Raw genomic sequence first — 72,089 nt, 5'->3', positions numbered from 1 at the left:
TCAGCCATCTTGTCACTGCTGTCACATCCCCTCACAGGGAAGCAGAGTTAAGAGGGAGGAAGTATGGGCATGCTGGGAAGGGGGTGTAGCCAAGAGTATGATGGGAGTCGCAGTCACAGACAATCTACACCCTCCCACATGACCCAGCAAGCTCACACTGAACCATACTCGCCTCACAGGGAGTGGGAAGGGACTGACAAGATGTCTGACACTGGGCTCTGTCGTGGGGAGCACAAGGCCATGCTGGGAAATAGCCAACAACAAACACCAGGACTACACAGTCAGCCATCTTGCCAGTGCTGTCACACCCCCTCACATGGAAGCTGAGTCAAGAGTGAGGAAGTATGGGCATGCTGGAAAGGGGGTGTAGCCAAGAGTAGGATGGGAGTCGCAGTCACAGACAATCTACACCCAGCCACATGGCCCAGCAAGCTCACACTGAACCATACTCGCCTCACAGGGAGTGGGAAGGGACTGACAAGATGTCTGACACTGGGATCTGTGGTGGGGAGCACAAGGCCATGCTGGGAAATGGCCAACAACAAAATCAAACTCTGTCCGTGACAAGCAGGGAAAAGCAGCGTACATGCAGGCATCTGTTGGAAAAGTAGAAAATGTCTTGTTTGTGAACCAACAATGCATGTAGAAACATAACTCACATTGTGTGTCTCTTCCAAACAAAGGTGGTGCTGGGCACCCCGCACCAAATTGAGGATAAGCAGTCCCAGACTCTGGCGGACACTGAGCTCTCTGGTCTGACTCTCTCTCTGTCCTCTTCGGATGACGACGACCAACCTGGCCCCTCCAGTGTGAGCCATCATGCAGCAGCATCAACATCTGCACCCCCTGTACCCACGCCTCCAGCATCTGGACACCGACATGGCACCCCCGCCAACACGGACAGACCAAGGCCAATCCACACCACAGGACCCCACGGAAGCTGCAGCAAACACCACCAGCAACACCTCCCAAGGTGTCCCAGTGTCACCTGTGCGTCCCGCCGCTGGTCCTGCCCGTGTGGAGAGGGGTGCTGGGAGGGGTGGGAGGCACAGGGCGTGCCTTGCAGAGGGGTCTGGACTGCATGATGACCCCCACCTCGCACAGGGTTGTGTGCAAATCAGAAGCAGGACACCACTGACTGACATCCTGAAAGACAACTTTCACGCCCTACAATGGAAGCACGTTTCATGATGGGAAGGAAGAATGACAGCCCTGACCATACTTACCAGCATGGGGAGACACCCCCCCTCAACACAAACTCCACACAACTCACCGGGTACAATGCATTGACACACACCTCATTGAAATATCAGCAAAAGATACCCCGTACTTGGTGCTGCTGTGTGAAGCACAGGGGCTCACTTTGGACTTGTAGCCAAACAAACACCAGGATTTTACAGTCAGCCATCTTGTCACTGCTGTCACATCCCCTCACAGGGAAGCAGAGTTAAGAGGGAGGAAGTATGGGCATGCTGGGAAGGGGGTGTAGCCAAGAGTATGATGGGAGTCACAGTCACAGACAATCTACACCCTACCACATGGCCCAGCAAGCTCACACTGAACCATACTCGCCTCACAGGGAGTGAGAAGGGACTGACAAGATGTCTGACACTGGGCTCTGTCGTGGGGAGCACAAGGCCATGCTGGGAAATAGCCAAAAACAAACACCAGGACTACACAGTCAGCCATCTTGCCAGTGCTGTCACACCCCCTCACATGGAAGCTGAGTCAAAAGTGAGGAAGTATGGGCATGCTGGAAAGGGGGTGTAGCCAAGAGTAGGATGGGAGTCGCAGTCACAGACAATCTACACCCACCCACATGGCCCAGCAAGCTCACACTGAACCATACTCGCCTCACAGGGAGTGGGAAGGGACTGACAAGATGTCTGACACTGGGCTCTGTGGTGGGGAGCACAAGGCCATGCTGGGAAATGGCCAACAACAATATCAAACTCTGTCCGTGACAAGCAGGGAAAAGCAGCGTACATGCAGGCATCTGTTTGAAAAGTAGAAAATGTCTTGTTTGTGAACCATCGATGCATGTAGAAACATAACTCACATTGTGTGTCTCTCCAAACAAAGGTGGTGCTGGGCACCCAGCACCAAATGATGAGGATAAGCAGTCCCAGACTCTGGCGGACACTGAGCTCTCTGGTCTGACTCTCTCTCTGTCCTCTTCGGATGACGACGACCAACCTGGCCCCTCCAGTGTGAGCCATCATGCAGCAGCATCAACATCTGCACCCCCTGTACCCATGCCTCCAGCATCTGGACACCGACAGGGCACCCCCGCCAACACAGACAGACCAAGGCCAATCCACACCCACAGCACAGGGACACAGGACCCCGCGGAAGCTACAGCAAACACCACCAGCAACACCTCCCAAGGGGTCCCAGTGTCACCTGTGCGTCCTGCCGCTGGTCCTGCCCGTGTGGAGAGGGGTGCTGGGAGGCGTGGGAGGCACAGGGCGTGCCTTTCAGAGGGGTCTGGACTGCATGATGACCCCCACCTGGCACGCATCTTAGATGCGTACCAGGATAGCACCGGAGGATTTGGCCAGGTAGTGGGGATCCTCAAGGACATGCAACACGAGCAGGTCGCCCACCATGCCCACATGGAGGCCAAGTGGGATGACATTACTGCGGTGCATCGGGACATAATCCAATGCCTCCGCCAGATCAACCCCAACCTGTCCACACCCCCCTGTGTGTCCACAACATCTGTCGCAACACCATCTGCCAGCGCCACAGGGAGGGAGGAGAACTATGGCGAAGAGTCCCCTGCACCGCAGAGGCCTGCACATGAGGATCCCCCCCCCGGAAGAAGAGGGGTCGTCCAAAGAAGGACATGTGAGAGGTAGATGTCCCAGCACATCCCCCAGGGCCTCTAAACCTGTTCTGGACAATGTCCTTTGTGCGCAACCCATTCACCTTGTCCAATCGCACACAACTCGCCCACATGTCATGGAGGGTTCATGTTGGGCCAATGTATCAGATGACTGTGGACTTTACTCTGGACATTTCATCTACCAGCACTTCCAACTCCAATGTATACATTGGATTCCCAAACCAATGTACAGCACCCACCATCCTGTGCACTTCCCTCACACATGTTTGTAAATAAACTCACCAGTACACCATACTTGCCCCTGCTGTGATTCCAACTTGACATGTTCAGGGAGATGTCGATCTGCTACACAACACAGTGCATGTCAAATACTGCAACAATGTGACCAAAGTAAGGTGAGTCATGGTGATGTGACACATGTGAGGGAGACACACCACTATGGCAACACAAAACATACTCACCATGGCCATGTTACTCATCACACACAATGATGTTGACCTGAAACGCATTGGCATGCACAGACACAACACCAACCCCAGTCAGTGGTAACAAGTCCACAGGTGAGGTAAGCAGATGTCACTCAGATGTGGGAAGACAGACAACGCATATAACAAAGCGTAGCACAGGTTCACATCAGCAACACGTTTATTCCACAATAGTTGCACGGTAATTCTACGTAACAGTGGACACACACTCTCAATGTGTTGGAGAATGGAAGTCCAGGGATGTGTGGTACATCAGTTGATGGGAATTGTCAACTTCCACACTGGTGTTGGCTTCTGGGTGTTGGAGGTCAGTGTTGACCACACAACAGGCAAAGTACCCTGGGAAGGACAGACAAGATACAGTCAAAAGCACAGAAGAACAGGAGAGAAATGCAATACACATGCACAAAACATGTTGCAAGACACCTACACAAACACTAGTTAGCAGTACTACCCTATTGTGGAGTACACAACACCTGAATGGACACATCACAGCACGCATCCAGTCAAGTGGCACACAGACACACTCAGACAGCAACAGAGCTGGCACAACACATTCCAGGCTACCTCCATACATTCACATAACAACCCTGGAAACTCACATTCAGGTGAAGAAGTTGTTGATGAGCTGTGAGCGGACGTCACCCTCATCCTCATCATCACTGGCATCTTGGCCCAGGCTGGGATCCTCCACAGGTGCCGGAGGTTGGTCATCGTCATCGTCATCCTGGATGAGAGGCACCTCCTTCCGCACTGCCATGTTGTGTAGCATGCAGCTGACAAGGATTATTTTGCACACCTTTGCAGGCTCATATGGGAGGGCCCCTCCGGTCTTGTCCAGGCAACAAAAGCGGCTTTTCAGGAGGCCGAATGTCCGCTCAATCACCCTCCTGCTCCGACCATGTGCCTCATTGTAGCGCAGCTCAGCTGGTGTCATAGGGTTCTTGAGGGGTGTCAGCAACCACGGCATGTTGGGGTATCCGGAGTCACCTACACACACAAAAATGAAAAAGTAGCTGAGTTTTGTAGGAGTGCGGAATACAACATTGACAAACACACACAATGAGAAACAGTCAGTACACACCGACAAGCCAGGCATGCTGAGCTGGCATCTGTGACATCAGCGTTGTAATGCGACTACTCCTCATAATGTAGGCATCGTGCGCAGAACCAGGGAACCGTGCACACAGATGTGTGATCGATATGTCAGCAAGACAGACCACCAGAGCATTGATCGAATGGTAGTGCTTCCTGATACGGTATGCCTGCTCATGTGCCTGTGGTGGTATCAGGGCAACATGTGTCCCATCAATAGATCCGTTGACATTCGGCATCCTCCCCAGTGTATAAAAGGCATCCTTTATTTCAGGGAGTTCAGCTGGGCAAGGGAACTTGATATACAGGTCTAGGAATTGCAACATCCCCTCCAAGACATCGCGTAGCACCCGACTAAACATCGTTTGCGACATCCCACCGGCAATAGCCACAGTGTACTGGAAGGTACCAGTGGCAAAGAAGTGCAGGGCTGCCATCACCTTCACCTCTGGGGTCAGTGCTGTAGGGTATGTCCGGCCAGGTAGCAGATGTGCCGCCAACTGCTCCGCCAACTCCTCAATCAGTGGCCTGGTGAAGCGGTACTGTCTGATGCAGTCGCATTCCTGCATGGTTGCAAGGTCTGGGAACGGCCGATGGACAGCTGGTGCCCTGCAGTACAGAGATGCACAAAGGAAGATTGTCAGTTCATCCACCCATGTGGCCATGACCACGATCAATATCACATGCTAGATCATGACATTACACAATGTACTGAGGTGTGTGCTGTTGGGCATGGACACATATGTTACCTTGAAAAACAAGGAGAGGGGCTCAATAGAGTCCAAAGGGACAGAGCACCAAAATTTACTATAAAGTATGAAGAGTTCCCTTTGTACTAGTTGCAACTTGTGTTTAGAGTACTACCAAAGTATCCTTTTTTGGGAAATGTCGCACAAGAAAATGTCAACACAGGCTAAAGCTAATGACCCATAAAGTCTGAAACACCCGACACACAACAATGTATGCAAAAAACAGAAATACTATCACAACGATGATCCAATTCACAGCAATAAAGATAAAATTGATAAAAACCATGAAATAAATGGGTATGAATTTTATTACAAAATATATGTATTAGTACACAAAAATACACTGTTAAAACAGTTCATTAAATTAAAAAGACACAAGAGCAAATAAAAAACAGTCAACACGATCACATGGAAGGAGAAATTATACAATGAAGCACCACAATCATGCCTTAACAATGTTGGTTTGTGATACCTATGGACCAATAATAACCGGGAACAATCTACCCTGGTTCTTAGCAGTCTTGGTCCCAGGACAAATGCAACCAAACAATAAGCGTTGACGCGTTTCGGTGGGATAAGGGATAAAACCACCTTCTTCAGGACGGGTAAAAATATTCCTTCCTTCAGTGAATAATACACATACAAGTTCCTCAACTTGAGTTGTTGGTCAAGTAGCTCACAATCTGTCGCTGATTTTTCCGCTGATTCAATAATTAAAAGAGAGTATGTATATACATATCTTAGACCAATGCCCCAAGGTTCACTTTGCCTTCGTTTTTATAAATGTTTTTTAATGTAGGGCCCAAACCATATTCAATTTTGATCTATCATTAAAAACAAGGTTTATTCCTAATGAATGGCCAAAGGGGATAGTCAATGATCATCTATTTCCACTTGTTGACATATTCCCAAGATATAAATATATCCTATTGGAGATCAGGTAGGCTGTATAGCTCTACTCATCCAGGTTGTCAAACACCGATCAGTACATCACGTCGATATGTGGGCAACATATGTTACCTACAAGACCACCACCTCACATCTCAATTCCACATGTCCACATGAGTCCCATGTAGTGCAATGGCCAATCATCTGGCTGTGTCACCCAACCTATGTGCTGCTGCAACGTTCCAAACACACACTACAGTGACAAGTGAGGCCTTATGTCTCCCAGGCTTCACAGATATTTGCCATGCAGAAACCCAGGGTCCCTGTATTGCCACATCAACACAGCAATGGACATGGCGTAGCACGTACACACCACAAGGCAAGCGTAAGTCCCACAGGTAGTGGCCACTGTTGTTCCTGCTGGCCCTACATGTACGTCTCTTAGACACACACCCCATCAAGGGTGATGCATATACCACATGGATGTGGAGACTGTGACCCATTGGGCACATTTGATCAGACACATCTGAGACACAACATGCACACAGACTGTGGGTGCCCATCAGTACTGTGGCTACAGGTCTCACTGTGACTACATGCCATCACCCCTAGGACTCAGGGTGTATGTGACATGTCCTAAAATATACAACCTGACACTGTGGCCGTGACTCATGCCCATTACTGTACAATTTCACATCACAGTGGTAATGTGCACAACACACAAAGGATTCTACCCCCATGTACACGTGCACAGCCTGGGAGTGGCTGCACAAAGTGCCAGCCAAAAAAACAGATGTGGCCCCCCAAACACCCAGGGAATGCGGCCTTACATGCCATGGGACACTGTGTGGCCAATGCTGTAGTGTGGTAGGTGTGCACAGGTGTCCTTGGCCAGTATATGTGTGTTTCATCCGTATAATAGTCACACCAATGAGGTCCGACGCGGGTGACAATGCGTACGCATTGCAAGGGTCATGTCTGAGCCGTGCGTACGCTTTGTCATTGAATGCAATGAGGTCTGACGTGGGTGACAATGCGTACGCATTGCACGGGTCATGTCCGAGCCGTGCGTACGCTTTGTCATTGAATGCAATGAGGTCCGAAGCGGGTGACAATGCGTACATATTGCGCGGGTCATGTCCGAGCCGTGAGTACGCTTTGTCATTGAATGCAATGAGGTCTGACGCGGGTGACATTGCGTACGCATTGCACGGGTCATGTCCGAGCCGTGAGTACGCTTTGTCATTAAATGCAATGAGGTCCGAAGCGGGTGACAATGCGTACGCATTGCACGGGTCATGTCCGAGCCGTGCGTATGCTTTGTCATTGAATGCAATGAGGTCCGGCGCGGGTGACAATGCGTACGCATTGCACGGGTCATGTCCGAGCCGTGCGTACGCTTTTTCATTGAATGCAATGAGGTCAGATGCGGGTGACAATGCGTACGCATTGCACGGGTCACGTCCGAGCCGTGCGAACGCTTTGTCATTGAATCGTATGGAGACGGGTGCATGTGTATATTCAAAATAGGCGTTGTACAGTCAGTTGAACGAGCCGAGTGCACCCATTGGCTCGGGACTGTCATGGAGACGGATGCGGATTCAAAACCTCTACGAGTTGTGCACTGGAAATTCAGTTGGATACCTACAACAATGTTGCAATTTAAAGTGTTCCATGAAGGTGAAGATTTGAACGATGCGGAAGGCGTGTACGAGTCGTGCATTTAAATGGATTGGCCAGATTAATAGAATGCAACCGTGTTGGACCTATCACTTGGGACACATGGCACAGAGTCTGCCTCTGCAGCACAGATATAAGGCTGGCTAGCCCCCAGGGAGCCCACTTGCCTGCACATACATGCTACTGGACCACATCCCTGCTACCAATGCTGCTGTCTCTGCATCCTCTGGCTCCTGCTATGGCACGTACTCTGGAGAGGGCCCCAGCCTTCACTGAGGAGGAAATCCAGGCCCTGCTGGGCGGTCTCCTTACACAGTACAGCAAGCTCTATGGGAAACCAGGGGAGCAGGTGAGTGTGCAGTCCACTGCCTTCCTAATCATGCATGTTGTCTGACTAGCAGGACTAGCAGTGTGTACACCAGTGGCAAGCATTCTCACTGACTACTTTCATCACCCAAAGTGTGTAGATACATGTAATGAATAGGTTTCCTGCTGCTAAAGTGCATTAGTACAAGCTTAAACTATCCAGGCATTGTTAACATGGTAGACATGCAGGTGATTTGTCCTTTCCCATGGTTGCACTACCTGTGTAATTCATTTCCCTTTGTGATGATGACATGTGTATCCAAATGTGTGCTGCACAAATCTGGGGCATGTGTGTTAATGTACTTTTCACTTTGTCATCCTCACAGGTTGATGCCCACCAGAAGCAGGAGATCTGGCTTACCATCGCCCGGGCTGTTCGTTCTGTGGGGGTCTACAAGCGCCGGATCCGCAACTGCCATAAGAGGTGGCAGGACCTTTGGGGCTGGACCCGGAGGATAGCTAGAGTCCAGCAGAAGCTGTCACCTCCACGCAGGAGGGGCGTACACCGGACCCTGACTCCCCACATGCTCCGGATACTGGCGGTGGTCTTCCCGGACCTGGATTGGAAGCTGAAGGTCAGATAGCAGCAGGAAGGGGGTAAGTCCATGCCTGATCTCTGTACTATGTCTGACATGCTAATAGCAGTCTTTTGGCCTGGTCACACTTCCACATTACGTAGGTCTTGTAGTCCAATACTCATGTCCCTCAATTGTGTAATGCACCCTCCTCATCTGTTCCACAGGTGTGGAACTACAGTCTGTTGCTTGTGTCACTAGGGCACTGTGTCCCTGCAGTCAGCTATGCTTCAGCTACCGGTCAGCATCTGTTCCCGTGACTCTGTTGTGTGTTTCATGGGTGGGTCAAATGTTTACACAATGCCTGAGATCTGACATGTGATCTGTGTGTGCCCTTGAGATGTGTTCCAATTGCTGGTCTGCCTCGCAACATGTGGCTGGGGTATTCCAAACAAACCCATGCAGCAGGGGACTCCAATTTTTGGGCTTCAGGAGCATGTATATCGAGTGTGTCACACTTGATTAGCCACCTGACTACTGTCCAGGGCTAAACACTGTTTCACGTAGACCTTGCCAGTCATGCCTCCTCAAGGGCATTTAGAAGCACTCTGTAATCCCACTCCTGTGTATGAAATTGCAAGTTGTGCTTAGTGACATGTGCCCTCAGGTGTCTGCCTCTGTGTCATTAGGGTGTGGCTTGTTGTTACGTACAACTGGGGTGTCCATGATTCAGAGGGTCAGCATGACATCTGAGATGTGACTGTGAGAGACAAGACCTGTGTGACATATAGGTGTGTGATCATCTGACAGCGCACAATGGTGCATGCAACTGTGTCCTTCAGGCAGCTGGGATACATGCATGGCAGACTCTGACATGTTAATTTACAGGGATTTGTGTTTGCAGAGACTCAGATGTCTGATTTGCATGATGTGGGGTCTTCTGGCTCCTGGACATGTTGTTTGCATGGGATGGGCAAGTGCGCCAGTCATCTGCAGAGTTAGCTTTACCCCTGAGCTAGGATTGTGAGTCAGTGCATATTGTTGTTGTCGGGATGCCCTGCCCCTGTGACAGGAGACAGTGTTGACTGACTTTCAGGGCATCCCAGTGCCATGGCATTTAACTTGCTATGAGTGATCCTGCGTTGTGTTCAAGTGTGCACCATGCACACCATTGTGGCATTGCCCATCAGGACATGAGAACATCATAGTGTGTGTTGCTGGCATGCATCACAAGCATGTGAAATGAGTCTCTGACCATCCCTTCATCCGGACACCTGTACTGAGTCAGTAGCAAGAGATGTGCTGTGTGTATAGTGACATACTCCTACATGTTCATTTGCATGTCCAACTAATGTGTGGGTGGTGCATGTTGGCACATTGGGGTGTTAGCATCCAACATGCAACAGACATATGTGTGAAAGTCAAGGAGGGATATGTGTGCCATGGTTGATGTTGAGAATGACAATTGGCTTATCCTAAATAGTGTTGGCACTTTGAGCTGTGTTCAGCTGATGATGCCAGGGCTTGCCCTGTGATGTGATGTACTCACTGTGGTGTGTGCAGTCGGTGCAAGTGACTGATGTTGTTCTCTTACTTCCTATTCCTATCCAGATACATCCACAGCCACAGGAGGGGACAGCTCCATGGACCAGGAGGAGCCACAGAGTCTTACAGGGACAGAAGGAGAGGAGTCAGGTGGACCCAGTGGCACGGATGGCGAGTGGAGCCACATAGAGGAGTCGTCAGCACCATCCCCCCCAGCTGAGGGCCACAGTAGCTCTGAGGATGACTCCCATGTGCGGCGGGTGTCAGCAGCCACCAAACCCCAGCTAGTGAGGCTGTCCCCCCCCCCCGCCACCACCACCCTCCCATCGGACCACATCCCAGACGTCCCTGTGGGCTCCCGTGTTTTTGAGCATGTCTCCTTCGTGCCCGGCACCGCACTCCCTGCCCCTGTGTCCCCTGCTGCCCTGAGTGAGGAGTCTGTGGACTTACTTCGACAGATCCATGTAGGGCAGGCGTCAATGCTGAAGGTCCTCTGTGCACACACTGGTCTGTTGACACAACTGGTGTTATTCATGGAGGGCATTTCCTCGGGCATGTATGCCCTACAGATGACCAATCAGTCTGTGGCCTCCTCCCTGACGGCAGCAGTGTCCCTCCTCCAACAGTCCCGCACCCCTCCTACCCCTACACCAGCCAAGATTCCTAGCAGCCTACCTGTCCCAAGCACAGAAACACCCAAACCAAGGCCTAGACGTGCACACAAGCAAGCGCAGGGAAGTGATGACACACTCACGGGGGCTGGTTTGCAGACACACACACAGTCATCTACAACCACTCTGCAGTCCTCCGAGACCTCTCCCTCCCAGCCCCCTTCCCTTGCATCACCTGCAACCCCATCTCCCCAGAAGCTCTTCCTCTGTGACCTTGGCCTCTTCCCCACCGACCCAGCAGATCCTGATTACAAGGGGAAGAGTAAGTCCCCACACACAGAGGGGAGTGCACCAGACATCCTCCCCCAGGCGCAGTCAGACAGAGACCCCAACCCGCAAGTCCCCCCTGGCGCCAGAAGAGCAAGACCCCCCCTGCCACCATGCAGCTCCAAGGCAAAGTATCCGGCCTCCATCCCCCAGGCCACCACTCCAGAGGTTTCACTGCCACTCCATGCCCCGGGTTCCCCCACCCACAGATACACCATCCCCAAAATGCTAAGGCCCTTCCCCCTGGCACTTGCTCCTCCACACCTGGTCAGACGGTTAGTGCCACTGATGTGGGGACCGTGTCCCTTCCCTGCCCTGCCGACCTCACCTGCCCCCCATTCCGCTCCCATGGATGTAGGCACTGCATTGGAGTCCACGACCACCCCGTCTGACTTGGGCACTGCAGTGGTGACCCAATCCACTCCATCTGACCTGCCCACTGGAGTTGTGCTGGCACCCACCCCATCTGACTTGTGCCCCACAGTTGTGACAGCACCCACCACGTCAGTCAGCTCCACTGCAGTTGCAAGTGTCTCGCCTGCATCCACAACCCCTTCACTGCCTCCTTCTGCTGCGCCCTGATTCTGTCCCTGCGGTGCCTGGCCTGCCCCCATCTATGCCCCTTCGAGAGGATGACCCCGGTCCTTAGCAGTGCAGGCAAGCAAGGTGTGACAGTTGTCACTCTACTTCACTCCTTGACATTTGGACATGGACTGGCCATTGGTCGTTTGTTTGAACAGACGTTTAACTTTTAATATGCTGAATAAAGCTTTTTTCTTTATCCCTGTGAACTTGATTTAGCTGTACATTATGTTGATGATGTTTAACATGTCCTTGCACCTGTGATGCTTGGTTTCCAATGTTAAATACTGATGTGTTGCTGTGAGGTGCTCCCTGTGGTCCATGAGATATGCTTCCTATTCTGGTGGGTATCCATGTCATACTTTGCAGCTACCTAGGTGTGTCAGGATCATCTATTTGTGGACATCTCTGTGAACATTTCATTTGCATGATCACATCTGTGGCTTGCACCCCTGCACATATGATGTGCTTTCCATTGTCCAATTTGTCACTTCAACAGACTTTGTGCTCCTCAACACTGGACCTACAGGTGTGGGCATCATTGGTATGGGAGCAACTGGGTCCTCTGTGCAACTTGCTAGACATATGTTTTGAGTATGTGCAGATGACTTAGGGGAGACTCACGTACCCAGGCTGTTGTGACCAGAACCTTCATTGTGTGGTAACTGATGGCTGACTGACCAAGTGTTCTGCAGACATGAGTGAGATGTGCGGGGAATATGTTTGGCACAGCTGGGCTTCCACAGGAGTTGTGTCCCCTCAAGTAAGTGTTTTGTCCAGTGACATGGCCTGGGCCCATTGTGTGTGTTATATGAGCATGTGTGTGTTATATGAGCATGTGTGTGTGTCCACATCCCTGTTCATATACAGACAGTGTTCCCTTGATATGTTCCTGTTGTTGATGCTTACTGAGTGGTACTGGGTTCATCCCACTACTTTTCCAATGGGCTACCAGATGTGTGGGTGCATGACACACTACTGTTAATTGGTGTATCATCATTGGGATTTGTCAGTTCTGAGTGGTGATGATGTTGTCAGACACAGATGGGACACAGTCAGGGTTTCCCAAGGCACCTGTTTATTTGCTAAATCATGTAGTTGTCCCTGGGCAGTACCTTTCAATGATTGAGACATTTGTATGTGTGTGTGACTGCTCCCACTTGTCGGGTTCATGGCTGCGATGCTGGCAGGTGTCAGCATGTGTGCCTTGTGGTTCTCCTTGGCTTCTGCATTGTCCTGGAACTGTGGCAGGGATTCTGAAAGTTACGTGAGCTTTGAGGTCATGGCCATGTACCGCATACTGTGCAGTATGTCTGTCATTCCCCAGGGTTGTAAACGGTCCTTGTGTGATGTGTCTGTGCACCTTAGTTCCTCCCAACATTCCTGTGTTTGTCATGGGTGCATGTGCAATGTCACCTGTCCATGTCGGCTTCACAGATGCACATTGTTGCAGTTCAGGGTGTGTGGTGTTGAGGGTGGACTGATGTAAATGTTTGCATGGATGGTCCCCTAGCTCCCGTTTGTCCATGGATGGGGGGCCATGCTGAGTGATTTGTGTTTGTGTATGTGTGATGTACGTTTGTGGCACAGGACACATGTCTGGGTTTCCCAGTTTGTACGACATCTGCCTTTGTCATCACAGTGGAGGTGTCATGCATGTTTGTGTCACCCCAATGTCTGGTCCCTGGGGTAAGTGGTGTTGTGTGTCAGTCTCTTGCTGTGTAATTTTGTGTTCATATCAGCTTGTGTCACATGTGTCTGTTGTGCTCCCTCTCATCTCCCAATGCCTGATTGCCCACTGAGGGTGTCCCAATGATGGTTTACTTTTATGTGGCACTGTGTCCACATCTGTGTCACTGTGGTTCAGCCCCCCTCATGTGTTGTGTTATTCCCTGGGGATACTGTGACACACACACTCATGCTGTGTCAGATGTGCAGTGTGAGGTTGCATGTTTGCGTTTGTGCATCTGGTATTGCTGTTGTGGGCCTTTGTCTGGATGGTGTTTCTGTGATTTTGCCTGCTGTCCCTGTGAGTCATATCACATCATTGTGCACATTCATCCTGGTTGTTAGGTGACATTGCTGGCATGGAATGTGTGTTTGTGAGCTGACACCTACAGTCTACACATGTTGTTTTGATTGGTGTGTCTATTTTCGAGATGTGTGCATGCTTGGTGATAGTCACTTCTGCTCTTGTGTTATTTTACACTGTGTGCATTGTCAGCCCCCATGTGTGGTGCTTGTCTGCACATGGCCGAGAGTGTGTTATGTTTTCATAGCACTGTTAGCCTCACCACATCTCTGTGGGAAGGGGACACAACCACTAATTTGCCCCAGAAGTGTTTAATGTGTTGGGAGCAGGGATCATACATGCTGTTTGTTATTTGCAGCTTTGACCATGATGACACTTACCTTTTGGTCACTGTGATGAGGGGGGGTTTAGTCCCCACCACCACAATGCACAACATCTGCTGCATTTTGGAAGCCCCCACTTAACTTCTGTTCTAGACAGTGAGGGGGTGTTCTTTTTACATTGCCACAGTGCTCTGGTGATGCTTGCCTTGTGTATGTCACACTCATGTGTTGGTCACACATGTGCTGTTACTTACATTGTATGTTCGTAGTCCTAATCACTGTTGTGGGCATTTGTCACAGACTACACACTGTTGTCATGATGTTAGGGGGGATGTATTTTGCTGACATACCTGATGTTGGAGTATGCTGGATGTGTTGCGCATCACCCATCCTATGGCTGGGGGTGGCAGTAGTGATGGGCAACATCAGCCCTATGGCTGGGGGTGGCAGTAGTGATGGGCAACAGGTCCCCTATGGGTGTGGGTGGCAGGGGTGATGGGCAACATATGCCCTATGGGTGGGGGTGGCAGTAGTGATGGGCAACAGGTCCCCTATGGGTGGGGGTGGCAGTAGTGATGAGCAACATAAGCCCTATGGCTGGGGGTGGCAGGGGTGATGGGCAACATAGTCCCTATGGGTGGGGATGGCAGGGGTGATGGGCAACAGGTCCCCTATGGGTGGGGGTGGCAGTAGTGATGGGCAACATTGTCCCTAAGGCTGGGGTGGCAGTAGTGATGGGCAACAGGTCCCCTATGGCTGGGGGTGGCAGGGGTGATGGGCAACATATCCCCTATGGGTGTGGGTGGCAGTAGGGATGGGCAACATATGCCCTATGGGTGGGGGTGGCAGTATTGATGGGCAACATAGTCCCTATGGCTGGGGGTGGCAGTAGTGATGGGCAACATAAGCCCTATGGCTGGGGGTGGCAGGGGTGATGGGCAACAGGTCCTCTATGTGTGTGGGTGGCAGGGGTGATGGGCAACAGGTCCCCTATGAGTGGGGGTGGCAGTAGTGATGGACAACATAAGCCCTATGGCTGAGGGTGGCAGTAGTGATGGGCAACAGGTCCCCTATGCCTGGGGGTGGCAGGGGTGATGGGCAACATATCCCCTATGGGTGTGGGTGGCAGTATTGATGGGCAACATATGCCCTATGGGTGGGGGTGACAGTAGTGATGGGCAACAGGTCCCCTATGGGTGTGGGTGGCAGTAGTGATGGGCAACATGGTCCCTATGGCTGGGGGTGGCAGTAATGATGGGCAACATAGTCCCTATGGGTGGGGGTGGCAGTAGTGATGGGCAACAGGTCCTCTATGGCTGGTGGTGGCAGTAGTGGTGGGCAACAGGTCCCCTATGGGTGGGGGTGGCAGGGGTGATGGGCAACATAAGCCCTATGTCTGGGGGTGTCAGGGGTGATGGGCAACATGTGCCCTATGGCTGGGGGTGACAGTAGTGATGGGCAACAGGTCCCCTATAAGTGGGGGTGTTAGTGGTGCTGGCCATGCAACCCCTATGGTGGGCTGTTGTTAGTGGCCAGGATGGGGATCCCCTGTGTGTGTGTGCCATTTTGCGGGGTACGTGTCGTTTGTTTATGTGGTAGGTGTCTGACTTACGGACTGCACCGTCGGCGTCGGTTCCTGAGCCGTCATGGATGTAGAGTACTTGTATGACCTGCGCGATGGGATTCATGATGTGTTCGTGTCGTACATGCTGCTTGTTGCTCCGTCTCCTACCCGCTGCAAGCTGGTCCGTCTCGTAGCTGTGTATTGAGTTGTGGCGCGATATTCTTGTTTTCCGGATGCTGTGCCGTCCCGTACGTGGCGACCCGTCCGGTGCGTAGGAAGTACGCTATCACGCCCCAGCCATGCTTCCCCTTCTCTCTGTTACGCTACTCTTCGGATCTACCTTCTCTTTGTCCCCTCCCTTCTAACTTCAGCCCTACTGGTTTGGCAATGGCCCCTGATTCACGGAGTGATCAGCCATTCTCCGCCGCTTAGTTTCTTAGAAGGTCGGACCCCCCTGCTCCCAGCTAGGATTCGAATGGTTTCCAAATGTCCACAGGCCGGGATCTGCTAGGCATTTTCTCCCAGTAATTAGAAAGCTGGTCTTTACAATAAATTACCGTATTCACCCAAGCAGCTACTGTAGGGGGCTGCTGTTTCTTCCAATGGATTGCCACCTGGCTCTTGGCTAGCAGTAACAACATGGCCGTAAGCTTCCTGGAGCTCTTTGGAACTTCGGTTATAAAGCCCAACAGTCCTCCCAGAATCTCGTTATCGGTCCGCAGTCCCAAGCCAAGTGTGAGAAAGTGGCGCTCGGCGCCCCACATCTCCAACATCTCGCATCTGGGTGAATGCCCATGCGATGCAACTGCGAAGGCGTACGATATAGCCTATGTAAGAAATTAAAGTGTATTAGCCACAGTCTGTAATTAGGTGATAGTTCTTTCAACTGTGAGCAGCAGTATTGCCATTGTTTGTCCATAACGACAAGGTTCAAGTCTCCTTCCCACTCCGCCCTAGATGTGCACACGATAACCGGCGATTCTTTTTGCGTGATACTGTAGATACGTGTGATCAGTTTGCGAGGACATTTTCTAGAGCAGGTAAGGCAGGAGGCGCCTGCGGGAAGGACACATATCGAGTGCGGCATGCGGCCCTAATCTGATAATACAGTAGCGTGTCCGATGCCGTGGGTGCACGCGTACTACACATCTGTTGTAGAGTTATGAATGTGTCGTCCAAAGATAGTTCGGCACCCTTCTCCAACGCATGTGCCTTGGCTCGTGATGTGATTGCTTTATCCGTTAGGGGAGTGAGCAACGGGTTACCCCCTAATGGCATAGATGGAGCATACAGTTCCCCGAGGTGAGTCCTCTTTGCTATCCCTCTCCAGGCCCACCTCATGGTTTCTACCGTGTCTATTTCTAAGTGGGGTCTTTTGTAGGGCTGATAGAGTGCTGCGTTCAGCGGAACAGGAGCCACTGTGTCAATTTCTATCGCCACGTGTGGTTGAAAGGGAGTTGAGTGCTGCCAGAAATGTAAATATTGCGCCTGGGCACTATAGGCATAAGCTCGAAGTCTGGAGCCCCCAATCCCCCCTGAGTGAAGGGTAGTGTCAGTAGCTTCCATGACGCTCTGGGCTGCTTTCCTGCCCTCACCAGTTATAGAGTGTGTGATCTTAACTTCTGGAAGAAGTGTGTGTTAAGCGGCATCGGTATGTTTACAAATAGGTATAGAAGTTTGGGTAAGATTAGCATTTTTATAATGGCTATCCGACCCATCAATGACAACGGTAACTGTTTCCATTTCTTCATTTTGCTTTCAATCCAATCCACCACTGTGCCGTTATTAGCCAGCCATATTTCGTGGAGTGATCTGCTTACCCGTATTCCCAGATATTTGACTTCCCCGCTCGCCCACTGTATAGGGAATCCGTGTCCACCTGAGTGGTGTCGTCAGTGAGCGGAAATATCACGGATTTAGACCAGTTTACCTGAAATCCTGTAAGCCCACCATAGTGGACTATCTCTTGCATCCCTTCTACGAAGTTCTCCTTGGGGTTTGTTAGATATATTATCATATCATCTGCGTACATTGAGATTAACAGCCCTCTGGACATGAACCCTATGCTTCTATGCGTATGATGCTGACGGAGTCGGGCCGCCAATGGCTCCGTTGCAATGGCGAACAACAGTGGCGACAGCGGACAGCCCTGTCTTGTCCCCCTTGTTATTGCGAAAGGCTCCGACATTTGCCCGTTTATTCTGACCCGTGCCACCGGATTCATATAAAGCAACTGAATTTGTTTGAGGAATAAAGGACTAAACCCCATGCGGGCCAGTAGAACAAAGAGAAACCTCCATTCCAAAGAATCGAACGCCTTAGTGGCATCCAGCAGTGCAGCAATCGCTTGCACATGGGGGGCCAGATAATGCAAGAGTCCGAAAAGCGTTCTTAAATAATGGGCGGTGGAGCAGCCAGGTATAAAACCAGACTGGTCCGGCAATGCTATCTGCGGCAGCATTGGTTGCAGCCTGTTAGCTATGAGTTTAGCGTAAATCTTAGCGTCTAGATTTATTAAAGAAAGTGGGCGGTAAGAATCAGGTGCCGCAGGATCCTTTTCGGGTTTCAGCAGAGCAACTATAGTAGCCTCCCACAGCGTGGGGGGGAGGATACCTGTCTCCATGGCCTCTAGGTAAACCTGCAGCAGGCGCGGAGCCAGCAGATCAGAGTACTCCTTATAAAAAGCCGCAGTAAGCCCGTCAGCCCCCGGAGCTTTACCCGCTGGCATACCACCTATCACCTGCTTGATGTCATCTACCGTGATGGGAAGCTCCATATATTGCCTAGCTCTGTCGCTAAACCATGCCAGAGCTACGGTATCCAGATAGTCCGCTGTGTCTGACTTCGAAGGGTTGGATTTAGAAGTATATAGTGTTTCATAATACCTAAACATTGTGTGTAAGATTTCTGGCGGCGTTCTAACCGTCTTCCCATCTTCTGCACGCATCTCAGCTATGTACTCCACCCCTCTCAGCTGTCTAAGCAATCCTGCCAGTGTTCTTCCAGCCCTGTCTCCCTCCCCGTAGCGCCGTGCCTGCACATGTTTTTGTACGTATGCCATTTCCCTCTCCGCTTCTGCCTGGAAGGCCGACAATTTAGACCTAATCTGTGCAGCAATGGCAGGGGATGGGGAATGCGCCCATGTACGTTCCAATTCTCCAATTTCGCGTTCCAGCTTCTGCAATGTGTTGCGTATGTCTCTAAGGACCCCTGTCTTTAGTGCTATACTGTCCCCCGTACCACAGCTTTAAATGCCTCCCAGAGCATTCCAGATGACTCCACTGTTCCCTCATTTAGTGTGAAGTAGTCTTCTATTTTCCCCCGTAAGTCTTCCCTGAAGACTTGGTCCAGTAGTGCCCCTGAAGGAAACCTCCAGCTAAACGGAGTGATGTATGGGTCTGGCACTTTAGTGTCAGCTGAGCAGGCGTGTGATCCGAGAGTGTGCATGGGTGGTGCTCGGCTGCGATGACCCAGGCTTGTATGTCTTTAGATATTAACCAAAAATCTAACCTTCACCAGGCATTGCAGTGGTGTGTCGCGCAGGTACCTTATCGAAGTGTGGGGTGTAACGCTCTCCATGAGTCGACTAAGTGTAGGTCCGATATTATATCCTGTAACACTGCGACCGCTCTCGGGTGGTATTCCCGCATCTCACCCTGCCTGTCAGCTGCATCCGAGAGGACCACATTAAAGACCCCACCCCAAATAACGGTGGTATTAGTCAATGATTGGACCATGTGTCTGATATGCTGAAAAAAGTCAGGTGCGTCTGAGTTTGGGCCGTACGTATTGCTTATCACCGTGGGTGTGTTGTATAGTGTACTGTGCAGTAGAATGTAACGTCCCTCTCTGTCTATCATTGAGTGATATGTGCGCCATTGCAACCCCCTGCATATAAATATAGCCACTCCTCGAGAGTAGTTGCAATACCCCCCATCCACCACCTCCCCCCATTGATTGTTCCGGAGCATGCCCGCCGCACCACCCGTTAAATGTGTTTCTTGTAGTAAACATATGTCCACTCCATGCCTAGAGAGATAAGAATGAACCAGTCGTGCCTTACGGCAGTCATTAAGACCTCTAACGTTTCATGTGAGGCATTTCAGCTGCGACATAGTGTGAGCAAGGTCTGGATATGTTCACAACCTATAGGTGACGCAAGGCCCCCCAGGTTAACAGTCAACATGGCCGCAGGCCATTGTCTGTCTGTGCAATCAGTAGTTTCATGTCCAATTATGGAGGCAACCACACTCTGCAACCTCCTTCGGCCACTGGGTGTGCATACATAAGCTAGCAGGTATCCCCAAAAAAAAGACTGCCCATACCCCCCATACCAACCCCCAAACAGGTTGTGATATCCCCTCCCCAACTCCCCACAACTGTAAACAGTAGCTCCATAATAGGAACCCTAAGGGAATCGTCCCATGGGGCACGTGGGTCCTCCGGCATAACACCCCTGCACTACAGCCCTGCACTTGTGGCATGGTGGCCGAGCGTGTACACTTACTGTTCCAGTACCGGAGCCTGTATATGCCTTCATCGGTAGCGATCCGTGCGTCAGAGGAGTCATTAACGTAAAAAAAAAATAGTAGCATAGAGGCCCCCCTTGAGTATACAAACAAGAGACTCCACTGTCCACTTCTACCTAGTCATTCAAAAACTCAGAGGAATAAAACTTATCTGAACAGCCGGCGTTACATGTTGGATCCATCAGTCATTTTCGCTCAGATTATTTGCAACATTGGGATCTTCCGATGGCGTTCTTTGTCTCTGTTCCTTGGCCATCTGTTTTGCATACGCCAATGCAGCCTTCGCATCTGTGAAGAAGGTGGGCTTTCTAGGGCCCTGAATCCGTAACTTGGCCGAAGGCACGCCAAAGGCAAGCACGTCTGCGCCCGTCCGCGCCTGGACCACGCCCAGCACCAGAACCCCTGGCCCCCGCCGGGACCAGGACCCCCGACTGAGATATGACACCGCCTCCCTCAACGCACTCAACACCGGACGACCACCCGCCTGCTACCAAGCCACCCCAAAGCGCACCCACGGACCCTTCACCTGTCAAGCCTGCAAATTCACCTGCCTCTGACCCCACACCCCGCCCGCCAAACCAAACAGCAAACAACAACCACCTCAAGTGCATCCTCCTCAACACCCGCTCCGTTCACAAGCACGCCATCGAACTCTGGGACCTCCTTGACACATCAGCACCAGACATCGCCTGCCTCACGGAAACATGGATGAACGCCTCCTCAGCCCCCTGACATCGCCATAGCCATCCCAGACGGCTACAAAATCACCCGGAAGGACCGCATCAACAATACAGGAGGAGGAGTCGCCATCATCTACAGGAATACCATCAGCGCCACGACCAACGCCGAAAACACACTCTCCTCCGCCGAACACCTACACTTCCAGATCTCTCTTCTCCCCTTCCCGGCTAAAGTCATCAAGAAGACCGTCAACAAACAGCTGACCACATTCCTCGAGGCAAACAACTCGCTCAACCCTTCCCAGTCCGGATTCCGAGCCAACCACAGCACCGAGACCACCCTCATCGCAGCCACAGACGACATCAGAACTCTGATGGACAATGGAGAAACAGCCGCTCTCATCCTCCTAGACCTCTCAGCAGCCTTTGACACCGTCTGCCACCGCACCCTAATAACCCGCCTCTACAACACTGGGATCCAAGGAAAGGCCCTGAACTGGATCACCTCATTCCTCGCCGACAGAACCCAGAGAGTCCGCCTCCCCCGCTTCCGCTCCGCGGCCACCGAGATCATCTGCGGCATACCTCAAGGATCCTCATTCAGCCCAACACTCTTCAATATCTACATGAGCCCCCTCGCCACCATCGCACGCAAACACAACATCAACATCATCTCCTACGCTGACGACACCCAACTGATACTCTCCCTCACCAATGACCCAGCAACCGCCAAAAGCAGCCTTCAGGAAGGTATGAAAGAGGTAGCAGAATGGATGAAGCACAGCCGTCTGAAGCTCAACTCGGACAAGACGGAGGTCCTCATCCTCGGACAATCCCCATCCACCTGGGACGACTCCTGGTGGCCCACAGCGCTGGGCACCGCACCAACACCCACGGACCACGCACGCAACCTGGGATTCATCCTGGACTCCTCCCTCACGATGACCAAGTAAGTCAACACCGTCTCATCCTCATGCTTCAACACCCTGCGGATGCTCCGAAAGATCTTCCGATGGATCCCAACCGAAACCAGAAGAACAGTCACCTATACAGAGCAGAGAACTTTCAGCACATGGTCAAAGAAAAATTCTACAAATTATTGAAAATTTCATTCATTTTTTGAATCCCTTTGTCTAAAATTGACTAAAACAAAAAATAAAAATATAAACGAATTTTTCTTTGACCATGTGCTGAAAGTTCTCTGCTCTGTATAGGTCTAGTTTAAGTGTCAGTATACTGATGACATGATACACTGTACATTTAGAAAAATATAGGTAGAGTACCTTCCTTTCTCTTTGAAAGTTGTGGGATGAACACAGTACCACTCAGAAAACATAAGCAACAGGAACATATCAAGGGAACACTGCCTGTGTATGAAAAGGGATGTGGACACACACACACATGCTCACACAACACACACCATGGGCCCAGGCTATGTCACTGGACAACACACTTACTTGAGGGGACCCAACTCCTGTGGAAGCCCAGCTGTGCCAAACATATTCACCGCACGTCTCACTCATGTCGGCAGAACACTTGGTTAGTCAGCCATCAGTTACCACACAATGAAGGGTCTGGTCACAACAGCCTGGGCACGTGAGTCTCCCCTAAGTCATCTGCACATACTCAACACATATGTACAGCAAGTTGCACAGAGGACCCAGTTGCTCCTATACCAATGATGCCCACACCTGTAGGTCCAGTGGTGATGCACACAAAGTCAGGGAAATAGGCAAAATGGACAATGGGAAGCACATCATATGTGCATGTGTGCAAGCCACAGATGTGACCATGCAAATGAAATGTTCACAGAGATGTCCACTAATTAATGATCATGATACACCCAGTTAGCTGCAAAGGATGACATGGATACCAACCAGAATAGGATACATATGTCATGGACCACATGGAGTACCTCACATCAACACCTCAGTATTCAACATTGGAAACCAAGCATTACAGGTGCAAGGGCATGCTAAACATCATCAACCTAATGTACAGCTAAATCAAGTTCACAAGGATAAAGAAAAAAGCTTTATTCAGCATATGAAAATTTAAACGTTCGTTCAAACAAAAGTCCAATGGCCAGTCCATTATCAAATGACAAGGAGTGAACTTGAGTGACAACTGTCACACATTGCTTGCCTGCACTGGTAAGGACTGGGGACATCCCCTCGGAGGGGCATACATGGGGGCAGGCCAGGCACCACAGGGACAGAATCAGGGCGCAGCAGAAGGAGGCAGTGAAGGGGCGGTGGATGCAGGAGAGTCACTTGCAACTGCAGTGGAGCTGATTGAAGTCATGGGTGCAGTCACAACTGTGGGGCACAAGTCAGATAGGGTGGGTGCCGGCCGGCACAACTTCAGTGGGCAGGTCAGATGGAGTGGATTGGGTTCCCACTGCAGTGCCCAAGTCAGACGGGGTGGTTGTGGACTCCACTGCTGTGCCTAAATCCATGTGAGTGGAATGGGGTGCAGGTGAGGTCGGTAGGACAGAGGGGGGGACACGGTCCCCACATCAGTGGCACTAACCGTCTGACCGGGTGTGGAGGAGCAAGTGGTGGGGGAGAGGGCCTCAGCATTTTGGGGATGGTGTATCTGTGGGTGGGGGAACCCGGGGCAGGGTGTGGTGGGGGAACCTCTGGAGTGGTGGCCTGGGGGATGGAGGACGGAGACTTCGCTTTGGAGCTGCGTGGCGGTGGTGGGGTCTTGCTCTTCCGGCTCTGGGGGGACTTGCGGGTGGGGGCCTCATTCTGACTGTGCCCGGGGGAGGGTGTCCGGGTGTGAGGGGCACTCCCCTCTGTGTGTGGGGACTTCCTCTTCCCCTTGTAATCTGGATCTGCTGGGTCGGTGGGGAAGAGGCCAAGGTCACAGAGGAAGAGCTTCTGTGGAGATGGGGATGCAGGTGAGGCAAGGGAAGGGGGCTGGGAGGGAGAGGTCTTGGAGGACTGCGGAGTGGTTGTGGATGACTGTGTGTGTGTCTGCAAACCATCCTCTGTGAGTGTGGTATCAGTCCCCTGCGCTTGTGTCATGGTCAAGGGCTGCGACTCTAGGGGCGTTGTCACATAACTTCACTTAGGTGTTGGTTGTGACAGACGTGCTTGTCGCAAAGACACTTCTTCCAGCAAGGTCTGTGGAAAAATGCACCATTCCATCTCCTCAGCGCGCTATTGGTGGGTTTGCCCTCAGAGATGTGCTTGTTGCTTTTTTTAACTTGTGACGTCGCAAAGAGAAGCCTGTGTCATGTACTATGCCCGAGTGAACTAACTTGTTGCCTCTGTCATGTATAACCATGCTCGAGTGAAAAGACTTACTGTATCTTGAACTTGTGTGCTATGTCTTGAGCTTGTGTACCAGAAAAAAGACTAAAACGACTGACAAACGATGTCTTCCTCCTTATCATGCTTTGTTTATTGATTGCATAAGTTATTGTCATGCTTTGTTCAGCAGCCGTTATGTTCATAGCTGCACTCTGGCAACTCCCCCCACAGACGTCCTTTCAGCGTGCCTCTTCGCATGGGCTGCTCCCTCCTATAAAAGGGAACCGCACCCTGATGTGCACGCTCGTTATTCTTCTGCCTTTCCGAACATCAGAAGCTGGGATCAAGAACTCAGCTTCGTGGCGGTGCAGGAATGAACAGCTGATTGCTGAGTTGCGAGTCCAGAGAATAGCGTGAGCATGAGCGCATCTTCCCCTACGGAGTCAGGTAAGAGTGCTCCAGTTTTTTTTTGCTTTAGAGACATGAAAGCTTTTCGGATAATTTTTAGAACAGATTACGTTCTGTGCATGATCTTGGAATTCTAATGTTAATTGTACACAATTTTGAAAAGACACGATCTTGGAACTTTGAATTCCCATGTTCATTGACAATTACCCCTAACGAAGTTCCTGAACTTTAAAAGGGACAATATGTGGATAATTCATTCAACGCTCGTTTTGAAGTTAATTGTGTGAAGGTTGCGAGGCAGGTCCCGCATTTATCCTAATTCAACTAAACTATAGAACAGCTTGCCAGATGACGCTTCAATGGTAGGACACATAGGTAGGTGCACAGTCTCGATCCGTTTCCTATGCAACTAAACTGCTTAGTCACTGCACAGAGTTTTACATGGTGTCAGGTTCTCTTTAACGCAGTGTATGTTTTTGTACTCCTCTTTTGTAGTTTTTCCACAATCAACAAACCATCTGATTAAGTCATAGGCAAAAGACAGGCGAATATCTTAACTAAAGGCAATACATATTATTGGAATTACCACTTAGGTTATTTTGAATAACGTCTTGAATACTTTTATTACAGATCTCCTTCCCAGCTGTTCCCTACCCAACACCCTTTCCCCCACCTGGCCACTCTAATCATCTGTGTCATTACGACAATCAGATTTGGAGCTGCCTGGAGGTGGACCCTTCTAGCATCGAGCAAGTCCCGAGGAACATCACCTTTGACAGCTTACTTGTGTGCACGTCTAGCCCTTGGTTTGGGTGTTTGTGTGCTGCCTGTGTCTGTGGCCTTGTGAGAATGTGCAGGTGTGTGTGTGCTTGAGATAGGTAGGCTGCTAGGAATCGTGGGTGGTGCAGGGGTAGGAGGGGTGCGGGACTGTTGGAGGAGGGACACTGCTGCCGTCAGGGAGGAGGCCATGGACTGACTGGTCCTCTGTAGGGCAGACATGCCCGATGAAATGCCCTCCATGAACGACACCAGTTGCGTCCACAGACTGGTGTGTGCATGGAGGACACTCAGCATCAATGTCTGCCCTACATGGATCTGTCTAAGTAAGTCCACAGACTCCTCACTCAGGGAAGCAGGGGACACAGGGGCAGGGGGTGCGGTGCCTGGCACAAAGAAGACATGCTCCTGAACACGGGAGCCTCCACAGACCTCTGGGATGGGAGCCGATAGGAGGGTGGTGATGGTGGTGGGGGGGTGATGGCAGGGGCAGCCTCACTAACTGGGGTTTGGTGGCTGCTGACACCCGCCTCCACAAGGGAGTCATGCTCAGAGCTGCTGTGGCTGGGGTGGATGGTGCTGATGACTCCTCGGTGTGGCTCCGCTCACCCTCCGTGCCGCTGGGTCCCCCCGACTCCTCTCCTTCTGTCCCTGTCAGGTTCTGTGGCTCCTCCTGGTCCGTGGAGCTGTCCCCTCCTGTGGCCGTGGATGTATCTGGATAGGAATAGGAAGAAAGAGAACAACATCAGTCCCCTGCAGTGACTGCACACACCACAGTGAGTACATCACATCACAGGGCAAGATCTGACATCATCAGCTGAACACAGCTCAAAGTGCCAACACTGTTTAGAATAAGCCAATTGTCATTCTCAACATCAACCATGGCACACATATCCCTCCTTGACTTGCACCCATATGTCTGTTGCATGTTGGATGGTAATACCCCAATGTCCCGACATGCACCACCAACACATTAGTTGGACATGCAAGTGAACATGTAGGAGTATGTCACTATACACACAGCACATCTCTTGCCACTGACTCAGTACAGGTGTCCGGATGAAGGGATGGGATGCTTGTGATGCATGCCAGCAACACATACTATGATGTTCTCATGTCCTGATAGTCAATGTCACAATGGGGTGCATAGTGCACACTTGAACACAATGCAGGATCACTCATAGTAAGTTAAATGCCATGGCACTGGCATGCCTGGAAAGTCAGTCAACACTGTCTCCTGTCACAGGGGCAGGGCATCCAGACAACAAGAGTATGCACTGTGTCACAATCATAGCTCAGGGGTAAAGCAAACTCTGCAGATGACAAGTGCACTTGCCCATCCCCTGCAAACAACATATCCAGGACCCAGAAGACCCCACATCATGCAAATCAGACATATGAGTCTCTGCAAACACAACTCCCTGTACATTAGCACATCACAGTCTGCCGTGCATGTAACCCAGCTGCCTGAAGTACACAGTAGCATACACCATTGTGCGCTGTCAGATGATCACACACCTATATGTCACACCGGTCTTGTCTCTCACAGTCACATCTCAGATGTCCTGCTGACCCTCAAAATCAAGGACAACCCAGTTGTACGTAACAGGAAGCCACACCATAATGACACAGAGGCAGACACCTGAAGGCACATGTCACTAAGCACAACCTGTAAGTTGATACACAGGAGTGGGATTACAGAGTGTTTCTAAATGCCCTTGAGGAGGCATGACTGCCCAGGTCTATGTGAAACAGTGTTTGGCCCTGGACAGTAGTCAGGTGGCTAAGCAAGTGTGAAATACTTTATATACATACTTCTGAGGCCCACAAATTGGAGTCCCCTGCCGCATGGATTTGTTTGGAATACCCCAGCCACATGTGGCGAGTCAGACCGGCAATTGTAACACATATCAAGGGCACACACAGATCACATGTCAGATCCCAGGCATTGGGTAAACAATTGAACCACCCATGAAAAACACAACAGAGTCACAGGCACAGATGCTGTCCGGAAGCTGAAGCATAGCTGACTGCAGGGACACAGAGCCCTAGTGACACAAGCAACAGACTGTAGGGGCCACACCTGTGGAACAGATGAGGAGGGTGCATCACACAATTGAGGGACCTGAGTATTGGACTACAAGACCTACGTAATGTGGAAGTGTGACCAGGCCAAAAGACTGCAATTAGCATGTCAGACATAGTAAACAGATTCGGCATGGACATACCCCCTCCTTGCTGCTGTCTGGCCTTCAGCTGCCTATCCAGGTCCGGGAAGACCACCACCAGGATGCGGAACATGTGGAGGGTCAGGGTCCGGTGTCTGACCCTCCTTCGAGGAAGTGACAGCTTCAGCTGGACTCTTGCGATCCTCTGGGTCCAACTGCCACCTCTTCTGGCAGTTGCAGATCAGGCGCTTGTAGACCACCACCGAACGAACTGCCCGGGCGATGGTCAACCATATTTCCTGCTTTTGGTGGGTATCAACCTGTGAGGATGACAAAGTTCAAAGTACATTAACACACATGCCCCATATTTGTGCTGCACACATTTGTATATACATGTCATCATCACAAAGGAAAATGAGTTACACAGGTAGTGCAACCATGGGAAAGGACAAATAACCTGCATGTCTGACATGTTAACAATGCCTGGGAAGCTTAAGCTTGCACAAATGCACTTTAGCAGCAGAACACCTGTTCATTACACGTCCCTACACAATTTGGGGGATGAAAGTATACAGTGAGAATGCTTGCCACTGGTGTACACACTGCTAGTACTGCTAGTCAGACAACATGCATAATTAGGAAGGCAGTGGACTGCACACTCACCTGCTCCCCTGGTTTCCCATACAGCTTGCTGTACTGTGGAAGGAGCCCGTCCAGCAGGGCCTGGTTCTCCTCCTCAGTGAAGGCTGGGGCCCTCTCCAGAGTACGTGCCATAGCAGGAGCCAGAGGATGCAGAGACAGCAACAGTGGTAGCAGGCATGTGGTCCAGTAGCATGTAGTGCAGGCAAGTGAGCTCCCTGGGGGCCAGCCAGCCTTAAATCTGTGCTGCAGAGGCAGACTCTGTGCCATGTGTCCCCAGTGATAGGTCCAACACGGTTGCATTCTATGAATCTGTCCAATCCATGGAAATGTACGACTCGTACACGTCTTCCATATCGTTCAAATCTTCACTTTCATGAAACCCTAGGAATTGCAACATTGTTGTAGGCATCCAACTGAATTTCCAGTGCACAACTCATACAAGTTTTGAATCCGCATCCGTCTCCATGACAGTCCAGAGCCAATGGGTGCGCCCAGCTCGGTCAACTGACTGTACAATGTGTATTTAGAAAAAACACATGCACCCGTGTCCATACGATTCAATGGCCAAGGCGTTCGCCTGTCTCCGACCATGCCTGCCCGATGCGCATGCATGATAGTCACCCGCATCGGACCTTATTGCAGTCAATGGCAAAGCGTATGCACGGCTCGGTCATGAACCGTGCAGTGTGTACGCATTGTCACCCGCGTCGGACCTCTTTGCAGTCAATGGCAAAGCGTACGCGCGGCTCGGTCATGAACCGTGCAGTGCGTACACATTGTCATCCGGTATTGTGTTTGTCTAACTAGCATACACATCTTGGGATGATTATCAATTGTTTACTGTGGCTTTGCTAACGGTGCATGTTTTCACTGTCCCCTTGCCACACAATATTGAGTATGTTGTTTGTTTTCTAACCAGGCTCTGGTATGGCTGTTAGACCATGGACGCTCTCTGGTGGTAGGATGTCCCGCACCTTCTCCTCCCAGGTCCTGAAGTAGACTGGTTTGGCAGGAGTGCCATCGCCGGTGCGCTGACTCAAGGCATGATCTTTCTTGATGAGTTTCTTGACCCTCCTGCGCACGTCATACCACCTGTTCTGGATATCGTCCTTTGTGCACAACGTTGGTGCTTGTGCGTTCACCTTGCCCACAATCCTCGCCCACATCTTGATTTTCTGTGACATGTGGGTCCTTTGGACCAATGTACCAAACAAATGTGGCTCTACTCTGATGATCTCGTCTACCAGCACTATCTGTGAACTTTGTATTCTTCTTTGGGGGCATGGTGATGGGTGGTGGTGGTGAGTGATGTGTGTGTGTGAGGGTGCAAGTGAGGGTGGGTTAGTGTTGTTTTGCTAGCTGTATATGTGAGTGCTTTTGGTGAGGTGCTGATGGTGTGTGAGTTGTGTGATGAGTGAGTTGTGAGTGTGTCTGTGGTTGCTGTGTGATGGTGTTTGCTCTTGGCTGTGTCTCCTATTTGCAAGGGATCATGGTAGTGATTGCAGTCCATTTTATGGTTGGAGTTGTGGCTGTGTCTTGTCCCAGGTTTTTTTTATTTGTTATTTATTGGCTTTGTCATTGCTTGTTTGGTTGTAGGCATGAAGGAGACTTCTTCTGACGGAAACGGACGCTGATGTTGGCTTGTACGGGCCTCGTTCACGCTGACTATCTTCTGTGTTTCAGAGACGTCGGTCGCGGAGATCTCTATCACTTGTGGGCCCGGTTTTCTGTGCGTGTCGGTCGTGCGGCTTGGTCTCCGTGCGAGTCGGTCTGGTTTTACCTGCATTGCATCGTACTGCGTGGGTCGGACATCGCGGGTATGTGTCGGTCAGGTTCATTCCGGGTTCGTGTCGGTCGGTGAAACTCGCGTCGGTTTTCTGGCCGGATCACTATTTTCCTTATGGCTTGGTCGTACGGCTTGTATTCCATACGTGTCGGTTGAAATTCACACGCATTGCATCATACTGCACGTGTCATACGGCGCTGGTCCGTGTCGGTCGGTCTCCGGTCCGGGTCCGTGTCGGCCGGTACGATTTGCCGCCGTTAATCGGAATCGGCTCCTTTCCCTACTGTTGCACTCACTGGAGTTGGAATAATAATTTTTGGTCCTCTGCTACCCAACACTTTTACAACTTTTGCATTCATTTGAGTGGGAATATTCATTTTTACCTGTCCACTATCCAACACTTTCTCATCTGTTTAACTCATTGGATTTGTAATAGTAATTTTTAGCCCTCCGCTATACAACACTTTCCCTACCGTTACAATTATTGGAGTGGGAATAGTGCATTTTATCCGTAGCCTATACAACATTTACACTTCTGTTGCACTCATTCTAATGTTAAATTGTACATTTTACCCCGCCACTATCCAACACTTCCACCACTGTTGCACTAACTGTAGTGGGAATAGTAATTTGTTCTCTTACGATATCCATCACTTTGCCAAATTTTGCACTCATTGGATTGTGAATAGTTATTTCTTACCTGTACGCTATCCAACGCTTTCCCTACTGTTACACTTCCTGGAGTGGGAACAGTAATTTTTACTCTTAGGCAATAGAACACTTTCACTATTGTTGCACTCACTGGAGTGGGAATAGTAATTTTAACTCCATCGCTATTCAACATTTTCCCTACTGTTGCACTGACTGCAGTATTAGATTTAAATTAAAAGATTTTTAAATAGTTTAATTTTTTGATTTTTAATAAAATGTTTCATTTTTTTCGATTTTATATTATTGCTACATAAATATATACACATATATATACATATATATATATGTGTGTGTTTGGATTTTTATATAATTTTAAAAGTATTCACTGGAGTTGGAATAATTATTTTTGCTCTTCTGTTAACCAACACTTTTACAACTTTTGCATTCATAAATATATACACATATATATACATATATATATATATGTGTGTTTACATTTTTATATAATTTTAAAAGTATCAAACCAATCTTTTAAAAAACAATTTAAAGTAAATATGTAGATATTTTTTTATTATGTATGTTTGAATAACTTTTTTATTAAGTTTATTTGGTATATTTCTTAAAATGTATATTACATTTACTTTTTAAGCAATAAGTAATTTTAGAATTTAATATATACAATTGATTTTACACACACACACATATATATATTTTATTATATATCTATCTATATACTTTGTATAACTCTCTTTTTAACTTCGATTAATTTTATTCACAATTTTTTGGTACTGAACTGTTAAAGTATAGGTGCATAATATTTTTGCATTCTATATTTTTTAAACTATATTATTTCAATCTATATTTTTTAAATCAATATTTTGACAGTCATCAAAATAATGAAAGAAGCCCCCTACTGAATAACACGAGACGAGCTGTGATGCTGAATATACACAGTATCAGTTTAATTAAAAAAAGGCATTATGATGTTGAGTGATTTTGTAGAATTCAAATGGAAAACTGTTGTCTTCCGGGGCCTTCACAGTTGTTATCTTGTAAATGACCTGTGCAATTTTTGGAATCGCCTGTTTTGTGGAAGAATGTTCCTGCATATTTAAGGAGGCAAGTGCCTTGTTAAAATTTCCATTTTCCTGCAATATTTTGTGCTGGCCAGTGAGTGGCACATCACATGTGGATTTGATTGTCGTTATCATTGCATGTGACTGTGCCTGACGCAACTGCGCATCAAATCAGCATCCAGCCTTTATCCTTTCTGTAAATGTCTTTGCTTTAAGAAAAAAACTATTTTCTCTTATTTCTCCTTGTAATAAGGGATTATATTGATCATGGTGAGGAGAAGTTATATATGTGTGGGGGGTGTTGGTGAAGTGTTATGTGCCATAATGTGGAAATATGGATTTTTATGATCAGTTATGTCCCCTATCTTGGACCCCAACGGTTTCATGTATAAATCATAAGTACATGTATGTTCCCTCCAGTTCCAGTTATGAAGACGCAAACACATGTGTGTCCACCGTCAACATGTCCTCTTTCAGATCCGCCATGAATGGGCCGGATATTCTATTCCTAAGTATGAAAGGCCACCGGCTTTATATGGTTCACTTATCCCATTTTACAGTCCAGGCGAGTAGGCCCTGATTCTGCCATCGAGCCTTTTCTGCCTTCTGCCTCTGAAAGCTCCAGTCTGAGCTCGCATCTGTATCCATGAACTTTGTCCTACTCCCTGTGCGGCTAACGGTGCCTGACTCGACCTGACTGCTTGCCAAAAAACTGTATTTCACCTTCAAGATTATCTGCTCTGCTCCGCTCTTCACCCAATGCATTCCTGTCTAGTAGTTTAAGTAAACATTCTTTCAGCTACCGAGCAAAAGGCCCGGCTCCTCTGTCTTTATGCAAGTAATTCATAGCCCTGTTACTATGGAAGATTTCTGCCCTCGCATCTAGTGTAGACACTTAGACGCTTGTACACGCACTGACAGTCAGTATAGTCAGTATAGAATAAGATTCTATCCTAAGAGACCTTTCTTTTTGGATAACACAGTTCTTTAAACATAGGATGTTAGATATGATTTGGGATTAGGTTGACATAACCCCAGACTTCTGTCTCCACATGTAGAGCTAAATGTCAAGTCCCCTTCACCCCCTAGTTGCACGTCAATCACACGTCATGCTGCTGCGCGCGCATCTCTGCCAAGTATTTCTGCTGACATTGCGAAATTCTTCCGTGGAACCACCCATTTATGACATCATATCCAATGACGTTCTTTAAGTTACGCCCAGTTACACCCATTTTAGTTACGCATGTATGTTCTTATCTTTGTTATCAACTGTTACGCCTCCTGCATCTGTTTCACTGTAATGCCTATTGTATAAAAATGATTACTTGTCAATAAAGTTTGTTCTTCACTTCCTGAACCTTCGTGGTGATGGAATATGGAGTCCATCGATTCGAATTGATTTTGGAATAAAGCCCGTTCCGAACCTCTAATACCACGGATTCTGCCTCTTATTTTACTGAGCTATTATTATAGATTTTCCGCATCAAATTAAGTTCCGGTAATTAAATTATTTACCACATATATGGTGCCCGAACAGGGACACTTTCTCATCTCACGCGCCGGAGGTGCGTTGCAGGCCCGGTCTCCTGCCACAGCTGGACGGACAACAACGCGTACCCACAGGATTTCCTGTATCTCCCTCCTGCCGAGCGGGGGTAACTGAGGCTGCGATCAACACCCAGACGAGGCGGTGAGAAGTGCGAAGTATCCCAACCAGAGCCTAGCTGAGAGAGCAAGATCCGAGGTATACAGAGGCCCACCAGTTCCGAAGTTCCGAAGTATCGAGTCGAGTCCAGTCCGGTCCGAGTCCAGTTCAGTTCAGTTCCGAGGCTTTCCGTTCCGAGCTACCCGGTGAGTACCATTGTCGGGGAGGCGTTCTGACGTGCACATAGTTTGTGCCGGTCAAGACGGGTTTGGGTACACAAATCCGGTCTGCACTGTTTCAGCAGTGTATCTGTACTGTTTAGCAGTATATCAAGTATTTGTAGTATATAATTCAGAATTACCTAGTTAGTGCCGAGTATTATGCTTAGTGACTAGTTCCCTAAATGGCTATCATTGTTGTCCATTAAATGTTGAATGTTAAAATGTTTTAAATACGTTCTGCATATTGTGGTGTGAATGACTGTTCATTATTGTGTTCCGTTGTATTAAAGGTGTTCAAAATTAGGTATCAGATCAGTTCTCAATATGCCGCTCTTTTCGAAATTAAGACAGATCAAAACTAGAAAAGGGGTACTCGAAGAAGCTGTTCCCATTGCTCCTAGGGACACTCCAGGGTACTTCATGTATCATAAACATGGCCTAGACGCCATATTATTTCTTGATTTATGGGTAGACTACACCAAGGAATTACCAGAAAGTCAGAGGTGGCCCGCAGCTGGGACCTGGGATGCAGATTGCATCGTGAAAGTAGTGGAAGAATTATGGAAAAAGAAAGCTAGACAATCACAGAAAGATGCCATTGAATTATGGCGTAAAGAATCGTATAGACGTACAGAAAAAGCACGTAGACAGGAAGAGAAGAGTAAGGAGAATTCAAATAAAGTTCGAGAAAATCTATTAATTGAAGAAGGTACTCGAGTAAAATCAGAACAAGTAGACAGACAACGAAATGCCCTTATGAATGGTATGTATCCTCTTCTGGCCGAAGGGTTACCTAAGGCTACTCCGGAGATACCAAAAGACTTGCCACCCCCGTTGTTTCCGATAAAAGCTCATCCCAAAGGGCATCCCAGAACCGCAGAAGATGTTTTTCTTTCCTCTTATTTAGACGACGCAGCTCCCGAGTATGCTAATGCTGCGCCACATAGACCGCCTGCCGAGGGGGTTCAACGCCAAGACCCTCCTCCGTCTGTACCTCCGCAACAACAAACTCCGACACAAGTTCCGGCAAGCACATCTGTTTCTACAGCTGTACCCACATCTATGGTTGCTATATCACGTTCAACGAATCCTTTCACATCCAGCACCCCAGGTGGTGCTACGGGAGGTACAGCAAACATTTTTTCCACGCCACCCAGAGTAAATAAACTTTCCTTTCAAGAATTAGCACACCAACGTACGCCCAAACTAGTAACTCCCGACACGCTTAAGGAACTTCTAATAGATTGTAGATATGACCCTGTGCCCGGAAAAGAGGATGAAATGCTGCTGGCATCATTACGTATCCGACGAGCTGCAATATATTTAGGGAGGCTACCAGGAATGACTACACATTTAGAAAATATATATCACTTTGTCCAGTCAGGACGGGATTCTGAAAGTATTAATAGAGCCTTGGAGTACCAGAAAGTGGAGATACAGGGGGAACTGTTACGTTTCCTCATAAATTGTGTGATCAGAAATCAAGACCGACCAGGGGTAAATCCGGAAGAAATGCAAATTCTTACCACATGGAGTCGGAATATATCAGAGGGGAGACATGATAAACGATCATGTATAGTAGCTATGTGCCGCAAGATCCGCAAAGAAGTAGAACGAATACACGAAGAAAGATTAGCAGTAGACGAGCCTGAACAAACCGAGGAGGAGGAAGAATTAGAACTGCCCACAGGACAGTTAGAAACCATGGCCTATGTAGGTAGAGGAAGATCTTGTAATAATACTAGAGGCTTTACTGATCCGATACGTCCGATACGTCCAGATAATAACAGAAACTTCCAAAACCCAATAATAAATATAAGGTCCCCCGAACATGCGTTCCAAGCTGCTGACAAATTACTCCGAGAACGAAGGGGTTATCATCTACTCGATTCTATGGACGAACAAGAATTAGCCAGGTCAGCCGTTCATTGGGTTGATAGTCCCGGAAAATATAGTGATGATACATTAGCGCACACGTTTTTGAACCTCACCCCAGATGAACAGCGTTTAGCTGGTATCTATATGATTCAACAACTCCTTATATTATATAAAAGCCAACACTCCGATCCTGGTCCCTTACCTGATATATTGACCAAATTACTCACGAATAAATGGAGAGGTTCAGGTACTGAGCTAATTAGAGAAATACTAGAATCCAGAAAGCAGTACATTCTTTTTGTATGTCCCGAACATGTCTCGCTGCCCATAAAAGAAAGAACGACGTATTATATGGATAGACAGAACCCCTTACGCGAAGTTCACCCGATAAAAGGTGATGACAATCAGTTTAAACGTGTGTTTGTATACACACCCATATCTAAAATAGAACTATTAGAAATGAAGAAAGTGGTACCCAGTCATGACAAAGACCCAGCGGGTTTCCACCGTGAAATTAAAGACATGTTGCTCATGGGAGAATATACCTATCCCGACATTATGACAATATTGAAGGTATTAATGCCCGCGGGCATTTACGAAAAACTCAAGGAAAAGGATTGGGAGGTGGGAGACCAGAAGATAGATTGGACAGCATTAGAAAACGAAGAAAAAGCTCGAGGTCCAGGTTCAGGGCTTGGGGATAAGACCAAAACACTACCAGGTTTACTAGTACAGGTACTGCCACGTTTATTAACTACGAAAAAGGAAGACTGGGGTGCAATCTCAGCCTGTAAACAAAAGCACGATGAGGACACTAGTGATTTCTATGCCCGATTCGAAAAATGTTTTGGTATAAATAGTGGAATAAAAGCAAGTAGCGAATCGTATCCACATCTATTTGTGACAAAATTAGTTGAAAATTCCTTGCCCCAAGTTAAGAATAGAGTATTGAAATTCGAGAGTACCTGGCAAGGTAACACTCCGTCACAGATGTTACAGATGCTACAGTACCATCACAATAGAATTAGAGAGGAACAAGAACATGAACAAAGACGCATGAAAGACACGAAAATGAAAATGCTAGTTTCCCAGACAGTTCCAGCTGACGGTCATAAAAAGGGTATGACACAGTCTAGTGTTTCAGCAGGTCCTGTAAAAGGGACATGCAACTATTGTAAACAGCCAGGCCATTATGTACACGATTGTCCAGTTTTAAAACATAATATCGCCACAGGTAATACAAAAGAAAGACCGCGGCCACTTAGACAGGATCAGAACCAACAAGGAGCCCCGCAGCATGCACAGTCCATGCCAGCTCCACAACAATCTAGGACAGCTCCACCACCGCAGCCTATTGCTGCCACACAAACAACGACACGACAGATGTACCAGACCGCACAGTATGACTATCCTGATTATCAACGATACTCATGAAACAGCCTAGAGAGGGAAGTTGACTTACCCCTTATCGAGGTCCCTGTAGATCAAGAAGGACCTTATGTACACAGTGAACTATTAGGCCAAGATAGAAAATTTTTACTTGATACAGGGGCAAGCCGAACAACTATAAAACGTAGTGAAGTTCCAGGGGCACCTCTCTCAGGCTCACAGAATATTTCCCTTGGTTTTTCAGGAAAACCTATCATTAATGAGGTATCACAGCCTCTTCCCCTTACGATTGGTCCCTTGACACGAACTACAGATTTATTGCTTACTAAATCATGTCCAGAAAACTTGTTAGGTATAAAAACATTGAAAGCTCTAGGAGCTATAATATGTTGTTCTCCGGAAGGAGTAAGATTGTTTCTACGTGATTTCAAAGGGCACTATGTGTCCCGAGACATGGATCACCGACTGCAGACTTTACCCACACATTTATGGGCACAAGGCCCTACAGATGTTGGTTGCATGAACATTACACCATATCGAGTCACACTAAAGGCAGGAGTGGTACTACCACGAATGCGACAATACAAGTTACCCCCAGATGCTGTAGTGGCTTTACTGCAAATCATTGACGAGCTCATTGGCCAAGGAGTGGTTGTGGAAACCGACTCCAATGTATGTAATTCCCCGATAATCCCGATTCTTAAACGAACTGATCCAAAAGCCCCGCCAGTATATCGATTGGTTATTGATCTGCGCGAATTAAATAAATGTATTGTACCACAATACCCCGTAGTTCCAGACATTTCTTCATTACTGACAGCCATTGATTCCGAAGCAACATTCTTTACTGTAATTGATCTCAAGAATGCCTTTTTCAGCGTCCCAATAGATCCGGAAAGCCAATACTTGTTCGGATTTAGTTTAAATGGACGAAGCTTTAAATTCACACGCGCACCTCAAGGATTCACAGAAAGCCCCAGCATCTATAGCCAAGCACTGAAACGAGAACTTGACAGTATCCACATGCCAGTCAACACTGCCCTGCTTCAATATGTCGATGATCTGCTGATCACCGCTAGAAGCGAACCTGAATGTGAAAAAGCCTCACTGACGGTTTTACAATTCTTGGCCGAAAAGGGGCACAAGGTGTCCCCTTCTAAGCTGCAATTCTGTGTCCAGCGAGTTGTTTACCTTGGTCACTCGCTGTCCAAGGAGGGAAGGCAGCTTACCCCAGATCGCATCCAGTTAATTGCTAACATGCCAATACCCAAGACACAAAAGGAGGTGCGGGCTTTTATAGGCCTCACTTCATATTGTAGGCAGTGGATCCCTCAGTATGCATTTCTAGCAAAACCACTCATTCAGTTGACAACACAGGAGGCAGCCACATCGACTGTCCTCCCTTGGACTCAGGAACATACACAAGCTTTTGAAAGCCTAAAGAAAGCTTTATGTCAAGCACCTGTCTTAGCAACACCATGTTACAATAAACATTTTACACTCTTTGTTACAGAACGCGAAGGTACTGCTTTGGCAGTACTCACACAGGAACAAGCAGGATCACACAAACCATGTGCTTATTTTTCTAGTACATTAGATCCCGTAGCTCAGGCTCTGCCTGCGTGCCTAAAATCAGTGGCAGCGACAGCTTTAGCAATCAGACAAAGCGATGCCATAGTGTTAGGACATCAATTGACAGTACAAGTACCACACGCAGTAGAGGTTCTCTTGAACCGCACACAAACACAACACTTGACTATAGCGAGACTCACCGGTTACGAATTGACATTGTTTCAGCCACACATAGAAATCAGACGTTGTAGTACATTGAATCCTGCCACACTGTTACCAGTAAACGGAACAGACCCATTAGCGCATGATTGTATTGAAGTTATTACTATCACGACGAAACCCAGACAAGACTTGACAGACGTCCCATTGTCAGACCCAGACCTGACGTTGTATGTAGATGGTTCATGTATGAGAACAAGTACAGGAGAGCTAGTGGCCGCGTATGCAGTCACAACAGACACTGAAGTCGTTGAAACAAATCGTATTAATACCTTGTCAGCTCAAGCAGCAGAGCTCATCGCTCTGACACAAGCCTGTATTCAAGCCACAAATAAGAAAGTCAACATATACACTGATTCACGTTATGCATTCGGAGTTGTACATGACTTCGGCGTGCTGTGGCGAGAGAGAGGTTATTTAACTTCTCACGGTGCCCACATTCAGCACGGACCCCTCATTCATGCCTTATTAGATGCAATACATCTACCCACTGCAATATCAATTATGAAATGTAAAGCTCATACGAAAGTTACTGATATCATCTCCCAAGGCAATGATCTAGCTGACAAAACAGCTAAACAGACTGCTCAAACTCACACATCTGACATGACAAAGACAATAGTTCCGACACCAACACATTGCATGATGGTTAAGGATCCCGCTCTTGACGTAATTGACATACAGACACATGCTACACCAGACGAAATAAAGAAATGGACTGAATTAGGAGGGATCCAAACGGATCAAGGATGGATGACGAAGGAAAAATCTGTATGGTTTCTTCCCGACTCAATGGTCCAAGTTATCATTAATACAATACATAGTCCAGCGCACCTAGGAGAAAAGGCTATGCTAGACAGCATTCAACACATTTGGTTCAACAAACATTTACGAGCAGCAGCTAAACAAAAAGTCCGTACCTGTATGATCTGCTGTCAGTTTAATCCAGGTAAAAGCATTCCCGTAGAACAGGGTGGATTTCAGCCTCCTGATCACCCTTTTGAAGTCCTCCAGATGGATTATATCCAGATGGAACAATGTCGAGGATTCAAATATGTTCTCGTAGTTGTTTGTGCTCTGTCCCATTGGACAGAAGCATACCCGGTTTCAGATTACACTGCCCCGACTACTGCCAAACAGTTAGTTCGAGAATTCTTCCCACGGTACGGTTTACCACGTGCTGTCTACTCAGATAACGGCCAGCCGTTCTCATCCGAACTAATGAAACACGTTTCACTTTTGTTAGGCTATCAATGGAGATTTCATTGTGTCCGACACCCCGAGGCAGCAGGTCTTGTGGAACGACATAATCAAACTCTGAAAATTAGATTGTCCAAAATATGTAGAGAGAAAGGTGTCGACTGGGTAGTAGCCTTACCAGTTGCACTCTTTTACATGAGAATGGTAGCACATTCTCGAACAGGGCTATCCCCATATGAGGTGATCTTCGGTAGACCACCAAATATGTGGGGGACGCCTATACCTCGTAAAATAACTGACGTTGACTGTAATATGCTGACAGATTACCTAGCTTCCTTGATGTCTGCACTACAATCTTGTCGTTCACAGGTAGCTGCAGCCTTTCCCGACAACACCGAGGTGAAACCCCACGACGTAGTTCCGGGGGACTTGGTGTTAGTGCGGAACTTTGACCGGAAGTCTCAGCTGGATCCTAGGTGGAAATCACCTCAACTCGTACTGTTAACCACGAGGACAGCCGTGAAGATCGAAGGTCGAAAAGGCTGGATACATTCAAGTCATATCAAGAAATTTCATGGACTACCATCCGATATAGAGACTAAACCCTGTATTTCCTCAAAGACAGACTCAAAGCTCCCCTTGGTTGAGCCAACGAGCTCAGAACTATATAGACTAAAATTGAGGTCCAATAAGTCAGACAATTTGATTGTTTAAGTCCTCTCCAAGGTGAATCGGTTGAATTTGTCTCTGACATGTATCCTCTAGACCGGAATAGAGAAAGAAATAATCAAATCCAGTTGAAAAAACATGCGTACTGTAAATCACTGCGTAGTCATTGCACAGTGACGTTATTAATTCTGTTTTTCTTATGTCTTCTAATAATCGCTGCAAGTATATTGTTGCACATATATTATCCTATTTCTAAACATGTTTATAATGTTACTGCTGAACATTCTTTTAGTGAATTTCCCCCGCATGAGTTGTCATATAGATTTGCGCTGCGCAATAACACTTTTATTAGTATGTTACATCATTCCCATCAGGCTAGCAATGCTACAAATTGTTGGATATGTGGCCGACTCCCTCCCTATCAGAACTATAAGGGAATTCTGCCTCTCTTTCCATATCCGTTCACACACAATGGCTCCTGTGGAGCATGGTTTAGTTTAATTAATTCCCTAGATTCGAATTCCGCAGTTTATCAAGACAACTGGGTTTGGGGAAACCTGAACTTAGTCTTGCTTAAAGTCTGTTACCCTAACAAGGAGGGACTTCCCAAAAGAACAGGAACTGATCTAGAAAATGAAGTATATGGATTAGGTAATTTCACGCTTAATCTCATGATCCTGAATGTCGAATCCGAAGCTGCACCAATTTTGCCCGCTATGTCAGTATTTCCAGTTAAAGGTGAATTGTGTATAAGAAAGAATGGCTCCATACACATGGGCCATAGTAAATGCATCACTGTAATAGAATTCAGTGATCAAGGCAAATCTACATTTAGAGCTTCTCGCCATTCCTACTTCGTATGTGGTCAGACTGCATATATACGTTTGCCTCTAGATTGGGATGGTACCTGCTACATCGGATTCCTTTTGCCACCTGTTTTCCTAGCTCCTCCTGATTATCATAGAAATACTCATTTAGTACACAATAGAGAACGGAGAGATCTCCCAATAGTCGACTACACTGAAACAGCATGGGAAAAATACACAGATTTCAATAAGGGTTTCTTTCCTTATATAGGTACAGTCACTAATAGTAAGCTGATACGTAGATTAACCAGAACCCTTGAAGCAGTAGTAAACGAAACTATTTCCGCCTTAGGCAATTTAACAGAAGAGCAGTCTGCTATGCGGATTGTTGTGCTTCAAAATCGTCTTGTCCTTGACGTCATCCTGGCCGATAGGGGCGGAGCTTGTAGGGTCATCGGATCAAGTTGTTGCATTTTCATACCAGAAAATTTGCCATCTGTGTATAAAGCCATAACTCGCCTTCATAATATTGTAAGCCAGATACACCAGAATCCAGGCACCTGGACTTGGTCCGGTTGGTTTTGGAGTGTATTATCTACCTTTGGATGGAGGGTCCTATCCTTCCTAGGTATTGGCTTTCTCATACTATTCAGTTGCTGCTTATGCCTACAATGTGGGCCAGCGATTTGTGGTCTATGTGCCACCTCGTGTATCCCACATCCAAGTTTTCATTCAAGATTCCGGAAGAAGAAAGAAGAACAAATGATGTTATATGAACAAATCAACGGATTGATGAAGATTGATATCTCTTAAGGGCAAGTAGGGGACAAGGAGGGAATGTGGAAATATGGATTTTTATGATCAGTTATGTCCCCTATCTTGGACCCCAACGGTTTCATGTATAAATCATAAGTACATGTATGTTCCCTCCAGTTCCAGTTATGAAGACGCAAACACATGTGTGTCCACCGTCAACATGTCCTCTTTCAGATCCGCCATGAATGGGCCGGATATTCTATTCCTAAGTATGAATGGCCACTGGCTTTATATGGTTCACTTATCCCATTTTACAGTCCAGGCGAGTAGGCCCTGATTCTGCCATCAAGCCTTTTCTGCCTTCTGCCTCTGAAAGCTCCAGTCTGAGCTCGCATCTGTATCCATGAACTTTGTCCTACTCCCTGTGCGGCTAACGGTGCCTGACTCGACCTGACTGCTTGCCAAAAAACTGTATTTCACCTTCAAGATTATCTGCTCTGCTCCGCTCTTCACCCAATGCATTCCTGTCTAGTAGTTTAAGTAAACATTCTTTCAGCTACCGAGCAAAAGGCCCGGCTCCTCTGTCTTTATGCAAGTAATTCATAGCCCTGTTACTATGGAAGATTTCTGCCCTCGCATCTAGTGTAGACACTTAGACGCTTGTACACGCACTGACAGTCAGTATAGTCAGTATAGAATAAGATTCTATCCTAAGAGACCTTTCTTTTTGGATAACACAGTTCTTTAAACATAGGATGTTAGATATGATTTGGGATTAGGTTGACATAACCCCAGACTTCTGTCTCCACATGTAGAGCTAAATGTCAAGTCCCCTTCACCCCCTAGTTGCACGTCAATCACACGTCATGCTGCTGCGCGCGCATCTCTGCCAAGTATTTCTGCTGACATTGCGAAATTCTTCCGTGGAACCACCCATTTATGACATCATATCCAATGACGTTCTTTAAGTTACGCCCAGTTACACCCATTTTAGTTACGCATGTATGTTCTTATCTTTGTTATCAACTGTTACGCCTCCTGCATCTGTTTCACTGTAATGCCTATTGTATAAAAATGATTACTTGTCAATAAAGTTTGTTCTTCACTTCCTGAACCTTCGTGGTGATGGAATATGGAGTCCATCGATTCGAATTGATTTTGGAATAAAGCCCGTTCCGAACCTCTAATACCACGGATTCTGCCTCTTATTTTACTGAGCTATTATTATAGATTTTCCGCATCAAATTAAGTTCCGGTAATTAAATTATTTACCACAATAGTCAGGCAAATGATCATGCCCGTTAACCACTTGCATTGTTTCAGCCAACAGCGCTTGAAGGCTGCTGAGTTTCTCATCAAATTTCCTCTCACGGATTTCTTTCTGTCTGTCCAGAGTACCTGTCCAGAGGAAACTGATACAGCATTCTCATACCAAATTGCATCTCAGTTAGTGGCACAACCGATGCTTCTCCTCAGGGGCCTTCTACTGTGTTTTGTCCATAAGCCAGGGCTCCTGGTGGTGTTGCAGGAGACAGAGGTCAAGGTACAGCAACACACGGGCTTTGTCAGATATATGGTTCAGTACAAACAAAGCAGTCAGTAGATGTTGTTTTTCAGAACAAATTTGTAACATTAAATACTGCCATGCATAAATATTGTGTATACCATATTCTCACACAGATATAAGGTGTCCAACATTATCCGAATAAAGAATATTGATTTTGAGGTAAGTAATACAGTTGTTACTATTATTGAATTTATTACTATATTTTACAGATACATCAAAGTTAAGAATATTCTAGTTAAATTGGTTCTTTCTTTATAATCTCTTTTATTATTGTTTTTAAAATGTTATTAATTTTTGGAAATAAAATGTGTATTTTTGTTACTTTAGAATACCCTAATTGTTGTGCCTTTCATAAGCATTTATGGTGGTAATTAAATACATTATAATTCATCAGCAAACAATTAATATATAATATTTTAGAAATATAACTAATAATTAATTGTTGATTCTATAATTAGATGTCTTTTCTGATGTAAGAGTATGGAGCAGCATATGTTTTGTTGGTGTATAGACAGTGAAGGAAATTAATGAATTATAATTAATTATTAGGTTTTGGTTATTATTAATTCTTTATTTGAGAAAGATGTAAGTCAATTGTAAATACAATTTTAGCACTATGGGGGTCATTAGGATGGCGGTCGGAAATCACCCTGATCGGCATGGTAGAGGGAAAAGACCACCCGCAAGGGCTACGGCATAACCGCCGGTCCAATTAGTATTTTCCGCAGTCCAAATCCGACCGCGTCGCTACGATCACGGACATTAACATTGCGGCGGTTGTTGCTGTCAGCAGCAACGTCGCGATGTCAAAAGGACCATGTCCTGCATTTCCCTGCACTGTGTGGCAGACACTGCACAGTCCCTGCCACCTTAATACAGGGACATGTAGGGGGTAGGGGGGAACCATGGGTACCCCCCCAGTGCACCCACACCCCCCAAAATAATGGGGGCCTGCAATGGACCCCCGGAACCTGTCTCTGCCAGCCTTTCAATGGCGGTTCCAATGCAGGGAAAAGGCTGGCTTCCGCCGGCATCATAATTTGGTAGGCGTAGGCTGGCCCTGCACCGTCTCTTTTTTCACTGTCCAGCTCTGCCCAGCAGGCAACCGTGAGTACTTCTACTAGCGGAAAAGTTGCGGGTGGGATTTATCAACGCTGCGGTCATCACAGCAATGCTAATGCGACTGGCAGTTTTCCTGGGTTCATTCGCAGATGGATGGCCGCTGCCGGGCCGGCGGGTCCCACCGCCAGCCGGCGGCGGACATCCTTCCGCCATCCTACTAGACCCCTATGTTATAGCTGAGTGGTTTCTGTTGTGCAGTGGTATATGATATGTAGTAAAATATTTGTAATTAAATAATAATTATTTGTTGTTTATTAATATTAATTTGTCAATTAATTCAGTTTATTCAGTAATACAATATATTATTTCTGGTTTGTCAGATTTGTATGTTTAAACCCTGTGAATGGATGTATTTTTAATCATTATGGGGCCGATTCCGATTCCGGCCGCAAAATGTACCGACCGACACGGACCCAGGACGGAGATCGACCGACATGGACCGGCGCCGTACAACCCGTGCAGTACGATGAAACGCGTGCGAATTACAATCAACATGTACAGAATACAAGCCGTACGACCGAGCCGTAGGGAAAACAGTGATTCACCCGGAAAACAGACACGAGTTGCACCGACCGACACTTACCCGGAATAAACCCTACCGACACGTACCCGCGATGTCCGATCTTCGCAGTACGATGTAATATGTGTAAACCCAGACCGACTTGCACGGAGCCCAAGCTGCATGACCGACACGCACAGAAAACAGGGACCTCAAGCAATAGAGATCTTCGCAACCGACGCGTATGAAACACCGAAGAAAGTCAGCGTGAAGTGCCGGAGAAGCCGGCACGAGCCAACATCAGGGTCCGTTTCGGTCAGAAGAACATCTCCTTCATGCCTAAAAAACCCAAAGAAAAAAATTCTAAAAAGGGACCAAACAAGCAATGACAAAGCCAATCAATATTTTAATAAAAACCTGGAACAAAGACACACCCACAACTCCACCTATATAAAGGACATCAATCACCACCATAATCCTTTGCAAATAGGAGACAACAGCCAGCAGAAAACACCATCACACAGCAACCACAGACACACTCACAACTCACCCATCACACAACTTTCACACCATTAGCACCTCACCAAAAGCACACACACATACAGCTAGCAAAACCAACACTAACCCACCCTCACTTGCACCCTCACATACACATCAGTCACCACCACCACCCATCACAATGCCCCCAAAGAAGCATCCAAAGTTCACAGATGATGAGTTAGAAGTGCTGGTAGACGAGATCATCATAGTAGAGCCACATTTGTTTGGTACATTTGTCCAAAGGACCCCCATGTCACAGAAAACCAAGATGTGGGTGAGGATTGTGGACAAGGTGAACGCACAAGCACCAACGTTGCGCACAAAGGACGATATCCAGAACAGGTGGTATGAAGTGCACAGGAGGGTCAAGAAACTCATAGAGTAAGATCACACCTTAAGTCAATGCACTGGCGGTGGCCCTCCTGCCAAACCAGTCTACTTCAGGACCTGGGAGGAGAAGGTGCGGGACATTCTACCACCAGAGAGCGTCCATGGTCTAGCAGACATACCAGACCCTGGTGAATACACAAACAACATACTCAATATTGTGTGGCAAGGGGAGAGTGAAACCATGCACCGTTAACAAAGCCACAGTAACCAATAGATAATCATCCCAAGATGTGTATGCTAGTCAGACAAACACAATACCTGCCATCTCATAGTGACTTGGAACTGTGTCATGACATGTACAAACCTACCAACAAATAGAGAAAGGCAGTGGCACAAAGCCAAATAAACACTGTCAGACGGTTTGCCACCACAAACACACTACCTCACAGTGCAGCTGACTGACAGGAAGGAATAGTGGGTATGCAGGTGAAGTGAGTGTATCCAAAAGCATGATGGGGTTTGTAGTCCCAGATAATGCTCCCCCTCCAAATTGGCCCATCAAGACCTCTCTGAACCATGCCCACATCACAGGGAGTGGAAAATGACTGACAAGATGGCTGACACTGGGTCCTGCTGTGGGGAGCACAAGGCCCTGGTGGGGCTTGTGCGCCAATCAGAAGCAGGACACCACTGACTGACATTCTGAAAGACAACTTGCACGCCCTCCAATGGAAGCATGTTTCATGGTGGGATATCTGGCCAGGTGGGAAGGAGGACTGACAGCCCTGACCATACTTACCAGCATGTGGAGACACACACACCCCTCAACACAAACTTCACACAACTCACCGGGTAGAATGCATTTACTCACACTGTAGTGAAATATCACCCAAAGATATACCTTACTGGGTGCTGCTGTGTGAAGCACGGGGGCTCTCTTTGGACTTGTAGCCAGACAAACCCAAGGACTTCACAGTCAGCCATCTTGCCATTGCTGTCACACCCCCTCACAGGGAAGCAGAATCAAGAGGAAGGAAGTATGGGCATGCTGGGTAGGGTGGTGTAGCCAAGAGCATGATGGGAGTTATAGTCACAGACAATCTCCACCCACCCACATGGCCCAGCAAGCTCACACTGAACCATGCTCGCCTCACAGGGAGTGGGAATGTACTGACAAGATGTCTGACACTGGGCTCTGTTGTGGGGAGCACAAGGCCCTGCTGGGAACTGGGCACCAACAAACACCAGGACTGCACAGTCAGTCATCTTGCCATTGCTGTCACACCCCCTCACAGGGAAGCAGAGTCAAGAGGAAGGAAGTATGGGCATGCTGGGAAGGGGGGTGTAGCCAAGAGCATGATGGGAGTTGCAGTCACAGACAATCCCCACCCACACACATGGCTCAGCAAGCTCACACTGAAACATGCTTGCCTCACAGGGAGTGGGAATGGACTGACAAGATGTCTGACACTGGGCTCTGTTTTGAGGAGCACAAGGCCCTGCTGGGAACTGGGCACCAACAAACACCAGGACTGCACAGCCAACCATCTTGCCATTGCTGTCACACCCCCTCAAAGGGAAGCAGAGTCAAGAGGAAGGAAGTATGGGCATGCTGGGAAGGGCCGTGTAGCCAAGAGCATGATGGGAGTTGCAGTCACAGACAATCCCCACCCACCCACATGGCCCAGCAAGCTCACACTGAACCATGCTCGCCTCACAGGGAGTGGTAATGGACTGACAAAATGTCTGACACTGGGCTCTGTTGTGGAGAGCACAAGGCCCTGCTGGGAACTGGGCACCAACAAACACCAGGACTGCACAGTCAGTCATCTTGCCATTGCTGTCACACCCCCTCACAGGGAAGCAGAGTCAAGAGGAAGGAAGTATTGGCATGCTGGGAAGGGGGGTGTAGCCAAGAGCATGATGGGAGTTGCAGTCACAGACAATCCCCACCCACCCACATGGCTCAGCAAGCTCACACTGAACCATGCTTGCCTCACAGGGAGTGGTAATGGACTGACAAGATGTCTGCCCCTGGGCTCTGTTGTGAGGAGCACAAGGCCCTGCTGGGAACTGGGCACCAACAAACACCAGGACTGCACAGCCAACCATATTGCCATTTCTGTCACACCCCCTCACAGGGAAGCAGAGTCAAGAGGAAGGAAGTATGGGCATGCTGGGAAGGGCCGTGTAGCCAAGAGCATGATGGAAGTTGCAGTCACAGACAATCCCCACCCACCCACATGGCCCAGCAAGCTCACACTGAACCATGCTCGCCTCACAGGGAGTGGGAATGGACTGACAATATGTCTGACACTGGGCCTGAGAAATGATGTGGCTGACAATCACACATATGCACTGGCCAAACAAAAGCCGGTCGCACACACAGCCATTGCAACCATATGTTCAAACTCATTGTCTGGGGATGCAGTGTCCAGGGGTGCCCCCTGTTCGGTCTGGGGAGGTGTGTCTTGCAGATGACAAGTGTGGAGAGCCATATATGGTACATTGCACAAAACACACAGGAACTCACATATACATCATTGTCAGTGGACAACTAACAGTGAATAGAATGGACACACCAATATATCTGACACCATAGCATGGTCTCATTCACACTCGGTGCTGTTGTGAGCTGCATTCCACTCCTACATCATGCTGAAACATATGCATCCTTCACACAACACACCACTCACTGACATGGACACTGTAGACACAAGGTCTAACCTGGACTGCATTGGAGGAGACATGCTACTCACAGCAGCCAAACTGCAACACACACACCACCGGCCCTCACTGTCATGAGCATTGAATAGCCAGAGTTCTACGTTGCCCAATCCATGTCACCATGGAGAACATTGACAAATCAAATTACATATGCACGTACAAAACTCAGCACCAGACTCATTAACGATGGTGACATCATCACTTGTATGAAATGAGATGGGAACTAGGAACACTGTTAAAAAACCCTTCTTCCCAAGAGATCACAGGCATACCGGACTGTGACCATGTCGTACCAATACACCAATGTGGCACACAAAGACCAGCAAAATCTGCTACCACACATGCCCCAATAGTACAACATATCCTCAGTGGAATAGCACATATGTCCTTGTTAAAGCTCACATGTGTACAGGGATGACACACCTGTGTCAGCAACGTGATGGCCCTTGAGTAGTAATGGTCATGTACAGACAAATCTATATATGAGCTGGGCATGCACACACTTCGACATGCACATTGAAATGTTTCATTTTGGCTGGGCAATGTGCAACAACAATATCAATCTCTGTCTGTGACAACCCTGGACAAAGCAGTGTACAGGCAGGCATCCAGACGTACAGTAGAAAATGTCATGTTTGTGAAACATTGATGCCCTTAGAAACCTAACTTACATTGTGTGTCTCTTCCAAACACAGGTGGTGCTGGAGACACAGCACCAAATAAAGAGGAGTCCCACTCCCAGACTCTGGTGGACCCTCAGCTCTCTGGCTTGAATCTGTCTCTGTCCTCTTCGGATGACGACGAACAACCTGGCACTTCCGGTGTGAGTCATCATGCAGCACCAGCAGCACCAACATATGCACCCCCTGTACCCACGCCTCCAGCATCTGGAAACAGATAGGGCACCCCCGGCAACACAGACAGACCAAGGCCACAGAACACCGACAGCACAGGGACACAGGACCCCCAGGAAGCTACAGACAACACCACCAGCAACACCACCCAAGGGGTCCCAGTGTCACCTGTGCGTGCCACCGCAGGTCCTGCCCATGTGGCTAGGGGTGCTGGGAAGGGTGGGAGGCAGAGGGCGCGCCTTGCAGGGTCTGGACTGCATGATGACCCCAACTGGCACGCATCATAGATGCGTACTAGGATAGCACCGGAGGATTTGGCCAGGTAGTGGGGATCCTCAAGGACATTCAACAGGAGCAGGCTGCCCACCATGCCCGCATGGAGGCAAAGTGGGATGCACTTACTGCAGTGCATCAGGACATAATCCAATAACTCCGCCAGATCAGCACAAACGTGTCCACACCTCCCTGTGTGGCCACAACATCTGTTGCCACACCATCTGCCAGTGCCACAGAGAGGGAGGATGACTCTGGCGGAGAGTCCCCTGCACCGCAGAGGCCTGAACCTGAGCATTCCCCCCCAAGAAGAAGAGGGGTCGTCCGAAGAAGGACATGTGTGACGCAGATGTCCCTGCACATCCCACAGGGCCTCTAAACCTGTTCTGGACAATGTTATTTGTGCGCAACCCGTTCACCTTGTCGTATCTGACACAACTCGCCTACATGACATGGAGGGTTCATGTTGGTCCAATGTAGCAGATGACTGTGGACTTTACTCTGGACATTTCAGCTACCAACACTTCCAACTCTACTGTGAACTTTCGATTTAAAACCCAATGTACAGCACCCACCATCCTGTGCACTATCCTCACACATGTTTGTAAATAAACTCACCAGTACACCATACTTGCCTTTGTTGTGATTCCAACATGTCATGTGTCATGTAGATGTTGATCTGCTAAACAACACAGTGCATGCCAAATACTACAACAATGTGACCACCGTTATGTGAGTCACGGTAATGTGACACATGTGAGGGAGACACACCACTATGGCACCACAACACATACTCACCATGTCCATGTAACTCATCGCACACAACGATGTTGACCTGAAACACATTGGTATGCACAGACACAACACCTATCCACAGTCAATGGTAAAAAGTCCACAGGTGAGGTAAGCAAATGTCACTCAGATGTGGGAAGACAGACAACGCATAGCACAGGTTCAGTACACATCAGCAACATATTTATTCCACAATAGTTGCAAGGTAATTGTACATTACAGTGGACACACGGTCACAAAGTGTCAGAGAATTGAAGTCCAGGGGTGTGTGGCACATCACTTGATGGGAATTGACAACTCCCACACTGGTGTTGGATTCTTGGTGTTGGGGGTCAGTGTTGACCAAACAACAGGCAAAGTACCCTGTCAAGGACAGACTCAAAACACAGTCAAAAGCACAGCAGAACAGGAGAGAAATGCAATACACATGCAAAAAACATGTCACAGGAAACCTACACAAAAACAAGTTAGCAGTTCTACACTATTGTGGAGTACACACCACCCGAACGGACACTTCACTGCCCTGATCCATTCAAGTGGTACACAGACACACTCAAACAGCACCAGAGCACCCACAACACATTTCAGGCTAACTCCATACATTGACATAACAACCCTGTAAACTCACATTCAGGTGAAGAACTTGTTGATGAGCTGTGTGCGGACGTCACCCTCATCATCATCATCACTGGCATCGTGTCCCAGGCCTGGATCCACCACAGGTGGCGGAGGTAGGTCATCGTCATCCTGGATGAGAGGCAACTTCTTCCGCTCTGCCATGTTGTGTAGCATGCAGCATACAAGGATAATTTTGCACACCTTTGCAGGCTCATATGGGAGGGCCCCTCCGGTCTTGTCCAGGCAGCGGAAGCGGCTTTTCAGGAGTCCAAATGTCCGCTCAATCACCCTCCTGCTCCGACCATGTGCCTCATTGTAGCGCATCTCGGCTGGTGTCACAGGGTTCCTGAGGGGTGTCAGCAACCACGGCATGTTGGGGTATCAAGAGTCACCTACACACAAACAATTGAACAATTAGCAGAGTTTTGAAGGAGGGTGGAATACAACATTGCCAAACACACACAATGGTAAACAGTCAGTACACACCGACAAGCCAGGAACGCTGGTCTGGCAACTGTGACATCAGCGTTGCAATGTGACTACTCCTCATTATTTAGGCATCGTGCACAGAACCGGGAAAACGTGCCCACACATGTGTGATACACATGTCTGCAAGACATACCACCAGAGCATTGATGGAGTGGAAATGTCTCCTGTTCCGGTATGCCTGCTCATGTGCCTGTGGTGGTATCGGGGCCACATGTCTACCATCAATAGATCCGATGACATTCGACATTCTCCCCAGTGTATAAAAGGCATCCTTTATTTCAGTGAGTTGACCTGGGCTAGGTAACTTGATGTACAGGTCAAGGAAATGCAACATCCCCTCCAAGACATTGCGCAGCACACGACTAAACATAGTTTGCGACATACCACCAGCAGTAGCCACAGTGTACTGGAAGGTACCAGTAGCAAAGAAGTACAGAGCTGCCATCACCTTCACCTCTGGGGTCAGTGCTGTAGGGTATGTCCGGCCAGGTAGCAGATGTGGCGCCAACTGCTCCGCCAACTCCTCAATCAGTGGTCTGGTGAAGCGGTACTGTCGGATGCAGTCGCATTCCTGCTTGGTTTCAAGGTCTGGGAACGGTCTATGGACAGCTGGTGCCCTGCAGAACAGAGGTGCACAAAGGAAGATTGTCGGTTCATCCACCCATGTGGCTAGGACCAAGCAAAATATCACATGATACATCATGACAATACACAATGTACTGAGGTGTGTGCTGTTGGGCATGGACACATATGTCACCTACATGGCCATCACCTCACATCTCAAGTCCACATGTCCACATAAGTCCCATGTAGTGCAATGGCCAATCATTGGCCTGTGTCACCCTACCTATATACTGCTGTGACATTACAAACACACACCACAGTGACAAGTGAGGCCTGGTGTCTTCCAGGCATCACAGATCTTTGCCATGCAGATACCCAGGGTCCCTGTATTGCCACATGGACACTGGCATGACATGGCGTATCATGTACACGCCACAAGGCAACCGTGAGTCTCACAGGTAGTGGCCACTGTTGTCTCTACAGGCCCTACATGTACGTCTCTTAGACACACACACAATATCACTGTTGATGCACAAACCACATGGATGTGGAGACTGTCTCCCATTGGGCACATTTGATCAGCCACATCTGAGACACAACATGCACATAGACTGTGGGTGTACATCAGAATTGAGGCTACAGGTCTCACTGTGATGTACATGCCATCACTCCCAGGACTCAGGGTGTATGTGACATGTTCTAAACATATCCAACCTGCAACTGTGTCCATGACTCATGCCCATAACTATACAGTTGCACATCACAGTGGTAATGTGCACAACACACAGAGGATTCTGTCCCCATGAACACGTGCACAGCCTGGGAGTGGCTGCACAAAAGTGCCACACAACAAACCAAATGTTGCCCCCCCAACACAGAGGGAATGCAGCCTTACATGCCAAGGGACACTGTGTAGCCAATGCTGTAGTGTGGTAGGTGTGCACCTGAGTCCCTGGCAAGTAATTGTGTGTTGAAGCCGTCAAATAGTCACACCAATGAGGTCCGACGCGGGTGACAATGCGTACGCATTGCACAGTTTATGACCGAGCCGTGCGTACGCTTTGCCATTGACTGCAATAAGGTCAGACGCGGGTGACAATGCGTACGCATTGCACAGTTCATGACCGAGCCGTGCGTACTCTTTGCCACTGACTGCAATGAGGTCCGATGCGGGTGACAATGCGTACGCATTGCACAGTTCATGACCGAGCCGTGCGCACGCTTTGACATTGACTGCAATGAGGTCCGACGCGGGTGACAATGCGTACGCATTGCACAGTTCATAGACGAGCCATGCGTACGCTTTGCCATTGACTGCAATGAGGTCCGACGCGGGTGACAATGCGTACGCATTGCACAGTTCATGACCGAGCCGTGCGTACGTTTTGCCATTGACTGCAATGAGGCCCGACGCGGGTGACTATCATGCATACGCGTTGTGCAGGCATGGTCCAAGACCGGCGTACGCCTTGGCCATTGAATCGTATGGAGACGGGTGCATGTGTAGTTTCAAACTACGCGTTGTACAGTCAGTTGACCGAGCCGGGCGCACCCATTGGCTCTGGACTGTCATGGAGACAGATGCAGATTGAAAAGTTGTACGAGTTGTGCGCTGGAAATTCAGTTGGATGCCTGCAACAATGGATTTTATGAAGGTGAAGATTTGAGTGATGCGGAAGACGTGTACGAGTTGTACATTTCCATGGATTGGCCAGATTCATAGAATGCAACCGTGTTGGACCTATCACTTGGGACACATGGCACAGAGTCTGCCTCTGCAGCACAGATATAAGGCTGGCTGGCCCCCAGGGAGCTCACTTGCCTGCACTACATGCTACTGGACCACATCCCTGCTACCACTGCTGCTGTCTCTGCATCCCCTGGCTACTGCTATGGCACGTACTCTGGAGAGGGCCCCAGCCTTCACTGAGGAGGAGAACCAGGCCCTGCTGGACGGGCTCCTTCCACAGTAAAGCAAGCTGTATGGGAAACCAGGGGAGCACGTGAGTGTGCAGTCCACTGCCTTCCTAATTGTGCATGTTGTCTGACTAGCAGTACTAGCAGTGTGTACACCAGTGGCAGGCATACTCACTGTGTACTTTCCTCCCCCAAAGTGTGTAGGTACATGTAATGAACAGGTGTTCTGCAGCTAAAGTGCATTTGCGCAAGCTTCAACTTCCCAGGCATTGTTAACATGTCAGACATGCAGGGCATTTGTCCTTTTCCATGGGTGCACTACCTGTGTAACTAATTTTCCTTTGTGATGATAACATGTATATCCAACTGTGTGCAGCACAAATATGGGGCATGTGTGTTAATGGACTTTTAACTTTGTCATCCTCACAGATTGATGCCCACCAGAAGCAGGAGATATGGCTGACCATCGCCCGGGCAGTTCGATCGGTGGGGGTCTACAAGCGCCAGATCCGCATCTGCCAGAAGAGGTGGCAGGACCTTCGGGGCTGGACCCGAAGGATCACAAGGGTCCAGCTGAAGCTGTCGCCTCCTCGCAGGAGGGGCGGACACCGGACCCTGACCCCCCACATGCTCTGGATACTGGTGGTGGTCTTCCCGGACCTGGATAGGCAGCTGAAGGCCAGACAGCAGCAAGGGGGGGGTAAGTCCATGCCTATCTGTGTACTATGTCTGACATGCTAATTGCAGTCTTTTGGCCTGGTCACACTTCCACATTACGTAGGTCTTGTAGTCCTATACTCATGTCCCTCAATTGTGTGATGCACCCTCCTCATCTGATCCACAGGTGTGGACCCTACAGTCTGTTGCTTTTGTCACTAGGGCACTGTGTCCCTGCAGTCAGCTATGCTTCAGCTTTCGGACAGCATCTGTTACCGTGACTCTGTTGTGTGTTTCATGGGTGGGTCAATTGTTTACACAATGCCTGAGATCTGACATGTGATCTGGGGGTGCCCTTGATATGTGTTACATTTGCTGGTCTGACTCGCAACATGTGGCTGGGGTATTTCAAACAAACACATGCAGCAGGGGACTCCAATTTGTGTGCCTCAGGAGTATGTATATAAAGTATTTCACACTTGCTTAGCCACCTGACTACTGTCCAGGGCCAAACACTGTTTCACATAGACCTGGGCAGTCATGCCTCCTCAAGGGCATTTAGAAACACTCTGTAATCCCACTCCTGTGTATCAACTTACAGGTTGTGCTTAGTGACATGTGCCTTCAGGTGTCTGCCTCTGTGTCATTATGGTGTGGCTTCCTGTTACGTACAACTGGGTTGTCCTTGATTTTGAGGGTCAGCAGGACATCTGAGATGTGACTATGAGAGACAAGACCTGTGTGACATATAGGGGTGTGATCACTTGGCAGTGCACAATGGTGTATGCAACTGTGCATTTCAGGCAGCTGTGTTACATGCACAGCAGACTGTGATGTGCTAATGTACAGGGAGTTGTGTTCGCAGAGACTCATATGTCTGATTTGTATGATGTGGGATCTTCTGGGTCCGGGATATGTTGTTTGCAGGGGATGGGCAACTGCACTTGTCAGCTGCAGAGCTCGCTTTACCCCGGAGCTATGATTGCGACACAGTGCATACTGTTGTTGTCTGGATGCCCTGCCCCTGTGACAGGAGACAGTGTTGACTGACTTTCCAGGCATGCCAGTGCCATGGCATTTAACTTGCTATGAGTGATCCTGCATTGTGTTCAAGTGTGCTCCATGCACCCCATTGTGGCATTGACTATCAGGACATGAGAACATCATAGTGTGTGTTGCTGGCATGCATCACAAGCATGTGAAATGAGACTCTGCCCATCCCTTCATCCTGACACCTGTACTGAGACAGTGGCAAGAGATATTATGCGTGTATAGTGACATACTTCTACATGTTCATTTGCATGTCCAACAAATGTGTGGGTGGTGCATGTCGGCACATTGGGATATTGGCACTCAACATGCAACAGACATATGGGTGCAAGTCCAGGAGGTATATGAGTGCCATGGTTGATGTTGAGAATGACAATTGGCTTATTCTAAACAGTGTTGGCACTTTGAGCTGTGTTCAGCTGATGATGTCAGATCTTGCCCTGTGATGTGATGTACTCACTGTGGTGTGTGCAGTCAGTGCAGGGGACTGATGTTGTTCTCTTTCTTCCTATTCCTATCCAGATACATCCACGGCCACAGGAGGGGACAGCTCAATGGACCAGGAGGAGCCACAGAGCCTGACAGAGACAGAAGGAGAGGAGTCGGGGGGACCCAGCGGCACGGAGGGCGAGCGGAGCCACACCGAGGAGTCGTCAGCACCATCCACCCCAGCTGAGGGCCACAGCAGCTCTGAGGATGACTTCCTTGTGTAGGCGGGTGTCAGCAGCCACCAAACCCCAGCTAGTGAGGCTGTCCCCGCCACCGTCCCCACCACCACCATCACCACCCTCCCATCGGCTCCCATCCCAGAGGTCCGTGGAGGCTCCCATGTTCGGAGCATGTCTCCTTTGTGCCAAACACCACACCCCCTGCCCCAGTGTCCCCTGCTGCCCTGAGTGAGGGGTCTGTGGACTTGCTTAAACAGATCCATGTAGGGCAGACATCAATGCTGAGTGTCCTCCATGCACACACCAGTCTGTTGACACAACTGGTGTCATTCATGGACGGCATTCCATCGGGCATGTCTGCCCTACAGAGGACCAATCAGTCTGTGGCTTCCTCCCTGATGACAGCAGTGTCCCTCCTACAACAGTCCCACACCCCTCCTACCCCTGCACCACCCACCATTCCTAGCACCTTACCTGTCCCAAGCACACACACACCCGCACATTCTCACAAACCCACAGACACGAGCAGCACACAAACACCCAAACCAAGGTCTAGACGTGCACACAAGCAAGCGCAGGGGACTGATACCACACTCACAGGGGATGGTTTGCAGACACACACACAGTCATCCACAACCACTCCGCAGTCCTCCGATACCTCTCCCTCCCAGCCCCCTTCTCTTGCCTCACCTGCAACCCCATCTCCACAGAAGCTCTTCCTCTTTGACCTTGGCCTCTTCCCCACCGACCCAGCAGATCCATTTTACAAGGGGAAGAGGAAGTGCCCACACACAGAGGGGAGTGCCCCTCACACCCGGACACCCTCCCCCAGGCGCAGTCAGACTGAGGCCCCCACCCTCAAGTCCCCCCTCAGAGCCGGAAGAGCAAGAACCCACCCCGCCCCTCAGCTCCATGACGAAGTCTCCGTCCTCCATCCCCCAGGCCACCACTCCACAGGTTCCCCCGCCACACCCTGCCCCAGATTCCCCCACCCACAGATACACCATCCCCAAAATGCTGAGGCCCTCACCCCCTGCCACTTGCTCTTCCACCCCGGTCAGACAGTTTGTGCCACTGATGTGGGGACCGTGTCCCCCCCTCTGTCCTACCGAGCTCACCTGAACCCCATTCCGCTCCCATTGAGTTAGGCACTGCAGTGGAGTCCATGACCACCCCATCTGACTTGGGCACTGCAGTGGGGACCCAGTCCACTCCATCTGACCTGCTCACTGCAGTTGTGCCGGCACCCACCCCACCTGACTTGTGCCCCACAGTTGTGACTGCACCCACTACTTCAGTCTGCCCCACTGCAGTTGCCAGTGACTCTCCTGCATCCACCACCCCTTCACTGCCTCCTTCTGCTATGCCCTGATCCTGTACCTGTGGTGCCTGGCCTGCCCCCGTGTATGCCCCTCCGACGGGATGTCGCCCTGTCCTTACCAGTGCAGGCAAGCAACGTGTGACAGTTGTCACTCAAGTTAACTTCTTGTCATTTGGATATGGACTGGCCATTGGCCTTTGTTTTGAAAGGACTTTGCATTTTTCAGTTGCTGAATAAAGCTTTTTTCTTTATCCTTGTGAATTTGATTTAGCTGTACATTATGTTGATGATGTTTAGCATGACCTTGCAGTTGTAATGCTGGATTTCAAATGTTGAATACTAAGGTGTTGATGTGAGGTACTCCATGTGGTCCATGAAATATGTATCCTATTCTGGTCGTTATCCATATCATCCTTTGCAGCTAACTGGGTGTGTCATGATTAACAAGTTGTGGACATCTCTGTAAACATTTCATTTGCATGGTCACATCTGTGGCTTGCACACATGCACATATGATGTGCTTCCCATTGTCCAATTTGTCTATTTCCCTGACTGTGGGCGCATCTCCACTGGACATGTAAGTGTGGGCATCATTGGTGTAGTAGAAACTGGGTCATCTGTGCAACTTGCTGGACATATATATTGAGTATCTGCAGATGACTTAAGGGACACTGCCGTACCCAGGCTGTTGTGACCAGAGCCTTTATTGTGTGGTAACTGATGGCTGACTGACCAAGTGTTCTGCTGACATGACTGAGACCTGCTGGGGCTATGTTTGGCACAGCTGAGATTCCACGGGAGTTGGGTCCCCTCAAGCAAGTGTGTTGTTCCGTGACATTGCCTGGGCCCATGTTGTGTGTTGTGTGGGCATGTGTGTGTGTGTCCACATCCCTTTTCATATACATGCAGTGTTCCCTTGATATGTTCCTCTTGTTGATGCATGCTGAGTGGTACTGTGTTCATCCCACAACTTTGCCATGGGCTACCAGATGTGTGGGTGCATGACACACTACTGTTAATTGGTGTTCCATCATTGGGATTTGTCTGTTCTGAGTGGTGATGATGTGGTCAGATGCAGATGGGACACAGTCAGGGGTCCCCAAGGCACTTGTTTGTTCGCAATATCATGTAGTTGTCCCTAGATGGTACCTTTCAGTGATTGAGACATGTGTATGTGTGTGTGACTGCTCCCACTTGTCCGGTTCAGGGCTGCAATGTTTGCAGGTGTCAGCATGTGTGCCTTGTGGTTCTCCTTGGCTTCTGCATTGTCCTGGGACTGTGGCACGTATTCGGAAGGGTACGTGAGCTTTGACGTCATGGCCAGGTACCGCATACTGTGCAGTATGTCTGTCATTTACCAGGGTTGTAAACTGTCCTTGTGTGATGAGTCTGTGCACCTTAGTTCCTCCTAACATTACTGTGTTTGTCATGGGTGCATGTGCAATGTCACCTGTCCATGTGGGCTTCACAGATGCACATTGGTGCAGTTCAGGGTTTTTTGGTGTTGAGGGTGGACTGATGTAAATGTTTTCATGGATGGGACCCTAGCTCCCGTTTGTCCATGGATGACGGGCCATGCTGAGTGATTTGTGTTTGTGTATGTGTGATGTACGTTTGTGGCACAGGACACATGTCTGGGTTTCACAGTTTGTACGACATCTACCTTTGTCAGCACAGTGGACGTGTCATGCATGCTTGTGTCACCCCAATGTCTGGTCCCTGGGGGTAGTGCTGTTGTGTGTCAATATCTTGCTGTGTTAGTTGCTATTCATTCCAGCTTGTGTCACATGTGTCTGTTGTGCTCCCTCTCACCTCACAATGCCTGATTGCCTACTAAGGGGGAAGCATCGATGGTTTACTTTTGTTTGGCACTGTGTCTACATCTGTCTCACTGTGGTTCAGCCCCCCTCATGTGTTGTGTAGTTTCCTGGGGATACTGAGACACACACACACACACACACATGTTGTGTCAGATGTGCAGTGTGAGGTTGCCTGTTTGTGTTTGTGCATCTGCATCAGTGCATTGGTATTGCTGTTGTGGACCTTTGTCGGGATGTTATTTTTGTGATTTTCCCTGCTGTCCCTGTGAGTCATATCACATCATTCTGCACATTCATCCTGGTTGTTAGGTCTCATTGCTGGCATGGAATGTGAGTTTGTGACCTGACACCTACAGTCTACACAGGTTGTTTTGATTTGTGTGTCTATTTTCGAGATGTGTGTATGCTTTGTGATGGTCACTACTGCTTTTGTGTCATTGTACACTGTATGCATTGTCAGCCCCCATGGGTGGTGCTTGTCTGCACATGGCTGACAGTATGTTAGGGTTTCACAGCACTGTTAGCCTCACTACATCTCTGTGGGTATGGGACACAACCACTACTTTGCCCCAAAAGTGTTTCATGTGTTTGGACCAGAAATCATACATGCTGTTTGGCATTTGCAGCTTTGACCATGATGACACTTACCTTTTGGTCACTGTGATGAGGGGGGTTTTCGACCCCATCACCACAATGCTCAACATTTGCTACAGTTTGGAAGCACGCACTTAACTTTTGTTCTACACAGTGAGGGGGTGTTATTTTTACATTGATTTATTGATTTTACACATGATGTACAACGTGAGCATGCATTCAGAACGTAATGCATGCTCTCATTCTAAAGAGCATGGGTGCAGTTCATCTCTGCACTTTAAGGTACCGTACACTGTATGCATGGATCTAAAAGGGGTGAGCCATACGTATCCCCTAGGCTGCCATTCTGCGGCCTTTCACCCATGGTGTCCATGCTCTGGGCACCCAAAAATAGATTCACAATGCTTTTCTGTGTCAGAAAGGCCTCCACAGAATGGCAGTGGTAATCTGTCATTGTAATTTCTCTGTCGAAATAAAGCTGCGAGAGTGATTACTTCAGGCCTTCAAAATGGCTGACTGCTCTCTATGCCCGTTGGAAGACATTCTGAAAAGTGAATCGGATTCCCTTCCAACCAACTACATTGAAATAGGTCTGTGTGGATGGTATTGGACCATACAATCACTATGCGGGCTGCAGGTCTTCGAACGATGTTCGGAGCCCTGACAGGCCTCATCGTAATTGGGCCCTGAGTTTGTCATGCTCTGTGTGGGACAGGTACCCTTTAGCAATTCCACATCATGGAGGTGCAATCGCAGAACTGGTAGCAGTATCAACAAAGGGCAGGTTAGACGAAAATATGTAAGGCTTCTGTGGGAGGGAAGGGAAACTGTGGTATTACAAGGGAAGAAGGTACCTGACTACCTGCGGAGAACAAATGACTATTCCAAATTCCTTTACCTAGTCCCCTTGCAGGTTTTATTATAACTAAACTTTAACCCATTGAAGTGTAGTTCTACGGCCCTCTCTACCTCTAGTGGTAGCAAAAAAGCTTTAGACGCGGCAACAAGTAAAGTTGCTTGTCTGCGGTCATGTGCCCTGGCTCATAAATTGACAGTCAACATACGAAAGCGGTTAAACACCAGCATACTTGCTGTCTAGTTAAAGGGGAACCATAAGTCATAAACAAATGCCACTGTCCACTTCATCAAAAACAAAGTAACCAATGTACATAACTCAGCTTGGAAGCCTAGCAAAAGAATTAACAGTTATGACAAAGTTGAACCCATGGATAATTGGATATCACAGTGCTTATGAAGCAGGTTGTCTACAACCAAAGATGAAAACATGGTGGTGCCAGCACCACGTATTCTGCTTTTGAGACAGTGGGCATAGTAACACCAGAGACAGCCTCACATAATGAGAGTTGGTGCATGTACTTCCACTTGAGCTTGGACATGTATGACAGTCAAGTCACATCTAGAGGTAAGAAGTAGCTGACCTTGTGAATCATATGTTCAGTAATGTAACCTCCACTTCCCAACCCACAGAAGTAGGTATAGGGGTGCATTCCTGGCGTGGAACACCACTGCTGGCCTCAAGGTGCACCAAAGCACTGTGTCAGCAGGGTACATAAACCACTGTGCTTTCACACAATCCAAGGAAGTAGGGCATGTAAGACAGCCCCGTCTCAAGAGAAGAGTGGTTGACATTGACATTAGACTCTGTTTTGATTTCAGGTTGGCAGAAGACTATAATACATACGCTGTTGGTCACCGTCTGTGGACTTTAAACAGTTGCTTCTAGAAATTCCCCAGGCATTGTGGCTGCACTGCTCTCGCCCTGTGCCACTGACCGTCAGCAGCAGCCTACCTGGTGGCGATCCTTCCTGTGACAGGCACACTCAAATCCAGGCCTAACTGCTAATCAAATCTGCAAGACCTTTAGGGCAATGCAACATGTGGTGGCTGAAGAGAGGTAAACCTTATTCCTGCAGTCCCCTTACATGTTGTTTCAGAGGGGGATGGCCATTTAACAAGCCAAGCGGCTCCAGCTGTTGTCTACAACTGTCCTCAGAGCCCCTAGGCGCTCGACATGCTGTTTGGACACAATAGCTGGTGCCCCCAAGCAGAGGCTTTCATGTTTTCAGGTGCCCACAAATGCTTTAATAAAATGTAATCCACATGGTTAAGGGTGGCCTGTCTAAATGTCTCCTAAGGCTCTTTATAAAATAGTTTGCCAAACAAATGTTGGGAATTAGATGCTGGCCCGTGTCCACGCTACTCTCAGCAGACGGGTACTTGGTGTGCTTCTGGCCTTGCTCTTGGCTTAGAAGCCGGATCGCCTTGTGCCTTCCTTTAAGAAGCTGGCTGTTTATATAGTATATCATAAATAGATATCCTGTACAAAGAGTCCTAGTATTCCCTTATAAATGGGCATGGGTTGGTTTACCAATCCAAAGGTTTCTTTTACGTGGTAGTGTCGTTGAGTATCGTAATGCTTATAAGCAAGTAGTGTTAGACAACTGCAAACACACACAATATTCAATAATTTGATTTACATAACTCAAAGAGATCTATACGAATGTATAAAAAACATGTACCTTTATATATATTTTTGAACAAGAATCAATAAGATCAGTTAAGTACGGTTTGCAAGACAAACATTTTTACGTTTACAATGTCGAGAATGCAGTTTACAGTCTGCAAAGTTGTCCTATGGGAGGAGAAACAGATATGGCATTTAAGGGCTTTGATGTAACTTACAACAGAAACCGCTTTCTTTAAGTTTAATATGGGCAAGTTCCATGGCAGCAACATCAGTTTACTTCCAGTGGCAGTAGGCCGCACGGATGCACATTTTTCAAATAAAAATTTGCTTCACAATGCAAGTCAATGTGAATCAGTCTTGTCAAACGAGGCTGAAGGTTTCACTGTTAGGCAAAGCCAGGCCATAGGATGAACACGAATTTTGTAACACCTTTGGTTCCTGTTCTCCACAGTCCAGAGGTGACCAGTGTATAGTTGTCCTAAGGCGTTGGGATTTTAATCACTGTGAATGCCCACGGTATAGGAGGCATGCAAACAGAGGCTGAAGGCAGCGTTGTGAGGACAACAACGTAGAAACACAAGTTGGGCCAGCAATTGGTATGTTAACAAACTTTATGGAAAAAATATAGGTGCCGATTCCGATCCTGTAAAACCCGGGTACGAACCGTCGTACGGAGCGTTTTCTCCGTCCGACTCGTACCCGGGAAAACCACCTTACAAACCCTCAAGTACGATTCGTACAGAAATACCATTTCCGTACGATTCGTTCAAAACACCGACCGGCAAAAAAATACATACAAATCTGAATCTGGACAGCGCGTACGCGACGTCCGGACGGAGTCAGGCAGCGTTTTACGAACCAGCAAGTACGATTCGTGCCTACGTCACTCCGCACGTAACATTTTTTAAGGGAGCCAAAAACTTCCGGGAAATTGAGGACGGCGTGAAGAAGGAGCACCGGTACACGACGGACAGCGATGGACCCCAACCTACGCGTCATCCCGGCCCTCATAGCCTACGACCTCGTGTTCAGAAACCGACGCAGACGCCGCAGAAGGTCAGAACAACACCCAGGGGCAAATGGGGGTGGGGGGGCTGGGGAAGGAAACATTACCCCCACCCAAGTACAAATATACATATGTCCTGCACAGAAATGACCTCCAGGCTCTGGTCACTGGGGGGGGCGTGTCCACCAATCCCTACCTACCTCCACAATGGAAGAGGACGTCGACTTGTACCTGTCACCACTACAATGGTGGTACGGCCCGTACCCACGCCCCCAGAGCGTGGGTACGGGCCGTACCACGCGTACCCCTACGTCACTGCCACAATGTTGGTACGGCCCGTACCCACGCTCTGGGGGGTGTGGGTACGGGCCGTACCACGCGTACCCCTACGTCACTGCCACAATGGTGGTACGGCCCGTACCCACGCCCCCCAGAGCATGGGTACGGGCCGTACCACGTGTACCCCTATGTCACCGCCACAAAAGTGGAACGGCCCGTACCCACGCCCCCCAGAGCGTGGGTACGGGCCGTACCACGCGTACCCCTACGTCACCGCCACTATGGTGGTACGGCCCGTACCCACGCCCCCCAGAGCGTGGGTACAGGCCGTACCACGCGTACCCCTACGTCACCGCCACTATGGCGGTACGGCCCGTAACCACGCCCCCCAGAGCGGGGGTACGGGCCGTACCACGCATACCCCTACGTCACCGCCACTATGGTGGTACGGCCCGTACCCACGCCCGCAGAGCATGGGTACGGGCCGTACCATGCGTACCCTTACGGCACCGCCACAATGGTGGTACGGCCCGTACCCACGCCCCCAGAGCATGGGTATGGGCTGTACCACCCGTACCCCTACAGCCCCATTACATGATGGATACAAGGCGTACACACGCCACGGATGTAGGTGTAAGGCTTGCTGCAGCACATCAGCTGTAAATTGGGGGTGGTGTATGCCCAGGACAGCAGTATACCACAGCAAGGGTGCAAGTGGGTGGGTGGGCGGTTGCAGAGGAATACCAGCAGTGGACAGGGATATGGGGGTGGGTGCAGAGGAATACCAGCAGTGGACACAGACATGGGGGTGGGTGCAGAGGAATCCCAGTAGTGGACAGAGACATGGGGGTGGGTGCATATCAACACCAGCAGTGGACAGAGACATGAGGGTGGGTGCAGAGGAATACCAGCAGTGGACACAGACATGGGGGTGGGTGCAGAGGAATCCCAGCAGTGGACAGAGACATGGGGGTGGGTGCATATCAACACCAGCAGTGGACAGAGACATGGGGGTGGGTGCATATCAACACTAGCAGTGGCCAGAGACATGTGTGTGGGTGCAGAGGACTCCCAGCAGTGGACAGAGACATGGGGGTGGGTGCAGAGGACTCCCAGCAGTGGACAGAGACATGGGGGTGGGTGCATATCAACTCCAGCAGTGGACAGAGACATGGGGGTGAGTGCAGAGGACTCCCAGCAGTGGACAGAGACATGGGGGTGGGTGCAGAGGACTCCCAGCAGTGGACAGAGACATGGGGGTGAGTGCAGAGGACTCCCAACATTGGACAGAGACATGGGGGTGGGTGCATATCAACACCAGCAGTGGACAGAGACATGGGGGTGGGTGCAGAGGAATACCAGCAGTGGACACAGATATGGGGGTGGGTGCAGAGGAATACCAGCAGTGGACAGGGACATGTGAGGGGTGGGTGCCCATCACTCCCAGCAGTGGACAGAGACATGGGGGTGGGTGCAGAGGAATACCAGCAGTGGACACAGACATGGGGGTGGGTGCAGAGGACTCCCAACAGTGGACAGAGACATGGGGGTGGATGCATATCAACACCAGCAGTGGACAGAGGCATGGGGGTGGGTGCATATCAACACCAGCAGTGGACAGAGACATGGGGGTGGGTGCATATCAACACCAGCAGTGGACAGAGACATGGGGGTGGGTGCAGAGGAATCCCAGCAGTGGACATAGACATGGGGGTGGGTGCATATCAACTCCAGCAGTGGACAGAGACATGGGGGTGGGTGCAGAGGACTCCCAGCAGTGGAAAGAGACATGGGGGTGGGTGCAGGGGACTCCCAGCAGTGGACAGACATATATGAGTGGGTGCAGAGGACTCCCAGCAGTGGACAGAGACATGGGGGGGTGTACATCATTATCAGATGACCACAACTCCATGGGTGTATGTACGCATCCCTAACTTTGGACAATGATGATAGTGCCATAACAACACATCACTGACAGCAGTGTCCCACTCCCAGGAGGATGGATGTCTTTCCCCCACTGCATGACACACCACATGTGGGTGTGAGGACAAATAACACATGCATACCCACCCCTGGCAGATGCAGCACAATACACACACTGAGATCATGCCACAAGACTGTATAGTCATGTCACTGCCTACTAAACTAAGAGAGCCAAACAGAACACACACTGTCACGCACATCCCAGGACTGATAGGAATGTTCAGGTGCTGGGCCAGCCACCAAGATGTTGTCTCTCATGGAAGGAGTAGGGTGGAGTTCCCACAGATACAATGCCCACAATTGTGAGTCAGGTGTTCAAATACCCAGCAGAACAAGTACCATATGTGTGCTAGGCTGGGATTACACACATGCATTGTGCGGTAAAGGGACAATTTCTCCATGAAGGCATGGCAAAATACTCTATACACAAGTACAGTGAGTACCAAGGATGGCACAGACGATGCAGCCGGAGACATTGCTGAGCAGGCATGGCCAGAGTTGAAGGGATCCATCACCAACAAAGGAAATGTAGACACAGGGCAACACAACAATTGTGCAACCCTCTGCAGGGGAGATGTCAGGTGCCACAGAGGAAGGAACACTCCTTGGGACAATGTCTCCAAACACAAAGAGCATACACGACAAAGAATCTTTGCAGAGACCTTGTGATGGCACGCAGATACCAGGTTCAACCCCATGAGCAGCAGACTACAACATTTCCCTGAAACATAACACATGCCCACAACCCCAACTCCTGTAGCATCAGCATCAACATCAATACCTGAAATGCAAGACTTTTCAAACGAAAAATAAAATGCTTTATTCAGCATGAAAATAATAATGTGTAAACGAGACTATTCACAAAGGCCAATGGCCAGTCCATATCATCAGTCCCTGGGGGGGGGGGCACATGGCCATGCGTCTCCCCTAGCTTGTCTGCACATCAGAAGACTCTGTGTCGTCGACTGGGGGGGGCATCATGTGGGGAAGGACCAGGCACCGCAGGGACAGGAGGGGGAAGGGTAGGTGTGGTGGGTGCAGGGACTGACGATTCCACCACAGGGGGTGGGGCAGCGCCAAAGGTAGAGGTGAGCTCGGCGCTGCACACTTCTGCCAGTTCTTCAAGCGTCTCCCCTGCACCCGGAGAAACAACAGGCCCCAAGGAGGAGGGGGGGTCGGAGGGATGGGTTGCAGCGCTACTGGGGGAGGTGGTGGACAGGCTGGGGGGCTTAACTCCCCTACCCGTGGAGTGCCTTGACCGTTTCCGGCCAGGTGAACTAGTGGGGCTGAGGCCCAGCCCAGCAAAGTAGGACTCCTTCTCCGAATCTGGGGCAGGGGAGCCAAGGGGAGTGACATCGGAGAGACTGGGGAGTGAGTCATGTGGACGAGGACTGTGGCTGCGTGCCTGCCTGTGTGCCCCAGACCCAGTGGGTGTGCCTGCTTCCCCCTGAGTGTGCGTGTCAGGAGGTGTGCGCTTGCCCTTACGTGGTGGTTGGCTGCTTGTGTCTGGTGGGGTGCGTGTGTGTGGATGTCTTGGTGTGCTTGGGACAGGCATGGGTGTGAGACTTGTGGATGGGGCAGGGGTAGGGGGGGACGCAGCGCTGCAGGTGACTCACTACTGCCGTCAGTGACGAGTCCAGAGACCTCAGCAACATCCGTTGGTCAGACATCGCTGATGACATGGCCTCCATGTACGACACCATCTGGGTCAGCAGTTTGGTGTGGCCATGGAGGACAGTCAGGATCGATGTCTGCCCAACTTGCAACTGCCGCTGAATGTCCACAGACTCGGCAGTGAGGGCAGCAGGGGGGACAGCGGCAGGGGGTGCGGTGCCTGGCACGAAGGAGACACGGTGTGGCCTAGCACGGACAGAAGGGACCAGAGCAAGTGGGAGGGCGGTGATGGGAATGGAGGGGGCTGGTATGGATGGAGTGCTGCTGCCAGCTGTTGGAGCAGCCTCCGCCTCCTCAGGGAGTTCAGCCTCGGACCCGTCAGCCTCGTAGTCAGTGTTGGTACTGGGCAGGTCCTCCGCCTCACTCCCCTCGCCCTCGGTGCCACTTGAGTCCGCCGACTCCTCAGCAGTGGTGGCACCACAGCTCGATCCTTCCTCCACGTCCGTGCCGGTGTCTCCCTCGGTGTCCTCCGATGATGCTGTGGGCAAGGTGAAGAGACAGGAAAAATCAGTCACCTGTATACATCTGACACATGAGTCCAAACAAAATAGGCAACAGTGCATATCAGGAAAGGCATCATGAGTAACATCTAGAATACTCCCCACATATGTAAGCCCTGCACTCCCCAGTTGGTTGACACACCATGCCACTTGGAAACAATGAAAATTAGGACACAACAGCAAATAACTTGAAATCACACGATCATGAGAAGCTAGTGTCTGGGATCAGTTGAGCACAGCAAGACTATGAAGGCATGCCACCTCTTGTTCACTGTGAACCAAACAGTATTGTCGCACCCAAGGCCAAATACCACATGCCAATGCAGAAGGTGTCCCCACACTCAGAGACCTGTGAGTACTTTTGAAACCCCAAAGAAATACATTTTGACAACTGGAGAATCACAACCCTTTACACAATGGATATATCTAGAATGTGTGAATGTGGCACTCTGTGAACACAACACACATGTGTCTGTATAGCAGAAGTCACACAAGGAGGTGCACACCAAACTACATGTACACAGTCATTGTCTGAGCTGCCAGACTCATTCAAATCAGCCACTGTTAGGCAGAAATGGAGTATCAGTAAGTACATATACATGGCACCACGGTGGTCTGGATGACATGACACTCGTAAGTTGGTATCAGCAACAACCAAGGACTAACCCAAATGCTACCACACTGTGGGAACATGTATATGTATGAACTCCAAACAAGTTTTGTTCAAACTGTGCCTTACTTTAACCCCTTCGGTGCTCATGACGGAACGGTTCCGTCATGAGCCACGGTTGAGCTGTGCTCATGACGGAACCGTTCCGTCATGACCACACCCGCGCAAGATTCCGTCAGCACAGCGGCGGAATTTGCGCAGCATGGAAGGGGTTAAAATGTGCCAGCGTGTCCCTGGAAAGTGTAAAGGTGGTGTCTTGTGCACTTCCTTGGGAGACATCTGTCATGCAGGCACATCATTGTCCTTCACAACAAAACAACAAGGTCAAGCATATGAAACATTGAGACATGTTGACAGGTGTAGTGAGTGCCAATGGACATTTTCTCTGAGTAACAACTTGAATAATGTCATTTGGCACACGGCTATCCGTAACCTGATCACACAGTTGGCTACACATATGACCTACTGACTGTCATCTGGAGTGGCACACATGTCCACACCCAGGACAATGCATAAGCTAATGGGCCTGCAATTGTTTAGCAAAAAAGCCTAGCTGTACTGTGGGTTCCCCCTCATGGCAAGCCAGAATGTACCCACAGATGTCAGCACACAAAGTCACAACTGTGTAGCATCTGAACCACACACAGGTGCCAAAAAATGTACAAGCAGGATACATGATTGTCAAAAACTGACACAGGCTACGAAGCACGAACATTAAGCACTGGCCAACATCACGGGGGCACTGCACGATGACTTTCTGTACTGCGAATCATCACACACAAGTCAGAACTGGTAATGAAACATGTACGCCCCTCCCGCACATACCCACCCATACCTGAGTCAATGTGACTGATACCGATCAAGAAGTGACACCTCTTATTCAGGGTTACAATAACTTTGCTTGAAAACTAGCTTCATTAACATGACATCACCTTGTAGGGCTGCCAAAACATATTGGTCACAAACAAACATCAACAGATTGTTGTGAATAGCCACACAGGCACTGCCCAGTGTGAGTATGCACAAGCAAACTGGTGTATCCCTGTCCAGTGGACAAATGTATCACACATGTGAAAAATACTTCCTAGGCCAGGGAACAATGCCACAGAGGCAGAGCCATGCTGAACCCACAGTGAATGTGTACAGTGTTGGATGACACACATGAGTAGGAGGGCAGGCTGTGTCAGGGGACTGTAGTGGGCACACTGCTCCATGGTCCTGGAATGAGCTGACTGTAACAGGAGCAACCGTCCCGGCACTATGCATATATCCCACTCATGCACATCATGTCTGAGGCCACAACATTGGTAATGCATGCTGCAAGTCTGTTCATTTGAAACCTCACTCTCCTATGTTGAGACTCAGCATCAGTGCCAACAATTATGCACCCCCAAATGACTGAACAGGACAGGGCACAGGCAGACCACCCCCACACATGATGCTGAAAGCAGTGTGTACCTTGATTAACTGGCAGCCTGGATGACCATGTGCAATAGTGATAACACACAGACCAGGTAACACATGTCAAGGAGGGGAAGGGAGGAAGAACAGCACAGGTTGACTTGGGGGAACAGGATATGCACTGCACATATATACCCTGGCAGTGTATCCAGGCGACTGAGCAGCTACAAAAGCTGGCGACACACAACAAACACACATGTACCTACCCCCTTCCTGCTGCTGTAACTCCTGTATCCGCCTATCCAGGTCAGGGAAGACCACCGCCAGGACACGCTTCATCTGGTGGGCCAGGCGCCGGTGCCCGCCATGCTTGCGAGGAGCCTCCTCCTTCAGCATGACCCGGGCGATCCTCCCGGTCCAGCACCGGATGTCCTGCCATCTCTTCCTCACTTGTGGCAGGCGCCGACTGCGACCCTCCACCGATTGCACAGCCTTGACGGCATCCTTCCAGATCTTCCCCTTGTGGTAGGCGGTTACCTGTGTGGATGACAAAGTGGGACAACATCACTACACCTGCACCATGTCACAGAGACACACATTTGAACATCTTTGATTTGTTGAACAGGGCATAGTATGCTGGCAAGTAATAGCACCTTAGTCATAGGGACTTTTTCCACTGTGGACGCACCAATGCACTACATGGAATAGTAAGTACACAGGTGGCATGAGGGGTGCGAAACAATCCCTGATCATGGCACACACTGTGCATCCCAAGCAACACAAGGCTGATGGACAGCACCGCAAAGCAGTCACATGCCCCAGGCCACTGACGAAACCTCAGCAGAGTACACAGACACACACAGGCACACATCAATCACCTGCCATTGGCAACAGCGGATGCAAACCTCACTCTGCACATGTGCCACTTGCCGGGGGGGGTCACAGGTGTGGGGCTAGCTCAGCAAGTCAGACACACAGCACGGCTTACTTCTCACATGAGATGGATTGAGCAGTTGCCTCCTCCATGCAGCTGTGGTGCAACACTCCACATAGACACTCACCCACATGACAAGAAACATTCACACACATCAATGTCCAGGGGGCGTACACATCATTTGGACACTCTCACCACTCTCACCACAGCTCCACTCAACTCTCACACACATCTGAGGGTGCAGTCACCTGTCACACCGGGTGGACCACTGGACAATAGAACAAGAATGCCCAAGAGGATTAGGCTGGCTGAATGTGCCATGCACTATGCAGTGAATGTCACAGTAAGCACAATGCAAGTGAGGAGTGCACACATGAACTACATCAAGCCCTGCATGAGAGACATAAGCCATCCACCCCCCCCTGGGACCCACTCCAACCAACATTGCATGTCTGTCACACCTGGACACAATTCTAGAAGTGACAGAAACAAAAAAGGTGCACAGGCAAAGGTAGTGGAGTCAGCACTCACCTGCTCCCCTGGTCGACCATACAGCATGGGGTACCGTGGGGGGATCACATCCAGCGGGGCCTCGTTCTCCTCCTGGGTGAAAGGCTGGGCCCTCTCCACAGTCCTTGACATGGTGCCAGAGGGAGACAATACAGCAGCAGTGGTATCGACTGACATGTTGTGCAGGCAAGTGCCCTCCCATGGGTTCTGCCTGCCTTATATCTGTCTTGCTGGCCTATTTCTTTACAGGAGTACAGAGTGATTGGTCAGACTCATTTGTATCCTACGTTTCCTCCAATC

This window comes from Triturus cristatus, chromosome 1_1 (genome assembly GCF_964204655.1).
Source record: "Triturus cristatus chromosome 1_1, aTriCri1.1, whole genome shotgun sequence".
NCBI classification, from domain to species: domain Eukaryota; kingdom Metazoa; phylum Chordata; class Amphibia; order Caudata; family Salamandridae; genus Triturus; species Triturus cristatus.
Note: the sequence above shows the minus strand (reverse complement) of the source record.